The sequence below is a fragment of the Lytechinus variegatus genome, chromosome 12 (assembly GCF_018143015.1).
Source record: "Lytechinus variegatus isolate NC3 chromosome 12, Lvar_3.0, whole genome shotgun sequence".
Taxonomy (NCBI): Eukaryota; Metazoa; Echinodermata; class Echinoidea; order Temnopleuroida; family Toxopneustidae; genus Lytechinus; species Lytechinus variegatus.
Window position 1 is genome coordinate 26,580,325 of NC_054751.1, and position 66,217 is coordinate 26,646,541.

At 36.3% G+C, this 66,217-nt stretch overlaps 2 protein-coding genes across 2 annotated transcripts; both read right to left on the reverse strand.

Moving 5' to 3' along the window:
* Nucleotides 1-8,750: 8,750 nt before the first annotated feature.
* Nucleotides 8,751-28,342, reverse strand: LOC121424838 (nucleotide exchange factor SIL1-like). The gene is made up of 10 exons (XM_041620639.1): nucleotides 28,146-28,342; nucleotides 22,969-23,116; nucleotides 21,313-21,428; nucleotides 19,095-19,208; nucleotides 18,113-18,301; nucleotides 15,859-15,980; nucleotides 14,924-15,212; nucleotides 13,860-13,930; nucleotides 11,085-11,243; nucleotides 8,751-9,130 (listed from the first exon to the last, which is right to left on the reverse strand). The coding sequence occupies exons 1-10, from the start codon at nucleotides 28,230-28,232 to the stop codon at nucleotides 9,001-9,003; spliced, it is 1,425 nt and encodes a 474-aa protein (XP_041476573.1). The 5' UTR covers nucleotides 28,233-28,342; the 3' UTR covers nucleotides 8,751-9,000.
* A 4,986-nt stretch (nucleotides 28,343-33,328) lies between these two features.
* Nucleotides 33,329-60,499, reverse strand: LOC121424839 (F-box only protein 41-like). The gene is made up of 14 exons (XM_041620640.1): nucleotides 60,447-60,499; nucleotides 55,153-55,391; nucleotides 50,186-50,371; nucleotides 48,693-48,831; nucleotides 48,067-48,240; nucleotides 46,553-47,322; nucleotides 45,569-45,750; nucleotides 44,025-44,140; nucleotides 43,235-43,333; nucleotides 39,548-39,697; nucleotides 38,396-38,514; nucleotides 36,188-36,346; nucleotides 35,450-35,565; nucleotides 33,329-34,922 (listed from the first exon to the last, which is right to left on the reverse strand). Exons 2-14 carry the CDS (start codon nucleotides 55,340-55,342, stop codon nucleotides 34,863-34,865), a joined length of 2,460 nt encoding a protein of 819 aa, XP_041476574.1. The 5' UTR covers nucleotides 55,343-55,391; nucleotides 60,447-60,499; the 3' UTR covers nucleotides 33,329-34,862.
* Nucleotides 60,500-66,217: the final 5,718 nt, after the last annotated feature.

Here is a 66,217-nt window from a genome sequence, read left to right on the forward strand (position 1 = left end):
ACGTCCGAAATGGTGCAAAAAAAATTATTATAGAAGAGGCATAAACATGTTAACTAGATACATGTCCACACAATCCATTAAATCATATTTTTGTTCCTTTATTCATAATAATGTTATTCCGATGAAACCCCCGCCATTCAACCATTATAAGCTACAATATCCCAAACTTATTGTTCACCCAATATTAGAATCTGTAAATGTGCATGCGGTGATGTAATAATTGTGAGTATGATGTACTTTTCCGCATACATTTGTAATTCCGAAGCTTCGTTATTCCAAAGGTTCGTATTTCCGAAGGTTCGTAATTCCGAAGGCTCGTTAGTCCGAAAACGAGATGATTAACGAACTTTAATTTCGTTTTCGGACTAACGAACCTTCGGAATTACGAAGTGTAACCGTAATTTTCAGCATCATAGATAGATATAAGCCTAATTATAAGAATGATGGTATAACTCATGTGCATATTATGCATTTATTTGTTGCATAAGGCTTCCAACATTCACAACTTTGCTCTGACTATTAAGGTCAAGTCCACCCCAGAAAAATGTTGATTTGAATAAAAAAGAAAAATCAAACTAGCATAAAATAACTGAAAATTTCATGGCATTTTAAAATTTTGCTTATTTTTCACAAAACAGTGTTATGCATAATTCGGTGACATGCAAATTAGTCGGTCGATGATGTCCATCGCTCACTATTTTTTTTTATTGTTTGAATTCTACAATATTTCATTTTTTACAGATTTGACAATAAGGAACAACTTGACTTAATTCCACATGTTCAGAGAGGAACTAATCGTTGTTTCAATCATGAGGAGAAAATAAGAACATTTAATATAATTAAATAAAAAAATAAATAGTGAGTGGATAACGTCATCAGTCCCCTCATTTGCATACCGACCAGGATGTGCATAACTGTTTTGTGAATTTAAGCGAAACTTTAAAATGCGACAGCTTTCTTATTTTACATCCGGTTTTGATTAAATATTCAGTGTTATGCTTGTTTGAATTTTCTCTTTTTATTTAAATCAACTTTTTGTTGGGGTGGACTTGTCCCTTAAGCTCAACATGGTTTTTCCTACTCAAATGGTCTTGCTTGTTTTTGTCTCACCTTCATAGCAGAGTGAGACTATAGGCGCCGCTTTTCCGACGGCGGCGGCGGCGTCAACATCAAATCTTAACCTGAGGCTAAGTTTTTGAAATGTCATCATAACTTAGAAAGTATATGGACCTAGTTCATGAAACTTGGCCATAAGGTTAATCAAGTATTACTGAACATCCTAACAGAGTTTCATGTCACATGACCAAGGTCAAAGCTTTAGGGTCAATGAAATTAGACCATGTTGGAGGAATCAACATCGAAATCTTAACCTGAGGTTAAGTTTTTGAAATGTCATCATAACTTAGAAAATATATAGACCCAGTTCATGAAACTTGGACATAAGGTTAATCAATTATCACTAAATATCCTGCGTGAGTTTTATGTCACAGGACCAAGGTCAAAGGTCATTTAGGTTCAATGAACTTTGGCCGAATTGGGGGTATCTGTTGAATTCCCATCATAACTTTGGAGGTTTATGGATCTGATTCATGAAACATGGACATAATAGTAATCAAGCATCACTGAACATCCTGTGCGAGTTTTAAGTCACATGATCAAGGTCAAAGGTCATGTAAGGCCAATGAACTTTGGCCATGTTGGGTTTTTTTGTTGAATAACCATCATATCTCTGTAAGTTTATTGATCTAGTTCATAAAAAGTGGACATAAGAGTAACCATGTATCACTGAACATCTTGTGCGAGTTACAGTAGTTTTCAAAGTCAGCACTGCTGCTATATTGAACCGCGTGATGCAGGTGAGACGGCCAGAGGCATTCCACTTGTTATACTGTTGAAGCCAGATTCATTAAGAATGGAGGTGGATTCCATTCAAATACTGACATGCCGAGGATACTGACCCCAGATTCCATGAATGTTCCATTTAACCATTTTTTTCTTCACATGATGATCATGAGGATACAAAGCCCTTTGGCTGCACTAACGATGATCACGTTGATAGGCACCTACATTGTCTAGTTCTTGACTTATTTTTTTTTGCCGAACAGCCATACCGCGATTACCAACTTTAAGCGTTAAGGAACTTTGTCCGAGAAGCAGATCACGGCATCGGTGTCTTGGTGCGTAAAGTTGATGGTTCAAGCTACGGATTTCGGCAAAATAAAAAACAGTCTTGAAGTAGACTCAGGATTCAACTTTTCATCAGATCTTCATCTGTATCCAAAAAGGTCAATTTCCTGGCCAACACTGAACTTTGATAACGTGCCAAAGCAAGAAGGCCATGGATGGTTTTCAAGGAACATCCGGTCAGTGATTCTCCAATCGAAGTTTTGCACTTAGCCAATAGAATGAAAGGATTTCAGTAGCTTACAACAACTGTCAGTGAAAATCACTGGAAATGTTGCTCCATGGAATGCCCTCTCCAGAATAAGACGATGTAAAATGATGTCATCTTAAAAGCAAAATCAAATATTCACCGTTTAACAGAGAATAGCCTACACAAACAGAAAACTTTTAATACAGTTCCAGCTACTTGAGCTAGCTAGGTTAGCTTCTATGGTGCAAATTATTAAAAGCCCTTCAGTTTAGATACATCTAGATTGTAATGACAGAGGACCCCAAACCTATTGAATCAAATACCTTTATAAAGCAGAAGTATATGGAAATTAGTTTTCCTCTTTAACCACATTCCGGAATGGGTGTTAGCATGACAGACAAAACCTTCAAATCTAAAGACATCACCTGGCTTGAAGGCAAAGAGAACTGACAGGTGACAATAAATAAAAAAAACATTGAGCAATAACATTCTTGTCAACAGCTAAACACTGCCTAAACAGTCCACAGGCAATCAACTGCATATAAATGTCGTTAGAGTCACTTTTCCTAAAGGGAGACTAACACGGACTGAACCGAAATATCTCTAAAATCACGGTTCTCTTGAGCAGATCGAGGGTTACGATAAAGTTTAGCTATGACAGACACTTCCCTCATTTTGGCTTCATTTCACCCCCCCCCCCGAAAAAACATTGGTAAAATAACAAGGTAACACTTACAAGTCCTACTGAATAAATAGAGATCTTCTCATGCCTTGGAAATTTTGATATTTTCTTTTCCTCGAAAAATAATAGAGAAACTACTGCATTCCAAAAATTCTAAGGTATCCATGTTTTTATATATGCATTATTACAATATGTACTGCTCATATTCATGTAATAGTCAGATGTGTTGACTAGCGATATGTTCCTTGATTCCGACCTCGAGGACAAGTAGTCTGGGCCTCTGAGGTCTGACATCTTTAGCCTTGGCCTCAGGAGATTGACCCCTGGACCAGACTGAAGAAGGCCATTGTCCGTATAAGCATTCTGTTGGCCTATGTGGTCTTCTTCTTGGTCAAGAAGATGCAATATCCTCCGCCTTGGCCTTGAATGCAGCTTGTCTTTGCTGTCCTGTGCAAAACACTGACTACTGCTATATCTGTCTAATTGGAAAAACATGCAGGCGACCTTATACATAAATAATACTCCCATTGAAATTAAAGCTACAATTAAGTTATCCAAAGGGGGAAAAAACGTAAAAGGCTTTTGGCAAAGTATTTCGAAATAACTTCATAGAATGCATTATAATCCTCTGACGATGAATTCTCCTTTCAAACAATGTATGCATGTTACCATAGGCGGATCCGGGGGGCCGAGAGGTGGAGCTAAAAATAGGGAAAAGAAAGAAAAAAGGAAAATAAGGAAAAGAGAAGAGGAAACAAGAAGATGAAAAAAAGAGGATGTTGATGAGTGGATAAAATAAAGGTGAGGGGAAGATTGCGGAAACTAAAAAAAGAGAGAATGTTTCATGTCACTACATAAAATGCATTCAGAAATTTGACATTTGGGTAATTCAATTTTAGAGTGTTGGTGCCATAGAGATGTATTCTAATTATTATTAAGTATATATCTCTATGGTTGGTGCTAACGTTGGTAGCACATTTTAGATTTCCTTCCTTTACTCCAAAGCTAAATCTGGGTTGACAAAATGAAACACTAGTTTACTTCATTACTTCATCTCAGGACCAGACCAATTAATATACCGAGTTCTAATAACCCATTTAATATGATTCAATTTCATTTTGCATTTTCCATATACCCATGGGCGGAAATCCCAGGGGGGGACGTGTCCCCCCTACTCCAAATAGTAGGGGGGACACAATATCAAATGTCCCCCTACAATTTGTGGTCGTTTAAGATGGTAAGAAAAAATCATTCAAAATCGAAATAAAACATGTATTTTAGGACGAGATGACCTCACTTTTTGGATGATAACCTTTTTTTTTTTTGCTTGTCGAATTTATTTTCGTCGAAATCACCTTAAATTTTCGGTGATAACTTTTTTTTTTGCTTGTCAAATTTTCCAGCCTCTTGTCCCCCCTACCTTTTGGGAGAGATTTCCGCCCCTGCATATACCTACCCCAGGTAACTCATACAGGTTTCAAGCGATTCGTTGCCAATGAAAGGCAAATGTGTCAAACTATCAATTATTTGCCCGTGTTGAAAATAATCATTCATCTTTAAATCTAGTTAACAATTAGAAAATATTTTATCTAATCTTGAAATACAGAACGACGATAATTATTGCCAGTTGAGGGGTCAAAGATGATAAATCCATCATAACTACCATAACTCGGCCATGAATATGTAGGTGGATTAAAGGATAAAGGGTGGTTTATTTCGGTCACCTGCCCCCTCCCCCGAACCACCTGGTTCAGATGCACAATTAAGTTGGGAGTGCTTTAAAACAAATTGCGCCCACTTGGAAATCAAACGCCTTTTGATGACAGGTCAATTAGAACATGTACCGAGCAAGATTGTATCAGCTCGGGTATATTAGGACCAGCGGCGCATCGCACGATCTATCAGCGCTGGCTTAGATATGCCCATCATCTCTTATCATATCTATGCAATATTCGGGTCAATGTAGCCCCGGGGTTTGATTCTCTCCAAATTAAATGGTATGACATTTGGGTCTTGGCAGGTTGCTGTTGTCAAACATTAACTATGCACTTTAAGATTCTCCCCACTGGTGTAAAATGAGTGAAATATCAATAAAAAATGAGTCAATGAAAAAAGGGGAAAGTAATCAAAATGGCCTAATTTCTTTGTATTGGATATTCGTATACAAATATAGGCCTACCACAACAGTTTGGCACACTTATGTGGTGTAAATGGATTCAAGAAAGATCTATTTATTTACTCATTTATTCATTTATTTATTTCAAATCTTTATCCAGCGTAGCCTATTCAGCGTTATACAAACAAATATGTAAAATTACACAATACATACAATTAAAACGTCCATTGAACATGTTAAAACAAATCGCTGGTCTTCCACAGGGCTCTGCATTATTACCTAAAAACATATAATTCATAACATAAAGAAAACATAGGTAAAGAAGACATATGCACATCAAAATAAGATTCAGAATGAGTAAGTAAAAGGACATGTTAAGAGAGGGTAAGAGAGGGAAAGAGAGAGAATGGGGAACAGAGGCAGACAGAGGGGAGAGAGGGGGGCAGAGATGAGAGAGAGGGGGGAAATGTGAGAGGGAGAGGAGGGTAGAGAGAGAGTTCAGGAGCAAAGAAAATTAAGATTATGAAAACATCATTAAGAAACAAACATGCTTAAATTTATCAATTCTTATAGAAATGCTACTAATAATGCTGTCGAATTATCACTACATGTATAAAACTGATAAAAACAAAGCTTAAAAAAAACCTTACAAATATTGTTTTTATTGATTCCAGCTTAAAACATAAAACACGTGCCTTTACCTAATATGTTAATGGTGTCATTACTCTCACTAACAATGTTATATATTATGCTTGGATCAAAAGCAGTTGAAACGATTTATGACAAAAAAATAATGGTATAATCTAAGAAATAAAATGCTCTTCACCGTTTTATGGAATATGAGAAAAAATTATATTTAAAGTACACAAATATATAAAATGCATTGATTGATCAACTCTAAAGTGAAGCACATCGGAGGTGTCATACTACAATATCAAGTAATATTGCTATTCTTTGTCTAGGTTTCTATCCAAAAAATAATAATTAAAAAGGGGTGCAGAATAACAATAAATATACTGACCCTCTGCCCATAAAAGCCATTTGAAAGACTTATATCTGTGAAACAGCCTTGGCATTTTATTTCTTGCAGATAGCTGGGGTATATGAACAGGGTATGAAAATAAACTATAGCCATGCGCAATGCATAATGTATCTGGGATGCTTAAGTCTTTTCTCATGTTTTTTTTTAACATTGAATAGAGAGATTGTTAGAACACAACATGTACTTACATGACCTCTTTTCATTGGCATTATTTTACAAAAAAAGCCGCAATTGGCCACAGGCTAAATCCAATTGCTTGTTTATTGTACAAAAGCAACTCTTCAAAAGTGAAAACGCAAACATTTAGAGGAAGGTCAGTGAAGAAACCTTAGACTGCTATGTGGGGCAATTATCATTTAGGAGGTGGAAAGAATGAATATTTGACTCACTTTTCATACTGCCATTTCATTCGGCTATCACTTAGAATTATTCATCAAAACCAAGAGCATCTCCCAAGAAATAAAAGAAAGGTAAATGCGAGGAAGTAATTTTTAAACGAAGTGGATTCTCGAAAGCATACTTCCGATAACAGAAGGGAAGATTTGGAGGGGCGCACCACAGCACACGAGCAGAGGCGTATAACAAAACAAATTACTCTTTATACAGTTATTGTTCTAAAATGATACATGGATGTGTATAATAGAAATGGGACAGCAGGCTCGAACCCATTGATTTTTTTATAACCATTGGCAGTATCGTTCCTATTTGTTCTAAATACATTATTCCGAATATTTTGCCTTGCAATTTCCAATAACACTATTTTCTCCCTATCCATGCTATCCCTACTGTCGAACTGACTCTTTTTTTTCTGCTCGCACGTCTCTCTTTCTCCAGCTCTTTCCAAACCTGAACATGTATTACCCCACCCCTCTCTCTTTTCTTTCTTCTCTTTGCATCCTCCGCTGTCCTTTTCTCATCTACCGTTGTGGCCCAGTGGATAAGTCTTCTGACTTTGAAACAGAGGGTCGTGGGTTCGAATCCCAGCCACGGCGTAATTTCCTTCAGCAAGAAATTTATCCACACTGTGCTGCACTCGACCCAGGTGAGGTGAATGGGTACCCGGCAGGAATAATTCCTTGAATGCATGAGCGCTGAGGCAGCTCAAGCTAAAGCCGGGGTAATAATAATGATAACAATGCGCCTCGAAATAGAATATTTCTAGATAGATGGAGCTATATAAATGCCTATTATTATTATTACCTCTACCTCTTTCTCTCCACACCATCTTTTATACTTTCTTTTTCTTTCTCTCTCTCTCTCTCCTCATTTTTTTTGTTCACCCCTCCAAACGATCTATTTATTATACACGTTCACACACGCACAACACCCCCCTAAAAAAAATAATAAAATAATAAAACCTAACATTAAACAAGTCCTTCTCTTTGTGCATTTCTGAAAACTATGTTAAAAAATACAAGTCACACTGAATGAACAAATTGAAAAAAAAGCATTATGTTTATTAAGTAATAAAAATAAAGTGTTGTAAAAAAATATATGAAAAAGGAAAATCCCACGATGTGAATGATATCTAACCATAAGTACTTATACCTCTTTAAGAAATAAGGAATGAATTATTCAAATATTACAAGGAAATATTCTCATTAACAATTCAATACATTGTGTTTTCCATCATAACATTGCTAGTGTTTTATCTCCGTTCTTTGTATACTTAACCTAAATTTTACAGGAAACCCTATGGTCATTTGCCAATAATACAAATCATTCTCAATTTACCTTTTTTTAATGTAGCAGTATTATGACTGACTGACGGAACTACTGTGCCAAATAAATAAACACTTAATTTGCAAACAAGCACACAGCACATATATTTGAACACATACATCTGTGTATAATGACTAACATGTATCTTAACTCTTTATGTTTTACATCCCATAGATGTTACACAGGGACCATCTGGTTCTAATCGATTAATGGGTAGAAGTGTGCAAATGGTGGGGGAAAAAATAACAACAAAGGGAGCTACAAAATGAGTTCAGTAAGCAGTATGCATACAATGTATTATAAATCCGATAACCAGTGTGATGGCTCAGTTGGTAGAGCGTCCGTCTCACAACCGGGAGGTCGGGGGTTCAAACCTCGACCGCGTCAGACCAAAAGACATTAAAAGATGGGAGTTGCTGCTATCATGTTTGGCGTTCAACGATTAAAGCGATCTGGCGCTGCAAAGCGGCTGCTGGGCCCACGATCAATTGGGCAAAGCAAATTTTCAGAGTATTTCATTTCATGTCTATTTCGAACAATAAATTATGGATTTTCATCTTTATATAATTAAACCAGGCTGATTGCTAACGCATAGATCCAGGAATAAATGTGCATCACAAGAGAAGGCAAAAAGCTGCTTTCGCATGGGGGCAGACAATCAGTTCATATGCCTAATAAAAAAATCTAAGTAAGAGAAAGGACATTTACCTGTGCTTTCTTTTCATTTATTCATGTTTCTACTCCAAAAAATAACAGGATCTAGAAGAGTTGTATGAACACAAATGATGTATGCCTTAACTTATCCCATATAGTCTATCCACACTTTTAGAGGCTGTGTTCAGTCCATTGTACTCATCCTACCAGATACATACGATGATTTGAACACAGCCTCCACTCTAGTTTTGGACAGAACAAATAATAAACCCATGTGCATGCATCATTTGTAGAAGTATTACTTTTCTCAGCCAGTATTTATGCATCTTCCTATTCTTTTAATTTTCTTGTTTTATAAATTATAGTGGTATTGACTAGAACATTTGGATCTCTAATCTAACCAGGCATTATCATCCTGATCCAATTACTTCTAAGAGTCCATCGACCGATGAATGCAAGGAGTGGAAATAGTCATCACCGTCACCTGTCCGAGTTTCTTCTCCAGCTAGAGCACTATATTCCTTCCGTAAGGTCTCCAGTCTGAAATAAAGAAATGATAGATGGTGATTTTTTACCCGATTACTAAGAATGCATGAATGCTTGTAAACAAGCAACTAGAGGACCGATAGCTTAAGGTCCTCTCCGAGGAACCTGGTAATGAGGATTGATGCCATACCAAAGGGCACTAGCACACCAAGTGGGAATCAAACCGAAGTCAATGGAATCTGAAACCCTGCTCTACCGACTGAGCTATCCATGATAGCTCATGAAGGTGTTCTTCACATAAAAAAACATAAGAAAATTCATTTACCTAACATGTATCTTGAAGGGCCCCTTTAACCCTAAATAGACTGGGTTATTTTGATGCCTAACAAGACTGGGGGGAGCTGATTCAACCCCCCCTTATGATCTCGGCCGTCGATTGCGCGATTGCGACGAAAATTGGCACACGCGTTACCAATGGCATTATCTACAAAACTATAACATCAAATTCTGCAAAAAAATCTCATGTCTCATTAATTATGCTAATTTATGCATAAAATCATAAGTTTGCTCTAATTAATAAAATGATGCCCTGAAATGCTAATTTTTGTTTCACATACTCTAGATAGGCATCTGATCAAATTCATTTTTTAAAAATTTCAACATCACATTTATTTTCTTATGTATTCTATTGTTTTCTAAATTTCTTATGTATTTCTTTGTTTTTCGACTTTTTGTTTTTTATTGTTTTTTCAATGGAAATTGTCAGGGACTTTATTTTGACCATAAAAAAGATAAAATTAATCAATTTTAAGCAGTAAAAGGAAAAATAATGATATATTTATGAATTTTGGCTAAAAACACTATTTGCATTGGATTTGTACACAAATTCACGTTTTTGAGTAATTTTGGGTCTGCATGCACTTACGAAATGTTGCGTAATTTACCTGGGGGTCACACTTTTGGTCTCAAAAATTGCGCGAGACTTGAAAGTAAAAAGTCAGCGAGCGACGCGGTCAAAAAATTTCGAACGGCAGATTTATCGCGAAAAATGTCGAGGGGGGGCTGAATCAGCCCCCCCCCCCAGTCTTTTTAGGGTTAAGGAAGAATTTACTCTTATGCTACAGTTACCATCAGAGGCCAATCAAATGCATAGCTCCCTTGATGGAAAAGCTCCCGTGATAAAACAATACGCATTTGTGACACAATGGGTGATTTCAAGTTCAGTGTTGACCTTTTGGTGTTGGTGTTAGGTCAATTTTTACATGAGTATAACACCAAACATAAAATGAAGATGGTCCTGAAAAGTCACTCACTAGTTGTTGAGATATCAATAATGTGATCTGGATCAGTTTTACAAACTCTGAATAAGTTTTAGAGCTAGGGGAAGCAATCAAAATTCCAACACTAACACCAACACCAACGCCAACATCGGACTTGAAATCACCCACTGGCTCAAAGTCATTTTACGTGAAGCAAACACAGCAAGGGGAGTCTGTTCCTCCTGGACACCCCACACATTTTACATCTCACTTTACCCTGTATTTTGCCACAATCTGTTGCATTTATTCTGAAATTAAGAAATGTTGGGTGATGCGAGGTGATCGCAATCATGATGGACCAATGATGGGGCAAATTTTCGCTGCGATCACATAATCAGCAGCCAAGATCTGAAAGGGGAGTCAAATTGACCAGTATAATTATGCTGGTCTGAAATAGCCTAGTCAAATAAGGGTTAAGCACCCACTCAGTAGTGTGCATGTCCTGAGTATAATCTAACCAATATTCAATTTAATTCAAGATTATCTAACACATGTTTTCTCATGTTTAAGTAAATTTCATTTTTTTCAGAAAAATAAAAACTACCAAGACAAAAAAAAATGTCCTAAGCAATACAATGATGCATGATAAAATAAACTTGGCGTGACTTTTTTTTTATAAATAAACCCCAAAAGATTTTTAAAAAAACAACTTTTTTTTATATGAGAATTCCTTTTTCAAAGTAACATACCTGTGGTGTAGGTCAAGGTTTGTGGAATAATCACAGAATGACTGGAAAGTGTTCAGCGATAGAAGAATTTTCTCTCTTGAATCATGATCAGGTTCATCGAGCAACATAGGCACTGCATTACACCAACCACCATCTATCAAATTGGCAACAAGGTTGACTCTAAAGTAGGAAAAACAAATAATGAGCAAACCTTTTGAACATTTACATGTACAAGTAGTTTCTTCCATTTTCACAAAAAACATGTATCATGATTTTTCAACATGAAATACAGAATGTCCCACAAATAAATGCTAACAGCACTCTAGATGAAAATATGCTCATATCTCTGGTTATTGGGCCATATTGCACAAAATCTAAGTAACTTCATAAAATTGAATATGATTTGGTGATTTTCAAATTATACTCATTTAGAGTGGCAGTAGCATGTTTTGTGGGACACACTTTACAAAATAATTTTTCATAAAAGACTAAATATAAACGTATAACAGGTGCGTCTCCGAAAAAGAAATGATTCCCAAAAATCTATCATGTAGCAGAATATGCCTGAATGAAATACTTTGCATATGACCTCGTGAAAGGTTAACAAGTATTTTCTATGGGATTAAGGCATTCATGCACGAGTTACCTTTTGTTACTTGTCAAATTTTCCTGTAAAAAATGCCTCCCTCCCCCCAGGAAAATCCTGGATCAGCCAATGATTAAAACATTCTACTTTTAAATTTTGCGTCAAGACTCCACTCACCAACTCAGACTTCTCTCAAACTACTTAAGTCTCTCAACAACTTTTCTGGTTTTCATTTCTTTAAAGGACTAAATTCATTTTCAAACAAGTGGAATGCCTCTGGCCGTCTCACCTGCATCACGCGGTTCAATATAGCAGCAGTGCTGACTATGAATACTACTCTAACTCGCACAAGATGTTCAGTGATACATGGTTACTCTTATGTCCAAGTTTAATGAACTAGACCACTTTTTATGAACTAGACCAATAAACTTACAGAGATATGATGGTGGTTATTCAACGAAAAACCCCAACATGGTCAAAGTTCATTGACCTTACATGACCTTTGACCTTGATCATGTGACCTGAAACTCGCACAGGATGTTCAGTGATACTTGATTACTCTTATGTACAAGTTTCATGAATCAGATCCATAAACATTCAAAGTTATGATGGTAATTCAACAGATACACCCAATTTGGCCAAAGTTCATTGACCTTTGACCTTGGTCATGTGACCTGAAATGAGCACAGGATGTTCAGTGATACTTGATTACTCTAATGTCCAAGTTCAATGAACTAGACCAATAAACTTTCAAAGTTATGATGGTAATTCAACAGATACCCCCGATTCGGCCAAAGTTCATTGACCCTAAATGACCTTTGACCTTAATCATGAGACCTGAAACTTGCACAAAATGTTCAGTGATGCTTGATTACTATTATGTCCAAGTTTCATTAATCAGATCCATAAACTTTCAAAGTTATGATGGGAATTCAACAGATATCCCCAATTCGGCCAAAGTTCATTGACCCTAAATGACCTTTGACCTTGGTCATGTGACGTGAAACTCATGCAGGATGTTCAGTGATACTTGATTAACCTTATGTCCAAGTTTCATGAACTAGGTCCATATATTTTCTAAGTTATGATGACATTTCAAAAACTTAACCTCAGGTTAAGATTTCGATGTTGATTCCTCCAACATGGTCTAAGTTCATTGACCCTAAATGACCTTTGACCTTGGTCATGTGACATGAAACTCTAATAGGATGTTCAGTAATACTTGATTAACCTTATGGCCAAGTTTTATGAACTAGGTCCATATACTTTCTAAGTTATGACATCATTTCAAAAACTTAACCTCAGGTTAAGATTTGATGTTGACGCCGCCGCCGCCGCCGTCGGAAAAGCGGCGCCTATAGTCTCACTTTGCTTCGCAGGTGAGACAAAAACGATACTCTGTTTCCAAATTTCCAACTACGTCGCCTCTCCATTATGTACCGGTAGTTTGGAATAGTTAGGCCCCCTATTTGTATTTTGTGTTTTCTTTCTTTTTCAAAAAGTGCTTTGTATCTTATGAAAAGGTGCTTTGCAAATTTTTTTTCACTATATTTCTGTTGACCAGTTCTACCAAGACTTCATTTTCACTGAATTGCTTCCACAAAATGCCATCATATAAAGGGGGAGTGAACTGTGTGTGGTCTCTCATTGACTGTATGTAATAAATACACAATCTTAAAATGTACCTTTAAAGATATCTACTAATACTACAGAGAATAAATTGACCTACAATAGTATTTGTACAGAGAAACAAAAATGTTTTGAGAGGAAAAGCAATTCTTTGCTACTTGGTAACATCATTATTACAGTATAAATGTATTGAAATGTTAATTAGCATGTTATCATTCAAGTGGGTCTATATTACTACACTACACTAGCATTATGGGTCAGGAAACTGGCCAGGTATGAGTAGTTGAGGACTCAAGATGGCGCTATTAGTTCATACCTGCTTTAATGGTCATGGGAAATCATCTGGGTTAATTAACTTTTCCCTCAAAGTAAGAAGTATAAAAACACATTCACTTGTGGCCTATTTTAATTAGCATTTCAGACCACACCACAGGCTAGAATAAAATGCTTGTTGACTGTATGAAAATTACTTTCCAAGGCGGGAACATAAACAATGTTAAAACGACTTCAGTGGGAAACCTTAGATAGCTATGTGTGGCAATTATTTTCTTGGAGGTGATTTAAATGAATATTTGACTCACTTTTCGTACTGTGATTTCCTTTCCTTAGCAACTTCGTCTGCATCACTTGTTTCCAAATAAAAGGCATTTCTCTGGAATGACAAACATATAGGTTGAAATCAAAATCAAGCTAACATGAATTCTCATAGGAATTGCTTAAGTTAACCCTACATGAAGTTAAACTTAGACCATGTTTTTTTTAATAGAATATTAGTTGTCATCTCATCTCAAAATACAAATTATCTAGAAAAGTTTTTCCCAAAACTATTAAATTTTGTAATGAATTAAGAATAATAAAATAGGTTGCAATAAAGTTTAATTATTTAGTACATCATTGTCATGGATACTGAACAAGGTGGTACGCAAACCGCAAGTATCGCCTGATTTTGCAATCAATATGCAATATGACCCCTAGATGATGTTCTATTTCCCAAGGATCGTTTGTTACAAGTTTTAATACAATTGACGCAGAAATAAAATAAAATGCGAGCAGGTTGAACAATAAAGATGGACATGAGGTTCATGTAATGAGGGAAATTTTCGAAGGAAACTTAAGCAGATTTGAATGTAACAAAGACTATGCTGTCATGCATGTCTGCTAATAATACACAAGGGAGTTGTTCCAGAAAGGATAAAGTGTGACTGTTAATTTCAAATTTAGTTTTCTATTTTTGCATGCAGTATGACACCTAATTGCATTGGTCTCGGTCACCATCAAAGGAGTGTTCAATTTTGGCAATCACACAACAATTGAATTCAGATGCATAATGTGGGCTATATGCAAACGAGTGAGCCATCATAATAATAATAACAATAATACATAAGATTTATATAGCGCACTTTCCATCTTGATTAGATGCTCAAGGCGCTTCAGAGCAGAACAACAAAAAATATTTACGTAAAATACATGTCAGAACAATAAGTCAATGTCTATCATAAAACACTTTTATACAGGTATGTTTTCAGGTTGCCCTTGAAGGTGGTCACTGAAGTCTGGGTTTTCAAACTGTGTGGGAGAGAATTCCACAGGCTAGGTCCTGCATGAGCAAGACTTAGTGTTCTAAACATGTGAATTTATTTCTAACCTGTTCAACTAGTAAATCGTGGACGAGAGTCACGCTTTTGACTTGGATGAGGTGCACGCTATTGTCTAGGAGCGGGAGATAATCACTTGTTTCTCTCATTAAACCAGAGAGCACGCTTAGACCTCCAAGTTCAATAAACTTCCTCTGAGCAAACGGGAACAAACGGATGAGAGACGACAGTCCGTAGAGCGCCCTCTTCTTGACGGTAATAGAAGGAGATCGGGAGAGAACATGAAGAAGGGCGTGCAGTGCCCCGCTATCAAAGGCACTCACCTGAGCCTTGGGATTGCTGTGGAGAAAATGAAAAACATACCTCAAGTCATTACCAGAAGTCCGACGTATCGCCAGAAAGAAAGTGACTCATATTTTCAGAGGTTTACACTTGTGCATTCTTACATATTTTCACAAGCAGCTTTTATTGCTATGGATCTCCTCTGCTTTATTCACTGCACTATAGATATATTTGACCTCATGATGACCTAATGTGACCTCCCACTGGCCTTTGAACCACTGACCCAATACAAGTGCAGCTTCTTTTCTCCATAGTTTCAAAGCATTCATATTTCTCAGGGTTAATTTGGATTAAAATTTAGCTTCAGCACTTTTGACACATGTATTTTCATAAGTAACTTTGAACTGCTCTGATCTTCAGTCCACTACAGATCTGAACTCCTATGGACCTAATGTGATCTCATACTGACCTTTGAACTGCTGACCCCAGCCCACTGGCCTTTGAACCACTGACCCAATACAAGTGCAGCTTCTTTTCTCCATAGTTTCAAAGCATTCATATTTCTCAGGGTTAATTTGGATTAAAATTTAGCTTCAGCACTTTTGACACATGTATTTTCATAAGTAACTTTGAACTGCTCTGATCTTCAGTCCACTACAGATACATCTGAACTCCTACTGACCTAATGTGACCTCATACTGACCTTTGAACTGCTGACCCCAGTACATGTGCAGCTTCACTGTTAAGAACCACCTCGGTGGAGTTCAATGCACCCATGATAACATCCCATCCTCCTAAACTTGCAAAGTCAACTCCATTATCAACCTGTTAAATCAACAATGAAAAAAAACTAAACTATGATAATAAATGATAAATACAATGGCCCGTATTTTTAACTCGGGTTTAAATAGAACCCTGGTTTAAAGTTGTGGTTTAACTATGGAGAGCCAATTGGGAAACAAATCTCTAACAGTCAACATCCAATTTATTAACTCATATGACACCCAAATTGTTGATAATTGCCTGGAAATGATAAATGAAGTATTTTGAATTTTTTTCTTCATTATGAGGGGCCAAGTATTAAGTATAATAAATATACAATAGATATTTTTGGCTCCCCATTATTTTAGCACAGAGTTAGACCATGGTCTAAATTAAACCTGATTTCAGAATAAGGGCCAATAAATATAACACGCTGCAATACTCATACTCACGAACGTGGAAGATAGCAGGTGGAGATCGTGGCTTCAGTAGACCTTTGCAATAGGCCTGTTTACTAAAGTCAAGTTTATACATGTAAATGATTTCCAAGGCAACTTGAAATGAGGCATAACCTTTTAGTAATTAATGAGTAACAAAATCTCTTTGTTTTAGCAAGTTTTCACATTGTCAAGAGTGATCTTGTTCATTAGGAAAACCAAAGAACCATGCATAAAATTTCAATACAATAGCCAACGAGTCTACTGACCGTACAACGAGCACATCAAATCATTTATATCCTCTTTTTACTGTTAATGACAGGGAATTAATTTTGAGAAGTTGCTGTATATTTCATCATAAATGTGATAGAATAAATATCAAATTTATACCATTTTTATTTCAGAGAGGAAAACAATAAATTTGTTATCATTCATTTTTTTATACATTTAAGAATATTGTCAAGTTGTCAAATAACCAAGTGATGCCAATGATTGTTTACAGGTGTTTTTTTGAATGGGTTGTTTATTTTGCAAGTATGATGGACTGTATGCACTTTCACTGATTTTCTTCCAACATGTAGTGCACTTCCAACAGTTTTGATTTCTTACATCCATAATGATAGATTCAAGCTTATCTGTTACTTATTGGCTATTTGAAAACTTTGCAGCTCTGTCTATCAGTGGCTTAATGAGCCAAAAGTTTTGTGGGGACGTATCGTGCAAAAACTATAAAAAGTTGTTCATGAGCAAAAATTTCCACAATTTTATTACAAAAAAAAAACAAATTTTGTAATATATTTTGACATAATACATGTATTCAGAAAATCATACATCAAATTTCACCTTTCTCTCTTTCCTTTTCTCTCTTTTTTTTTGAGGGGGGCCAAGTGCTCCCAAGGCCCCCCCCCCTCTTCATGACACTGCTGTCTATTAATAAATCTATAAAAGTATAATAAACTTTTTTTCAATTGAACTATATCTAACACAGAACAAGTTCAAAGGCTTGACAGACTGGGAAAGGAATGATGTAAATTACTGAAATCAACCCGTCTGTAATGAACATCATGCATCCTACAACATTCCAAATACCATGCTTACACTCGCCCCAGCTCGCAGATTATCCTGCGTCGCGTTTACATGCTGCCCAAGCTCATGGATCACACTTGGCTCGCGGGGCAAAACACAGATCAGTGGATGAAATTTCGCCAACACCCACAATGTTCTGCGAGCAAGATTACACACACCCTACGTACTACGTGTGTAATGTTCTATTTGGTTCCATGCATTGCTCATTGCGACATAACAAACACGCAGCTAACTTGTTTTTGTTTATTCAGCTCCATCACTTTTATGTATCCTATCCTAAGAAATATCGACCAAAGCTGTCCCTCACCTACCCATCGGGGGGGGGGGAACCCTGTATATAGCCTTGGGACCTAAGGCAGCCATGCTAAAGCAGGGATAACAACTTGCAGAGCTAAGAAACATTCCCCCATTATATCAATGAGAAAAAAAATGTTGTGATCATCTTTATAAACGTCTCCCCCCCCCCAACATCAAAATCCTGGCAGCGCACTTGGGTAAATTGGTCTACTGCCATCTTGTATACACATCACATGATCATAATTTTAGTCTAATATCATTTTGTTGTTCAACATTTCCATTTTTAACCACCATTTTGTCCACCGAGTAGTAAGTCCCGTGATCATGGCAGTGGACCAAATGGCAAATCAAGAGAAAACACACTTTCCTTTATACCTTATGAACAAAGAATTCCAGATCTTGTAGGATGAGTTTCCGAGCTTCGGGTGATAAATCTATACGTTTTCTGTATTCATCAAGGAGTTCTGCCATGATCTCGTAGTCTGTTTTGATATCGACCTCCAGCTTAGAAAACTCCTTCTTGATTTCTTCAATAGAGCGGTATCGTTGTTTCACCTCCTCTATCTAAAAAGACGATAATCATTTTTAAAAATGATGTTCTTTGACATGTATAACATTGTACCAGTAGACACACTGTTTTGCAAATGAAAGTTAGAATTTCTTGTCTTCCCAGTACTGAATGATGCACCAAATGTACCATGTTTTTGTGTTAGTCTTTATAATGAATGAAATAAATGCTATCAATATCAATATCAATATGAAAATATCAATGAAGAAAAATCATTTCAATTAAGATTTGCAAATTACTGTTTAATATTAATGAAACTTCAAACCTTCTTCATTCTTTCAATGAAAATTAAACTATCCCTGTACTATTTTTTTTACTTTTTGTTCATTCAATCCTACGTATTAAGCTTTTATTAATCATTTATTTGTTTCACTGTATTATTATCATAATTATATGTTTGGTGTCGCCTGTGCCAGGGAGGCAAAAAGCAAACTGAATCACTACGTAATGTACATATACTGCAGCTTTCCACACATTACCAAACTATATAATACTGATAATAATCAGTGTCTAAGCGCTTACAATATATAATTACCTTGGTCATCAGTTTCAATCAATCATCCAGCACACAATGTGTTCACATCCTCCACTCCCTAGGGAGTATTCCAGTCAGTCGCCGGTGAGGCGCACACGTTACTGGACAAGCTATAATGACTTTCACATCCTACTTATTACTAAATTCAATGAATTCATCACCAGATTTTAGTTAAAATTCAGCATAATGCTGAATTTTACTTTTATTTATTTTGATATTAAAATTTTCAGCCTTGAATACCGCTTCAAACTCACCAATGCTTCATTATCATTGCAGTCATCACACTTGTCATCATCTGTCATCTTAGCAAGCCTTTCCTGAAGCTCCTCTCTATGGTGTTTCTCCATTTCCTCAACATTGTTCTCCACCTATCAACAAATTTAAAGATAAATCCCAGTTCTGGTAACGATCTCAAAATGACTTTTTACAGAATCTAATATAATGACCACCCAAGTGTCTGTTTGTATGAATAAAAAATATGTGCCAAAGGATTCTGGAAAAAATTGCGTAATTGCTGAGAAATAAGCAAAATAAGCACGGATTCAGTCACTTCCGTCGGGTCTTTATTCCAGCAATCATAATACACTGTCCCACGTGTGCCTATCTGTGTTGGCGATCTTCAGTGTGATCGTATTTCAGCTTAGATTTTATGATTTTACATCATACCGGCAGGTTAACCTGTACCGCAATGGGAGCAATTGGGATTTGTAATGTTCAGCCCCCTCTCAACCCGAGTTTTTATCTAAACAGCTCATCTTATTGCCCACTGCCCCTGTATATACTAATTATAACTTTAAAACATATCTGATGAATTTCCATCTTGCCTGGGAGAATTAATCATCAGGTTTGCTTTCCTTCAGCAAGAAATTTATCCACATTGTGCTGTACTCAACCCAGGCAAGGTGAATGGTTACCTGGTAGGATTATTCCTTGAATGCACCAAGCACCTTCAGCTGCTAGAGCCAGAGCCGGGCTAATATATAGTGTGCCATTGAATAGGCAACTAGATAATCGGCACCTCATAAATGCTATTATAATATTATTATTAAGAAAATACCCCGAAATAGGTATTTCTGTACAAACAGGAGAATGCTGGTGATGGCAATAAACCAATTTATTACAAGGGCCTGAATTCAATTTTATTTGTATGGGGGGGGGGGGAGGGCTGAAAACTTTCTTTACTAATTGGAGTACACTTCAGGTTCAAGAAATTAATCAATAAATTATGTTCCTTGAATCTCACCTGAGTCAATCGAGTAATCAATCAAGATCTCAGTGAGTGATCCAGGCAACTTTGATAAGTGGATATAAACCTTGCAAAAGCCTTGTACAAGACCATCAATGGTCAAGTCTGGCGCAAATATTCACTACTGAATGATACGCGCCTTATAAGCTGAAACAAAACCCCAGAAATTTGTTGCTTTAAATTAGTAGAGAAAAACCAAACAAGCATAAGGCTGAAAATTTCAGCAAAATCGGATGTAAAATAAGAAAGTTATGACATTTTCAAATTTTTGCCTATTTTTCAAAAAACAGTTAATGTATATGCACAACTCAGTGATACGCAAATGAGAGAGTCGATGATGTCCCTCACTCACTATTTCTTGTTTTAATTATATATTTGCATTCCGACCAGGAAACCGTTTGGTGAAATTAAGCAAAATTTTAAAATATCATAACTTTCTTATTTTACATCCGATTTTGATGAAATTTTCAGTGTCATGCTAGTTGGATTTTTCTCCTTTTATGCAAATCAACTTTTGTTGGGGTGGACTTGTCCTTTAAAGGTCAAGTCCACCTCAGAAAAATGTTGACTTGAATCGATAGAAAAAAATCAGACAAGCACAATGCTGAAAATTTCATCAAAATCGGATGTAAAAAAAGAAAGTTGTGACATTTCAAAGTTTTGCTTATTTTTAACAAAATAGTAATATGAAAGAGCCAGTTACATCCAAATGAGAGAGTCGATGATGTCACTCACTCACTATTTCTTTTGTTTTTTATTGTTTGAATTATATAATATTTCAATTCTTACGAATTTGATGATTAGGACCTCCTTGCCTGAAGCAGAAAATGTTAAAATAATGGTGTTCCACGTGTTCAGAGAGGAATGAAACTTCATTTCACATGACAATGACGAGAAAATTAAAATATTTCATATTTTTTAGAATAAAATACAAAAGAAATAGTGAGTGAGCGATGTCATCAGTTCCCTCATTTGCATACTGACCAGGATGTGCATATAACTGTTTTGTGAAATGAAGCGAAACTTTAAAATGTCATAACTTTCTTATTTTACATCCGATTTTGATGAAATTTTCAGTGTTATGCTTGTTGAATTTTTCTCTTTTTATTCAAATTTTTTCTTGAATTTTTTTTTTTCTTTTTTTTTTTGAATTTTTCTCTTTTTACTCAAATCAAGTTTTTGTTGGGGTGGACTTGTCCTTTAACAACCAGTGGAGAGATATATACCTTTTCCTGAGACTTATCACCTGTCAGAGATGTCTCTTGATCATCCAGATATTTGGCCTCTTTTTCTCCTGTTGCTAGATTGATCCTAACGTGAAGTCCTGCTGGGATAGCTTGACCTGTCAATCATCAATATGGATTCAATAAAATAATCCAAATCATTCATTTGACAAAAAGGTTGATTTCTAATGTATTTAAACGCCCTTTCAGTTCAACGATATTCTACATATAGAGGGCATGATGACTATCAATAATGAGTCGAACTTTGAGAGGGAATGAATTTCTAATATTACTTGTTTTTTTCTTTTAGGAGAAAATAAGAACCTTTCCAAGGGATAGCAAATAATATTCAACTTATACAACTCTGTATACTGGAATTATGTTTTATCATTTGCTTTTTAATTAGGCCTACATGTATATTGTAAATAACAAATTTGTAATTGTAAATTACCCCCTCAGCCTCTGCCACTGGTCAATGTTTATGCTAGTTTATACCAATGGATAGACAAATAGATGAATAAATATATTTTTTGAAATGCACACTATGTAATGAAGCGATTCTGAAAAGAGGGTTGGTAATTTTCTCCTCATATTATCATTCTACCAAAAAGAGGACATCAGCAAAATATCAGGGGATTAAAATAGTTAAAATCAGCCAGACACTTGAATAAGTTTTTCCTTTGAAAAACATTTCACAGTCATATTTTAGTACCTTCTATTGTCTACAATTCAACCGTTGGCTTAAATACTTCAATTATACTTCAGTATTTGCAAGGCTCTACACTGACTTTTTTTTTCTTGGTGGCCCGATAGGTGCACCAAAATCGTATTCTTGGTGGCCCTAAAACAATAGAAAACATTACAATTAATCAAAACTTTGGTAGCCTGACTGGGCCACCAAGTGTGGGCTTTTACAGAATTTTGGTGGCCTGACTCTTATTTTTCGTTGCCCCTGCCACTGCTAGTGTCGAGCCCCGGTGTTTGGAAAAGTCTTTTACCTTCTGTAGTCATCTATCATTCAATTGTAGGGTTAAATGATTAAATTAGACTTCAACACTATGAAATTATATTATATTAATAAGCAAGAACTCGCAATATTTATTCATAGTACAAGAAGAGGTTGTTACTCACTCCTTTTTCAGAGCTTTTTCAAAACAATAATCAAGTTCAAAATCATTAATACCCATTCTTCCAATAAATTTCATTTATGGTATATCAAGTCTAGTCATGAAGCTATAATTATTGAGCTATGTAGGTCCAAAACAATGAGATTCCCCAAGTAATAACTAATTCACAATTTATATCAATCTTTAGAAAACAGTACAAAGTTTTTTAGTAAATGATTATTAATTTTCACAGTTGATATCAATGCATTCCTTGTACTGTATCTCCCCCCCCCCTCCTTCAATTAGTGTCTTTTTGTATTCTTTGTGTTTTTTCTCCTTTTCTTACATTGTATTTACTATAATGATATGACATTCTGTTTTTTTTTATTAATATTGTTGTGTTTTTACAATGTTTTGGCAATCCAGCCTTACAAATTTCTCATAACCTTCATGGAAAGCCACTCAATTTATTTCATTATCTAATCACATTATTTGATGTTTCTTTTGCATTTTTATCCTATTTGTGAAATAAAGAATGAATTGAGTATTTTACCTTCTTTAATGGGCTGCCATTCATCTGATGGTTTGAAGACTTCAAGTATTTCTTGGTCATCCACCAAATCAACGACCCCATCCTCGTCCTCTTCACTATCACGAAAAGCTTCAGTCTCATGAAGGGTGACCGCAGTTGAATCAGTTCCCTAAGGGAAAAAAAATAATAATATAATAATATAAAACTAGAATTTAATTTGTCATGTGGACGAATTAGGTGGTCTGTCTTTATTCTCGGCATCATGATTACTATTACCATGTTCATGCATATCAATATGATCTTCATGATGACAACAGAATGCTCATTATGGATGGAATACTTGTGAAAGACGGGAGATGGTAAAGCACTGTGAAAAGGGTCTCTTTGATGTATGACAATACATGTGATATGAAAAAAAGCAGGGCCGTCGCCAGGGGGGGTGCGGAGGGTGCGAACGCACCCCCCTTCAGAACCAAAAAAAAATAAATTTTTTAAAAAAATAAAAAATAAAAAATAAAAAAAAAAAACGGAGGGGGGGGTAGGGATACTTGAGGGCTATATCCATTTTGGCCGGCGGGCTATATAACTGCATGAAATTGAGTTAATACGTTGTTTTTTGTGTTTTTGTGTTTTTTTTTCATAAAAAGCACCCCCCTAGAAAAAAGCTGGTGACGGCCCCGAAAAAAGTAATAAAAATCTTTTTTACCTTGCTAAATTTTAACTTTTATACCATTAAATTATCATGAAGGATCATGTACGAGGTGGTAAAAAGAAAAAAAATGGAAAAAAAATCTTGTTTACCCAAGGACTCAAACCTGCGCCCTTTAGAAAGCAAGTCAAATGCGTTATCCATTGAGCCACGATATTCCCCATAGAGAATACACGTAAGCAATTTTGAGAATTACAAATCCAATTTTGCAAGTGAAAAACGGGCATGATCCCGGCACCTGATCAAAAAATAAAGGGTACATTCCCCAAAGCTCAGAATCTCAGCTACAACATACTAAAAGCTCAGGGAAAACTGACAAATAACAATAGAGATATGGCTCACGAAATATAGGAATGTCGAATCTAGTTTTGACAAAAAGTCATTTCCCATAGACATTACACACAAAATAAGGAAAAATGACATGCCTCTTTTCATCGCTGTTTTACGCAATGATGCATTTCTCAAAACGAAAATTCATGTTAACTAAAGAGAAAGAGTACATTCTATTCTACTACATATCAAAATCTAGGCAAAGAAACGATCTATATTCGAGAAGTTACAACCAAATTTGCATAAATTTGATGACGTCATTTTTGAAAAAATGAAATTTTTAGTTTAGGCGCCATTTTGATGACGTCATGATATAATTTAGGGACATTAATGACATGAAATTAAATCTACAACTCATACTCTATCGATATATGAAAAAAAAATTGGGGGTCAATGGACTATTTAAAGAGCTACAGTGAATTTTCAATAGGCATGTTTTTGCCCATATATGGCCTATAGTGAGAGCTCGCGAGCTCGCACGCATACGTGCAGTAAACTTTAACGGGTGTTAATTTCGTCATTAATGGTCGTAGAAGGTTGATCAAGGTATCAAATTGTTCAGAATTTTATTATCAATGCAAAGATGTAAAAAAAACGGTGTTTCTGCGTTGCATTAAGGCGTTACGCGCGCGCAAAATTTTGAAATGCTTAAAATGATCTGAAACGTACTCTACTTTGGTAAAAAAGTGATTTTGAGCATTTTGAAATTTTGACACGTGCATACGTCGTGACCTTTGATGTAATGACCTGATGAACCTTGATCTGAAGTTAATCTGATGTTAATTTGATTGATTTTTGATAGTTGATAATGGAGATATGATTGATAATGTGATTTTACAAAATGGCGCCTAGATGACGTCATCATGACCTGATGACCTTGAAAAGCTTATTTTGACGTGTCCATGACAGATCCTATAGATGACATGAAATTCAATGAAATTGACCAAGTCCATTTTGAGATAACTTGGCGCAAGAAAATCCGTAAAAATAAATAAATAAATAAATAATAATAAATATAAGAAAATTCTGACGAAATTAAGAGGTGATCTGTCAAAGACAGACCACCTAATGAGAGCACTAAGTAGAATATCGACATAGAGAACATGAACCAAAATGGTTTCCCGTCACAAGTTGACCGAACATTTGGAAGAAGAAAATATGAAGAACATGACAACAGAGCTTGTGTATTAAAGCAATGCCTGGAAAATCACCTATTATTAGCAAAATGCTATGCTGTTCTGTTTTTTAAGAACAGCATGGAATAACTCTCTGGTTATGGTATGCCTCAAAATTCAAACCACTTGCTTACAACACACACACACTTAAATTTACAAAAAAAGCAGAGATGCCAAGTTCAAAGACCAGCTATGCGTGAGATTTTCTGTGAATCTGAGTGAGATCACAGACATTGTGTACAATGTATATGGAGATAGGCTGTGATAATTGCGTGAGACAGAGATTTGAGGGGATGAACAAGAGTCCAAAATGCTGGAGTCTCACGCATAATGCATGAGACTTGGTAGCTCTGAAAAAAGGGATCTTTTTAAAACTTATTCAAGGGTGGAAATCTCTCCAAAAAGGTAGGGAGGGACCAGGGGCTTGAAAATTTGGCAATCTCCAAGAAAGAAAAGAAAAAAGAAAAAGGTTATCACCCCAAATGTAAGGTCATTTCTACCCAAATAATTTTGACAAGCAAAAAAAAGGAAAAACAGGTAAGGTAATCTCGTCCAATTTCGATTTTTTATTCATGTATTTCTTTCCATCAAAAAAGACCAAAAATAGTAGGGGGAGATTTGATATTTCGTCCCCCTACTATTTTGGGTAGGGGAGCTGCATCCCCCCCATCCCCCCTTTCCTTGGGAAATCCATCTTTGTTTACAATACATGTGTCTCTTATATGTATATGGGAGGGAATTCAAGGCTCCATGATCAAATGACAATATCAAAATCATTAAATATACAGGAACCAAAATACTGGTTAATTAATATCATTTTGAATTTTACTTAATACACCATTTATAGAAACTTTATTGAAATGAGTATGAAAAAAAGGTTATTACCTTGCTAATGTAAATAGATTATGGATGAATTTGAAAATGAAACTAAGATGGTATTTAAGTTAAAAATATGTTACCAAAAATAATACAAAAGAAATCGACAAATTGCTGGAACTCATTTATTAATTTGATTAATGTATATACTTTGTGATTTGTAAATTGTATTATAGAGATGTAAATTAAGTCCCTCAAAAAAGGTTTAAAGAGAAAAAAAATCATTAAAATATATGATCACAGAGTCCTCAACTTGCTCAGGTCAAGGCTATTTCTTCCCATGAATGTATTGAAGTCAAAACTAGGACAGCTTGTGTAACAATGATAGTAACATGTATTGCAAGTGCAATTATAGACCAAAAGCTTCGGTCTCTGTTATGTTGGTTGTTCAGCTGAACTCCGTTGGCTTCACTCACCAAATACAGAGACCGAAGTTCTAGCCCGATCTGTACAGGGGACTCAATGGCCATATGTTTATTTACTTAAGATTGGATAAAACAGGGAAGTGAATTTGCGCAACAGCCGAGGTAAGTCACTGTTTTTGTTCCTTTTATTTAACTTGATTTTTCTCCAATTTTGGCAATTAATGCCAAGAGGGAATATTAATTTGCATTTTGGTCACGTTAATTTTCAAAATTTTCATTCATTAAATACAAAAAATGAAAAGCCCCGACGGGGAGATTTTGCATTGCAAGTCCCCGATGGAGGCTGCACGATACCGAGCCGTCTGTGTACGAGGAGAAATTAAAATAAAAATGTTAAAAAACTCCCTGAAACAGACAGCTGCCACTGTGCTAACCCAGTAGCGGGCGGGAGCCCAGGACCTTACGTGTTGACCATACTCACCTGACTAGCGTGAGTATGGTCAAAATAATTCTCCTGAAAAGTTCTCTCCTTCTACCCCAGTCTCGATCAGCCATTTTGTTACGATTCATAACAAAAATGGCCGATCGAGACGGGGGTAGAAGGCGAGAACTTTTCGTTTTTTTGAGGTTCCAGTTTGTGCCCAGATGTCAGGAAACTGCCACTCGTTAGACCTTCATCCATATAATCGTGGTAAGTGCTTGATTTCTGTTTTGAATATTTATTCAGAGCATTATTTTGACCACACTTCACGCTAATCAGGTGAGTATGGTCAATTACACGTAAGGTCCTGGTGGGTGTTTCATAAAGCTGTTCGTAAGATAAGAACGACTTTAAGAACGACTGGTCAGTAGAGGCGCACGGCCAATATTGGAGACTGACTCTAATGTGGGAGATTATCTCCAATATCAGAGACTTTTGTAAAAAATTTGGGTATCCAATTTCAGAGACAGTCTCCAGTTTTGGAGACCAATTTCCTTTGTTTACATTTGCGGCAAAAGGATTACCTTGGCGGCAAATAAAAATGTGATAAGCAGATTCCTCGTGAAAAATTACCCCTTTTCACCGTCTACTTTAAAAATTCACCGTCTACTTTTGTTTTAATAAGGATTTTTGTTGTCAATCACACACAAAACAAATGGGCTTCTGACCTCAGTGAGACAAAATTCTGAGTGGAAAAAATCATGCTTTTGTTGGTGTTGTTTCTTTTGACCTTTTGCAAAGCAAGTCTCCAATGTGGGAGATTGTCTCCCCTATTGGAGAGTCTCCCATATTGGCCGTGCGCCTCTACTGCTGGTGATCCTTTCTTTTGGTAAATGGTATATGCAATAGGCGATGGTTTAGCGCGTAAGAAAGGATCACAAGTCGTTCTTAAAGTCGCTCTTAACTTATGAACAGCTTTATGAAACGGCCTCCTGGGCGGGCGGGAGTTCCCTGGGTTACCACTGTGACTGTGCCAGCTGTCTATTGCAATTATTGAATTAACTACCGGTATTGAACTAACGCCGCGCCTGTCACGCCCGTAACTGAACAACCCTTCATGTGCGCTCTCTTATTCTAAAAATTAAAGGCAGTGGATTTAAAATATGGTTCAATTCACATCTTTTTGCTGAAATTTTTAAAGTTCTAAGTTCAACCCCCGGCCGGGATACTGTGACCACTACAGCGAGTCAAACTGATCGGGCGCGGGCTACGTTCGGCGGACTAAAACTCAAGACACCGTTGCAAGCGCTATGCATTCTTACCATTGAAATTACACCACAAAGTAGCGAAATATGAAGAATCACAGAAAGAAGAAGAATACCCATCAAAGTTGATCTGAAAGCCGCCATAACGATGGTAGCCAATAACCACAATTTGTCTGTCAAATCTTGATTTGCGTGCAAACTCTAGTTCAAGTGCCGGGTTCAAGTAAGTAGTGCTATGCTGGACAACGACGAGATGAGCTAGATGGTTTTGTTTTGGTTTTTGTGCATAGCGCATATATGTGAAGAGTCATCTGCCCGTTTTGTCCACGTGTAATAACACGTAGACTCTCGATCCAGATGATTCAATCTTGAGGATCATGGCAATCGGGGAAGGGGGGGGGGGGTATTATCTTATACACGTATCTCTGTGAGGGTGGGTTTGTGTGTGTTTTATTGTAATGTCCAGAAATTATTTTGATTAATTGGTATTGTAAAAGAAAAACAAATCATGTTCAACTTGAAATGTGTCTATGGATTACAAAGTGCGCTTTAGGGATTTTTAGAATGTATTTTTTCGAAAGGCCTTGTAAATTGTTGAAGAAATATGAACAGATTGATTATAAGTTTACTTTTGGAATAACCAATTTAAATTGCTTATGGATGAATTTTGATTAATATTGTTAATGTTTTGATGTTATTAATTTCATACAGCCATGCTATGACGGTAATAATAACAAGGAAGAAATAGTATATGATTTTCACACAAGAAAATAGCAGCGAACTTGCGGAGGGCGATGAAATTATTGACGAGTTTCAATTTTGATATGATAAACAAGAAATAAGCAAGAAAACATTTTTAAGATAATATTCCTCTCGTCATAGATCTGTTGTAGATCATGATAGCTAGCCTAGAGGCCTTTATAACGTGATATGTTCTCGCTTCCCGTCGGAGAAATTCAGCGCGACATCAGCCTTTTACGTTTCTATTGAATACCAGAAAAAAATATTGCTGAAGATTTCATAGAAATCCATTTAAGAAAAATATTAATTAGGATTGTGTTTATTTGTGACGTCCCATGCGAGCAACCACCCCCCCCCCCCGTTTAGATTTTTAATGGAACAAGATTATATATAGAAGGCCTAGCTATATAAATGTTTTTTTTTAACTTCACATTACATAAATGGAGGAGCTGCTTATTTGTAACGTCCCAGAGTTAAAAATTGAAATATTTATAGCTCCATTCTTGATTTTCATCAAACCTTCACCAACAGTTTTCTCTAATTTATCTGCTTGAAATAAAACCATCTTGTCATCAGGGTGAACTTCCCCTTTATTTGGGGGAGGGGGGTTAAAAACAACATGAGATCCAAATGATTTATAAGGACATTCCATAGAGCTATTCACAAATGAAATACATGGAGAGATTTTTCTCTCTATAATCTCTTGGATCACCTGATTTTATGGGCAATATAACAATGGATTGTAGCTATATTTTTGTCACCATCATCATCGCATTGTCAAATAATTTTTCACTTTTTTCTCTCCATCAGTGCCTTGATCTCTTCTTCCTAGCTCCCCCATTTATTTGATCTCTCTCCAAATTTTTTCTTCTCTTCCTGTCACCCCAATACCATTTACCATGCTCTCTCTCCCTCTCCCCTAGCTTGCTTCTCTTCTCTCCTCTCCCAATCAGTGGCGTAGCTACGGGGGGGCCTGGGGGGGCACGTGCCCCCCCCCTGAGATTTGGTGTGCCCCCCAGGTGCCCCCCCAGAAAAAATTGGCAGAGCAAAAAAAAGAAAAGAAAAGAGAAAGAAGAAAAAAGGAAAGAAGAAAGACAGAAGAAAAAAGAAGAGGAAAATAAGAGGAGGAAGACGAGTGAATGAAATAATGTGAGGGGAAGACTTGCAATTAAAGAAAAATCTTTTCATGTTTTACTATACACAATTTTTGCTGGCGCTTCGCGCCATAATTGCCTGTTCGATGGGATTTATATCTTGCTCAATAGGCTGATGTGGTTCAAGTTTTGAAGTCAATATACAAAACATATTTTAGCTCGGACATCGAGCTTTCATTATTTTTTTTTCATTTACAAATTTAAGTGCTCTGTAAAATGTCCGTTTTATGGGCTATATATCAGCATTTTAAGCTCACGCTGCGTGTTCACATTGTTTGATTTGCCAAGTTCATATTGTCTACGTGTATTCCATAATGTTCCATAAAACAAATGTATTCAGAATGCCCAGATTTTAGGTCTAAATATAAAACATGCGCAATAGCCTGCATATTCTTTATTCAAAATGTACTTAAATTATCCAGTTTCACATCAGAATATCAATAATTGTCTGCTCACGCTTCATGATCGCATTATTAATGATACCCAATTGACTATATCCTATTTATGACTTATAAAATATGAATAGAGTGTCCCGCTTTTAGGTCTAAAATCTCAATTTTCTTCCTCTCGCGCTTCGCGCTCGCATCAATTGTTTAGTTACATACCTATCCCATTAATTAATACAAAAAGTGCTTAGAATGACAATTTTTTTAGGTCGGAATGTCAAAAAATTTGCTCGCGCTTCGCGCTTGCATTATTGAAATATATACCGTCTTCGTGGGTAACTGTAAGCAGTCCTTAACAGGTCCCTTTTTGATAATGCTAGAACAGTTGATAAAAAATTCTGTTCGCGCTTGGGGGTACATACGAATCTTGTTCAGGATCACACATAACATTGCCCAGAAAATTAAATTTTCAGGAAAAAATACATTAAAGTAAAAAAAAAATCGCTCGCGCTTCGCGCTCGCACTTTTTATAAGGCTTATGAGATTATTTTATGTTTATGTTGTTTTATAAGAATAAAACTAAGAAGTGACTGATATAGGTGAAGATAATTTTGGGCCCCGTCCCCTATTGGCGAAAGTCGGATCCGCCCTTGTGGACACATACACACACACCGGAAAAATTCCCGGTGCCCCCCCTGAAAAAGCAAGGACCCCCCAGTGCCCCCCCGGGAAAAAAATCCTAGCTACGCCACTGCTCCCAATGCATCCTCTTACCTACTTTTGTTGACCCCCCTCTCCGACATTTTCTCATCTCTCACATCAAAAAACTCTGAGATCCCTGCGAATTCACCACACTTCACCTCTTTTCTCTCAAATATAATTATATCAAGATGACAAGACAAATTCTTCTCTGTGAAACAGATAAATTTTTGCCTTTGCATCAAATACTAGAGATCATAATAATGCACCAACAGAAAACAGTAAATAATTCCAATACTTATATTTATTATTATTGCTTTTTGACACAAAAATATACAATACAATCCAGCCCCGTAGCCAGGGGCCCGTTTCTCAACACCGTCATAAGTCTAACTTCTTGACAAAATTGGAGATAGTGAGCTACTTGTCTGCTAACCGTTTCACGAAGCCCTCTTTGCCAAGATCGGGTACAACAACCTCACTAAATATTTATGACACCTCTGAACCTGTCTAACTTCTTTCTTAATGACGTAGTAGCATCACGTGGGTAGACTATAAAATGCAAAAGTGCCTAGAAATTTGAAAAATATAATCTTACGTAATCAATCATAGAGGTTGAAATTACATCACAAAACAAATGGAATAATGCATTCAATGATAATTGTAATACAAAGACACTATAAATACTGTTGGTAAAACACAACAAAACTATTCATTTTGAATTAGTAAAAATAATTTAATCGATAAAGATTTTACCACGTCAGGCCATCCATAACTGGACTGGTATTTGTTGTTTTCAGACCACAAGGTTGGTGGATAAAGATAAGACTAACTTGTCCAGGTGTTGAGCAATGGGCCCCAGGTCTTCCAAATAAGGGGTACAATTCCTTCTATTCCTCGGCTGAAAATTTTTGATGAGCCAAAAAAAGGAGCTCATCAATCAAAATTGTTACGTATTTAAAAGCCAAGAACATTGTGTTTCTTTTTTGTTTTTTTCTTCCCCCTGGCTACGTGCTTGCTATCCAAAATTACAATCCAATACTTATCTTTACACATCTGTACAAGTACAATATGCAAAATGATCTACAAAAATATACATACTAAATTTTGCTTGTTTACTCTTTAAATAGAGTTGTTGCTCATTAATATACAAATTTAGATTTGAATACATATTCACCAATAAATTCATTTTCATTCATAATATATCTGAAATGTACATCACTTTGTGAATGTGTGTTAAGAGAATGGTTTCAGGACAATATTGCAATACAGACATGAAAGACTACAAATGACAAAACAACTAAATATGACTAGACTAGAGCAGTAATACCCCGGGGGGGGGGGGGGGCACTCAGTATATAATGCATAGTGGGTATGTGCCGCGGAGGGGACCCCCATTTTCACAGTCAAATTTCCGTTCCAAGCCATAGCATTTTTGCCTTGTTGAGAAAAAGAACAAAGAAAGCCGCTCCAAGGCATAGCATTTTCTTATCGAGAAAAAAGAAGAGAGAAATCCGCTCCAAAGCTTCGCATATTTTTCGTTACGCCGCTCCGATCGCGTTGAATGAGCTGCAATTTTGGTGAAAAGCGGCCGCAGAGCTTTCCGGCGGAGGCCGCGCTAGCTGCATCATGCACGCATGACCGTTCCGTAGGGATGCATAAGCGCTCACACGCTGGCGATCCGTTCCAAGGACCCCCATTTTCACAAACATTTGTCGTTCCGAAGCCCGTTCCGAGGACCCTCCTTTTTACAATAAGCCCGCTCCAAGGCCCCCGTTTTTTGTCTCGCCCGCGGCACACCCCCACCACTATTTTGGTCGAGTGCCCCCCCCCCCCCGGGAGTAATCTCCACCCAAGCACCTCAGTCACATTTCCTTTACGGCAGCCGTGTGGCAAGTCAAAAACAGCCATATTTAACCAGCTACATACAGGTACTAGTAGTTTGAATAAAAATTAATATAAGGGCTGCTTTCAACTCAGCGTACGGCCACCGTAGGGGAAATATGACTGCAGAATAAGGAATGTGAATGGCTGAATTAACAAAAATATCAGTGGATAACTTTCTGGAAAAAGGTGGTGGAGAAGGGAGGGGGGGGGGTTGTTGATACCTTTTCTTCACAAATTCAAACGTAAGTACACAGAATGACAATTACAGAGCTGCCAACCTGAACAAGAGCATTTCAGTATTTTCAAGGCTGAAAATCAGTATTTTGGTGAGGAAATTAGTATTTTCACAGGAATACCATAGGACAACACATAAACTGAAAATTAAGAAATCAGTATTTTGCATGAACCATCAGTATTCTCTATTTTCAGTACTAAATACGGAAAATCAGTACTACTTGGCAGCTCTGCAGTTAATTGAATCATTTACTAAATGAAGTACAATCCTTCAAAGATTTCTAGATAAATGAACAAAGAAACTATAAAAGCACGTTAGCACCACTGATTTAAATGGAATGAAGGTGGAGGGGATCATAAGCACCAATTTGTGTGACCAGCAACCACGAAATCAACGATGTCTCCCAAAATGAATTTTGAGATTTTTATTGATCTTTAAAAAGCACATCCTAGGCTTTAAAAAAAGGTATATAACTTGCCAAAATTCATAAACAATAACCCACTCGAGTACCTGACTGAATGTTGAAGAAGTTCAAAATGAGCAAAAAGAATAAAGGAAAAACAAGGAATGAAGTTCAGGTTCGCTCAAACATGAGATGAACACACTGCAATCCCAGTGAAACTTCAAAGCTGCCAGGAATAAGTGCTGTCAGAGAAACTATTGTATCTCAGCTTTGATTAAACTTTACAGTGTAAATTTTGACAGTATGAAGAAGTACGCTTTCAGGTCCGTTAATTTTTAATTTTCATGTTTTGAAGACCAAAGTACTATTTGAGCTATTACTGCTAACTTTCTAAGGTGACTTATTGCTGGTTTGGGGGTCACTGGTCACATCTATATTCAGCACCTACACATTATAGCACTTCTGATCATTGTTAGAAAAGTAGAGGCAACCATTCGATTCTTGAACAAAAGTTTCCCATTTGTTTTGCTTGCCTAGAAAGCAGGTAAACAAACTGCCATGATCTGAAAATCAAATTCACGAATATCTGTAAATGACAACCAGTGGATTGTTTCATAAAGTATTCTGTTCCTGAGATTTTTAATGTACAGTTATGCTCAAACCTTAGTAGAACCCACCACAAAATGCACTCCTTTATGCCGAGTGTGGAGCATAGACAGCAACACTACAATATTCAGCGTGAACAGGGAAACTAACTTTATTGATTATTATAATTTTATATAACCTGATTTCACAATTAAATATCTAAAACATGGCAGAACTTGAACACTTTAAATGTGTTCATTTTCTGGTGGGGTCCACTAAATTTTGAGCACCACTGTATGTTATGAGACGTTTGGATCCCTCACTCTCGCCTTTCCCTCTGGTTGACGAGACAAAAACTCCTGTTACCATGGCAACAATGTTTCAGCCCACACCAAAATCAATAGGCGGCTTAGCTTTACCATAATGGACCTTCATGCCAAATTTGAAGATGATTTGAGAAGAAATGCAGCTGATAAAGCGTTCACAAGGAAATCTCTGTGGCGGCGGACGAGGCGCGACGAGGCCCAATCCATAGTATCCTCCTAACTCTGTTCGGGGGATACATTTAAAGGTTGCTATGGTAATGACAATTGATAGCAAAGTTAACATCAATGTTGGCATTAATGTTTTATGAAACTGGAACCAGGGATGGGAATGACATTGAAGGAGGAATACTTGGAAGTTTTACTTGTAGTCTGCTCTAACCTGAAGGGTGTTTTCTAAAGACCTTTTCTTGCTTAAAACCTAAAGCATAATATAAAACAAAAGAAAATGAGAGAAAAAAAATCAATCTCCATAGATACTGAATTACAAGAATGATTTGACAACATAATTCATAACAATTATCAAAATTATTAAGAAGTTAGAAATTGGATGATGGTGGTGTTGATGATGGTGGTCATGATGATGATGATGATAGTGATGATGGTGGTGCAGATGATGATGATGATGATGCTGATGAAAGTGATCATGGTGGTGGTGCAGATGACCATATTAATGATCATGATCATTTTGAATACAATCACATCAAGGATGTTGATGATGATAATGATGGTGTTGGTGGTGGTGGCAGTGGTGATGATGATATTGACCACAGCAGTGTTGATGATGATGTTGATGATGACAATGATGATGACTATGATGATGATGGAAATCAAACAATGACAATAAGCAGGTGTAAACCTCTCAGTACCAAGACATGAAAAGCACACTGAGTTAATCCACACTGATAAGCCAATGGTACTAAGAGGGTTAAAGAGAATGCTACGTACCAAGAGCGTCTCAATCGCCTTACTGAATTCTTTTCTCTGTCCAGGACTAGCAGGCAAAGGGAAGAAATCGGACAGGCTTAGATGGACCGAGATCCTGGTCAGCTGTGGACACGCACCTAAATAACAAAGATGCATAGATAAGAATTATGCCTCATTGGTTATAACTTTCAATACCATCATTCCAAATATTTTCATTGATCAATACATTTTCATTTTTCATTCCAGTAATCAATCTGGGAGACTAACATTTGCAGGTTTACAGATAAAAGTATGAAGCGTCCAATTGATCTTATGGTTACATTTCTTATCAAATCCAATAGTCATTTGCTACAGCGCCTTTTCGTTATGGTCACGAATTCCTGCACACACACTATTCCATTTTGGGCCACTAAAACAACAATTCAACACCTCAGAATGATCAACTTGGTCAAAGCTCAACCTATGAGATACTGACGCTAAAATGGTTTTAAAGAAAGTTGTTCATAAACCAAGAGGAATAAGAAATGGAAAGATTACATGATATTTACAGGTTATTCTAAATTTTGCTTGTAATAGATATACTGTCCATGAATAAGAAAATGGATAGAGAGAGGAGAGACAGAGAAAGAAAGATAGATAGATAGATAAACTAATAGATACAATAGAATTAATGAATAAAAATACATAATTAATAAATAAAAGAATGAATGAAATAAAAAAAAAACATGTCACTGCTGAAGATTGGTAAATGGAACTCACCATTGAAATGTAATATAGCTGAAGGAGTGATGGGTGTATGTCTAAGAATAAGAGTATGGAGACCTCGTAATCCATCTTGGCACAGCTCCACTGCCTTTTCCTCCGTTATCTTGACCATGTGATCTAATTCAAGCACCTGTAGTTTGGCACATGATCTTACTATAGAAAGAAAAAAGGTAAAAGAATTTGTGCATTTTTATAATACATGGTAACCAGTTGCACCCCTCTTGTGCACCCCTCTCGTTCGCATTAATCATTGAGATCACCCCTCGTAGCCACTCTTGAATCCACTTCACTGGCTTCCTTTGAAACAGAGAATTATGTTCAAATTACTATTGATCATCTACAAAACACTGAATAAATAGGCTCCAGAGTATTTAAGCAGCTGTTCGACTCTGTATACACCAACTAGAGCACTAAGGTCAGTCGTCTCACATGTTCATTGATTTGTATATTAGCCAGTGAAAAAACTTTTTTTACTGTTTCAGCTCCAAATTACTGGAATGATTTGCCTCTTATAATGAGCCTTATGGTGGTAAAATGCAATATAAGTATTAAGAAATAAAAATCATAAGATATTGGTCAACCAGTGTACTGAAGAGTCAACATCATGCACTATCATCATAGCACTTCTCTTTCAAAATGATTACAAACCTCATTACATTGTTCCCGGGATCATACTTTTAAATTTAGTTCTCCGGACTAATCATTGTAGTTACTATTTCTCTGATTTTTCAATTTTGAATTCTACCTCATTCTATCTTGAATGTATTAGGAAAAAGTTGCTAAGCAACAAGCTCATCATGGTAATGAACTTTGATCTATTTATGTAACACAAATTAATGATATGAGAAAAATCTTATAACATAACATTGCCTATATCTCATCTCTCCAATGTGATTGCGGTCATAAACCTGATTCAACCGATTTCATTTCACTCACAGAGGGACAGAATTGATGCAATGAATTGCATTTAATAAAAATAATTAAGTAATTTTAATGAGCTGTTGAGATGCAGAGATTTAGTCTCCAGACTTTGAAACAGAGGGTTGTGGGTTCAAATCCAAGAACTGTTGTAATTGTCTTCGGCAAGAAAGTGAAACTTTAAACACAATTTTATCATCTCTAACATTACATGAGAAAAAGTCCTAATGCATCCTTTCAGTGAGGGGATGGACAAAGGGTAGGGTTCCCATTAACGTGATGCTACCCACCCCCTTTGGTACAAGCCTCCTTCAATCTGGAAACAATGGGGTAACTTTTAAAGGGAACCAACACTTGTGAAACTTTACACTTTAAACACAGTTTTATCACCTCTTATATTTGAAGAGAAAAAGTCCCAAATGCCCCGTTCTTCAAAACTCGGAGGCACGGACACTACCTATCCTTTTGGTGTAAGCCCCCTTCAAAAGGAAAACTATGGGGTATTTTTACAAGGAGAACAAAACTTGTGGGCCAGTATTCTGTTAGCAAGTTTAACCTAAACTAAGGTTTAAAGTTGTGGTTAAGTATGGGAAGCCAAAAGTATCAGAATTTTTTATTAAGTTGTATGTCTCTTATGTCTACTGTGCTCTTTCCTGATTCATCGATGGCAAAGACAATCATCTATTTATACTTCCTAAACAATCATGAATAATTTGAGAGCCAAATGAGCTGAAGGGTGATATCTCTACTGTTAGTGATTTTTGTAATAGGCTTCCCATACATAACCACAACTTTAACCTGAGTTTAAAGAGAAATGCCAGTAGTTGCAGTAAACACTGATTTCATGAGAATGTCTGTAAAACCAGGCTTAATTGTCAGTATATCATCGAGGATCTAGATCTGGTACAGTTACATAAACTGAACTTTGTGAAATCTTGAAATCTACGCTGAAAAATGTTCACACTGAACATAACCAACACAAATAGGCACACGTGGGACAGTGTATTATTATTGCTGGAATAAAGACCCGACGGAAGTGACTGAATCCGCGCTTATTTTGCTGATTTCTCAGCAATTACACAATTTCTTCCAGAATCCTTTGGCACATATTTTTTATTCATACAAACAAACAGACACTTGGGTGGTCATTACAATAGATTCTGAAAAAAGTCATTTTGAGATCGTTACCAAAACTGGAATTTATCTTTAAGTTAAGCCTGCTATCAGAATACGGGCCCTGGTCTTTAGACAGGTGGTCAGAGAGTCATGCTTGACTGTACTCACCAACAACTGAAAGTGATTCTACTTTGACATTGGGTCCCCCGACACTCAGGGCTTTGAGTTGAGTCCAACAGCGTCCAATCATAGCAACGCAGGCACTGTTAAACCTCTTAGGTTTCTCACTGCAATGTAAACAATACAAGGAAAAGGCCATTTGTAACCATATCAGAAAATGAAAGTAAACTTGAAAATAAAATGTTTTGTCTGTGTTTAATTACTTTCTTTTATTTTGTGTTAAAGTGACCTCTTCACAGACTTCTGAGATCCTCATATTCACTCTAAGCTTTGAGACTTAAATGACCAATAATAGCAGATACAGACCTGCCAACCTCTGGGAATGAAAAACTGCTTTCTGTGATTAAAAAAAAATGTATTTTTCCCCAAAAAGTGTATTTTATAACATAATGCTTGGCACACTCGCTCATCGCGACGCTCAAGCTGCATGCAAGCTTAAATGCGCACTGCTCGTGCAGATGAATAAAAAAAGGAATTGAAACATGTGTATATTTCAGCCTAGTTTTAACAAACTAAGAAAAACTTGAAAAAAAAGTTACCGGAAATTACAATGATCTAATAACCATATTTGTGTACATTTAATGAAATAGAGACAGAGATGATTTTTCTCAATAAATTGCGATTGTGTAAAAAAAACACAAAAAAAACGTACTGTCATATTTTGGTTGCAAAAACGTACTAAATACGCCTAAAACGTACTGGTTGGCAAGTCTGCAGATAAGGCACTGTTAAATCTATTTTTTTAGCTGGAGTTTTAGATGCATTTATTAGTTAAATCATTTATAAAAACCTACGAAATAATTGATCAAATTACAAATGTGACATTTTGATAACAACAATAGATCATAGACATATAATTTATTATACACAAAACAAAACAAAACAAAACAAAATCAGAATGCAGAGGCCAGCAATCATTGGGAAAGGGGCTGCATGAAAATCATAATAAATACACAATAAATATAATTATTTCAAGAAAGCTACTGTTGTTACTGTCTACCAAACTGAAAATGTACCTTTAGAAAAAGCTTTTCCTTTTCATTGATTCTAAGATTTATGCTGGCAAGTTTTTTTTTCTTTCAGAATCCCATAGTGTAAAGACAAACAGAAATTTACAAAAACCCCACTTTAATGACCTACCAGGGATGCTTCGGTGGTATCTTTAGAGATTGAATCTGACGACACCCTGCTCCTAGCGCCCAGATGACCTCTGACCCCACGGGATCTGTCTTGCTGATGTATGTCACGCTCATAAGGCTTCGACAATGACAGCTGGCAAGCCAAAGGACCCTATCATATCAAACATCAAAAGCATCCATTATGATTGGTTAACAGTGAGAGATTGGTATTTCCCACTTCTTGTAATTTCACTCAAATTTCAGCATAAATTGGCCCCTCTTCTCTTAATACATAAACACTTTCTCAATGAGTATCATATGATTAGTAATTTGTTTTAATTCTAGAATGGGGCTTCATCCCCATTTCCCCCTTACTATATGGACAAATATCATATAAGGAAAGAGCATTTCAACATGTAGTCCCTTGACTAAAGGTCTATCTTTTTTTAATCTTTCAATATTTATTGAATATAAATCAACCACAGCAGTTAGAAAATTATCAAAGAAACGAACTCCCTGATTACAGTGTATATCAAAGAATGGTTTTGTCTTTTTCAAACATAAACACTTTCTCAATCTAGAAATCAATTGGACCAATGGAATTATGTGTTAAATACAAGAAGGCATTGAAAAACTAGTATACATGTAAGCCACCCCAAACCAACAACAAGTTGCCTGGCAGGGTTCTCTGTATGTTCTAAAAAAAGTAACAATAAGAAAATTTGCATTTCTAAAAGGGTAGCTCTTCTTCTTCCTACTGTCAAAAATTTGAAGTTGTAACGTTGAATAGAAGACAAGCCACAGGTGTTTTCTTTACACCAATTTTTCCCCCAGACTGCTTGGGGTTCTATACAAATTGCATGCATAACTATGAACTTCAAGCTCAAACCTTGTTTCTAAGCTCACTCTCGCTGAATTCCTTCTTCATTCAAACACGTACTTATGTGGGTTATTGCTGATCAATTTTTGACAAAGTTGTATATCATTTCAAACTTAGAATGTGTTTTATCAAGCTCAATAATAATCTCAAAATTCATTTTGGATGACTTGTTATTGGTTTTGGAGTGGCAGGTCAAATATCGTCGCACGCACCACGAACCGTCCTCTCTGCGCACTTCGATGCAAAAGTTAAGCGCACTGTATCTATTCCACGAACCATCCTCTCTGTTACGTTGCCCACTGTGGCGTAAATAATTAACTTCAAGAAAATATAAAGGTACGGGATGAAACTTTGGAACCTGAACTTTTTAACGAAGACACTGGTAAATAATTTGCTCTCCTTGTAGGAGCATTTATTGCTGGCTTTAAAAAAAACTTTTCTTTAAATGCGTTTTCTGCAAAAGTAACTTTCGCATCGAAGTGCGCAGGGAGGACGGTTCATGGTGCGTGTGACGATATGTACAGCTAAAATGCAGAAAGCTACAAAGGTATGAAAAATATGATTGGTATTTAAGGAAATAATTCAAATGTAAATTTTCACTATTAAAGCAAGAAACAGCAAGATAATACCGGGGTAGTTCAAAATGATTTAAGGCCCACTGCACACCTTGTTATTGGTCTGCAACCTGATTTTGAAATAATAGAATTTGATGATACTTCTGTGTCATGTTGTAAATTCTTCTTACAAATACCGAGAGGTATCTATGCTCAAATCTGTGACTATATACTATCATCCTTCTTAGAATAAAAGCGACTTTAACATCTAGTCATAATGACGTCATAGCAATCGTACAATTGGCTACGATTTGAAACTAATCTGGCCTTTACTCCAAAATAAAGGCTTGCGATCATCCGAAATTGTTATATTAGCACTCTTACACTTAATTTGAACCTCACATATATTGATAATTTTCTTTCAGTTTCAGAAAATGAGCACAATGCAATTTGCTCCAAAATAGGATTGTGGACCAATCGGGTGTGGGGTGGCCTTCATGGATTATGAGTTATGCAATATGATTTAATAAAGGTAATACACTCTTCTCAAAGTCATGAGAACAATTAACACCCATGTCCCATCTTCTGAAATCTGGTTTTCAGGTTTAACTTAAAATTCATGGGAAGCTGATAAAGAAAAAAAAAACTGGTTTGTTTTGTTTCCACGGACAGAAATCTCTCCCTCAAAGAAGGTAGGGGCGGACCAGGGGCTGGAAAATTTGACATTTGATATTGTGTCCCCCTACTATTTTGAGTGGGGGAGGGACCCATGGTTGTTTCCTCATGCTTCCATGGTGAAGATAAGGAACATTTGTTATCATTCCTAGACAGTCATTGATGGTTTGGATGCAAAGTGTGCTGCTAAATTCCATATCTACTCCTTGGGGGTATTATGATAATTAGACTTAGGTTTACCCTACTACCCTAGAATTTGAAAACCTCACTTCTGTGGAATGCTGGGCTTCATAATATTCCTTCTATATTTGGGGCCAGTGAAATGTATCAATTCTTTAAAAATAATTATATTTTTAAATTTTTCTCTTTTTATTCATTTCAAGAATCAGTTAATTTTTGACAACTTTTTGAAGGAGGATATGAATGATTTTTAATTGGGGAATGAGTTAACAAGTGGCATCTCATATATAATTTTGGTTACACTTCGTAATTCCGAAGGTTCTTTATTCCAAAAGTTCGTAATTCCGAAACACGTAAATTGCCTTTACCTCGATCTTCTTTAATCTGAAAACGTAAAAGGGTTCGTTAATCCGAACATTTGTGGCGTTATTCCGAAGGTTCGATAATCCGAATACAAAATAAGGATCGATGTTCCGAAGATTTGTTAATCCAAAAACGAAATAAGGTTCGTTGTTCCAAAGGTTCATTAGTCCAAAAACGAAATAAGGTTCGTTAATCATTTCATTTCGGACAAACGAACCTTCGGAATTACGAACCTCATTTCGTTTTCGGATTTACGAACCGTCAAAATTACAAACCTTCAGAAATACAAACCTTCGGAATAACGAACCTTCGGAATATATGAACCTTCCGAATAAGAAGCTTCTGAATTACAAATGTATGCGATAATTTCATATACTTGTAAAGTAAGTGTGATCTAAGTTGACCCTGATTTAACTAAAGCATGGCTATCAGAATACCAGCCTCTAAGTTTTGTTTCTCCTTGAACTGAATATACCAATACCAATAAACCACAACTTCACACTAGACCTCCAATTAAACCAGAGTTCAGGAAACAGGCCAAGCAATTTAAATTCTTGATAGTCAAACCATGCAAAACTGACAGAATAATGCACCAAGGAGATAATTCACAATTTGAGATAACCAATGCTACTTTAATGTGACATGAAATGCTCATGAAAACTACATGTTATAGATTTTAGATGGTCATATTGATGAAAGTTGACAAAATGTTATCACAAGCAAATGAAGGACCAAATAAATAAGTAACAAACAAAAGTAACCATAAATCCCCAGGCACAATATATTCTGACTTGGGGATGCAAGCCAAACGACATCATTTTGTTCTTAATTGAAAAACAATGGTGTTGCGGTCCTCTCTCTTAATATTTTTCTTTTTGGTATTTTTTGTACTACTTGAAATCAAAGGACATGCAGTTAACCCCCCCCCCATGGTTTGCTGTATTTCTTTCCCTGTCCATCCCCCATCACAACCCCCCCCCCAAAAAAAAAAATAAATAAATAAAAGGGGGGTTAAATATTTAAACAAAAGAAGAAAAGATGGAAAGAAACAAGTTACCTTTCAGTAATAATGTACGGACAATCAACAATCTTGAATGTAAGAAGATCACTGCCAGCTGATTGTAAAAGTGCTTCAAGTCCTGGTTCTAAGGAACCTCTGAAATCACAGCAAAAACAATTCATGATACTACATGTCGGTAATAAATAGATGACAATCCTGAGGTCACATGAATACATTACCTTTAGAACCTGATCATTCCTAATGTTTGCTTCTTGTTTGCTTATATTAATGCGTTCAAATAATACAATATACTTTTATACATGTATGTGTTTACTTCTAAAATATACAAAAATAATACATAATACAATAAACATTTTCACAGAATAAAAGGATTCAAAATTCATATATTGAATAAAATTTTCACAAATATATTTTAGCGGCAATTTCAAAAACTTAGTAACGTCAAAGAATATGAAAATTACAGTATATTCTAATATTGTGTGAAACAGTATACTACGCATGACTGTGGTTTAATCTGATTTTACCCGGGTATATAACTTTCCCTGAATCAAGAATATCAAACTGCAATTCTATGACAAATTTACATTAACAAAATTACAATAAACTGGAAATATCTTTATGTAACAGCGAGCCAAATCGTCTGCTGCAGTACAAATTATTTCAAATCTAATCACACTGTACATTCACAATTACCATTTCAAAGTTGGTAGAGTTTTTTTCTTTGTATCTGAAAACTTTTCTGAAAAAAAAGATCAGTAAAGAAAACAAAGTTAGGGTCTCGTGCTCATTTCCCAAGCATAGACACGCTGGAAAACTTGGACCCTACCTGATTTTCTTGAGGTAGACATCTTGACTTTCATCATCTCTTCGGTTTCTGGATGAAAGCTTTTCAAGGGTTAGCCACTTCAGTTGTGTACACCAAGCAGATATATTCTTCAGAAACTGTTAGAATGATAAATTGGTGTACAGTGTGTATCAAAAAAAAGTTTACACTTTGAAAAAGCCCTGGGAATTGAAAAATATACAACATTTGGGTAATTTTTTTCACATATAATTATGGGTTTGGGTCTCATCTATCCAATGAAGGTAAAAGTTTTGACAGAATGTTACACTTGAGTGAGCACTGTCCATTTTTGTAAAGCTCGCAGAAATCTGTTTGCGCAGAAATGCTTGTTTTCACGCTGTGTCAAGGGGAAAGGGCGAAATCAAACTTACCCTGTGAAGCATTTCTCATAAATTTCCCTAGCACTTTTAGCCAATTGAAATAAAACGGATACATTCAAGCATTTTGTAACAATTTTGCCGCCCAAATTTGAAATTTCAACACTTAGTAAGCACAACCTTTACCCTTTTTGTGCCAGCTGGATCTGAGGACATAACTGAATCTAAACAAAAGTTTATATCAGACATCTCCAGCATTTTTCACTAAGTTTTTATCATTTAAAGTTGGTTTACATTTCATTTTCATTTAATACTTGTTTCTCCACACTTTTCCCAAGCTTGGCAATGATTAACAAAATGAAAATCAATCCTTAGCCATTTCATGTAAATCACAGCTCAGTGTAAAGCAAATATCGTCACGATGGACTCGGTGTGTGGGGGAGTGGGATGGGGCGCAATGCACTCTTCGAAGTGTTTGGGCAAGGAAACAAGTTTAAAAAGGTAAAAGATATCTTCATATCAATTTTACTTGCTAATTTCCACGTGTTCTTCATGATTAAGGTCTACTTTTATTCGCATAATTATTTCAAAGTTCTGCGCAAATCATTTTTCACCAACTTTTCAAAACTAAGTGGTGCTCACTCAAGCGGAAATATTTTTCGACAGTTATATCGTCATTTGCTTAAATGGATCTGTACCAATGCTAAAATGTGGAAAAATCGTCAGGATATTACAAATATATAATTTTACAGGATTTTTTCTAAGTGTAAACTTTTTTTTGATACGCACTGTATATTCATTTAACAATAATAATGATAATAAGAATATTTGGTATTTATATCGTCCACCTTGTTAGGTGCTGAAGGGGCTCCCATAATAACCCGGATAAGATAAGCTCCTGATTCTGGTGCTCACGGCTTTTTGAGGAATTAATTCTTGCTTGTACCCATTTACCTCACCTGGGCTGAGTGCAGAACATTACAGAACAATTTCTTGCTGAAGAAAATCATACCTTGGCTGGGATTTGAATCAATGACCGTCAGTTTTAAAGGAATGAGTCAGAACCATCAGACCATACTTTTCAGCAAGTCCATCGCATAAATTATAGCCTCTCTTGTTGAGGCAGGCGACACAAAAATGAGGTAAAAGTGAATATGATAAAACAAATGTTTTCTGATAGGATATCAAAAGGAATAAAGTGATTCCCACCTTGGAGGATATCTGCCTGCTACGAAGGTGGACATACTGCCACAATTCCGGTTGATGACATACATCCCGCCATTCTCTGCACACACTAGCACACTTCAATTTGGTGGAGGTTCGTAGGTATGAAAAGACTAGGAAGAGGATTACTCGTCGCTTTCTTGGCTCAAAATGATGTAAGAATTTACCTGAAATTAATAACAATAATAATCATAACATTTGTAGGACGCTTAATACAGGTGTTTCAAAACGCTCAGTTTTCAACTATAAATTACAGGGGAAAATAAAAATGTTGTCTTAAATTAAAAACAAAATTTAAAGAAATAAACAAATGAAACGAAACCCTAAGAAAGATGTGCACCTCTATATAGACCAACCCACAACTGATATCAAGACATTAAAAAAGTGGGAGTTGTAAGGTGGCTCTTTAGAAAATAAGGATACAGGTTTGTGGTCTTATATTGAGTTTTTTTTGACAGATAGGCCTCTACAGAATTATGCAGGGTTAAGAATTTACAAACTTTTGCAGAAATAATCAATTATAACAATGTGGTCAGTTTTGACATCCCCTGACCATGGGGTTTCATTATCCATTTTTTTGTAAACACAATGCTCTCTATTAAGGGAACATATAATTTAATTCAAATTCAAGAGCTGTCAAAAAAGGAAGCACAATTGCATACCTCTTGAAAAGAAAGAAGTCGAAATGGCAACTATTCAATAAGAATGAGAATTTGAGTATTTTCCATAATATCTTGTGATTTCTTCAAAATATCAATAAACAACCAAAATGATGAATTTGACACAGGTTTCCAAGTTTCTAGAGTCACAACATATCAAAGGACATACAATGTATACTAATTGTAGCTATAATTAAGAATTTTGAATTCAATTATATTGCAATCATTAATCATATTCTATCAATTATATTTTCTTATCATTCATTGATTCATTTCCATTTATTTATTAGAAGTCAAATAATTTGCTTACCTCTATGAAAGTGATAAGTTGCACGTCCTTCCTCCGACCACTGAGACACCGATGTCACTGAAACATCAGATCCACTCTCTTGATCCACGACTCCGGGGTCATCATACCTATAATCTGGACTCCGACGGGAATAATCAACACCATGCGAAGGAAGAGGGGAGAAGCCTCTGCTAACAGCTGTAGGTGAGGAACGTGGGTTGTCATGGTGACTTTGTCTTTGTTGTTCATCACGTTTCCTCATCACATCCTCCATGACTTCCTCCAGGAAGTCCATGTCATTCCAGTTGTTCTCATCCTTGAAGATGGGATCCCTGTCATTGATAGAAGATGCTGCTGGGATGTAGGATGATGTCTTGGGCCACTGGGAAGCCGATAGGTCTCCACCATCTGAAGGTATCCCCAAGGACACACTGGCTGAAGGGGTTTCATATGAAGCATTCTGCACTGTCCTTTGCGCAGCTGACTGCAGGTGAGGCACATGACTGACTTCCGGAGCGTGGCTGGCCTGAATGGGATCTTCAACCAGGTGACTGTATCCAGAGGAAGATTTGGCGGTATCTACCGGTCCTGCCATAAGACCATGTTCAGGGCCTTGGGACAGGTACAGTCCGTCTCTGCCTAAAGGCTTTCTTGGAAGTCCGCATTGATCTTCAGGAGGATACTGGTGTGGCATGGTCTTTCTGGACATACTGAGTGTGGTATTTGGGTCAGGTACATAGTGATTGTGTGAGGGAACAAGTCTGTCCATTGCTTTGTAACCATCACTGGATCTTTATAAAAGAGAAAAAGAACTTGAATTTACATGAGGAAAAAATATTATTACATTGTATAGACATACATGTATCTCATAAAATACAAATTATGGATGAATATCAACATGCATTCTGTAGTCCAAATAACAGTATATGTTTAGATCAAATGTTCTGAGTAGTTCAACCAACTAATGTGGCAAAATATATAAACCCAAATCGCAATAACAAATATTTAAATCATATTCGGCTAATCTGTTCCCATAGTGTAACCAAGTACCCCACGGCATAAGTTATTGATTTATCATCCATCCCAATCATTTTTCATCCAAGCATTTTATAAACATATTATTGGTAATCATCACATGTGTAAAAAGAAGGAGACAGCTTAAAATGGCATGAGATCCATATTGCCAACCCCATAAAAAGAAAATAATGCAATATTAGTACTTTGAGGGATGAACCAAAAAAAGGATTTTTAGTAAATAAAAGTGTATTTTCAACTTTCTCCAACAGACATGTATGCATATGCACTAAAATTTTAAGAAAATGTGATTTTATTTAAGATTTTTTAATGATAAAAAAGAGATAAAATACTGCAAATAGAAAGGTTGGCGTCTCTAATATTGGCACTGCCATCATAAACAAGTACAGTGTACAGGCAAGCCAGATATGGTGAGTTAGAGGCTGAAATCAAAACATAATACAACATTGTGGCTTCATGCGAATGACAAAGTATTAGCATCATCAAAAAGATTTTCATACCTCGAAATAGAAGCAGTTCTGGATAATGTCAGTGATGTTTTCAAGTCCTCCACCTGATTTTCTGCCTTCTCGGCCCTATCAGCCAGGTCGTCTATATAATGGCGTAGCCGCTGCCGCGCTCTAGACTGCTTGGCGGCTGTCTCATCCCATACGGCTTTCATTGTGGCTAAATTCCTGCAAAAATAAACATAATATTCATTTTCAAGCTGTAGATATAGGCATGGAGACATGAATGCATCTTTAGATCATGCTATCAATGCCATGCAATTATCCAACATTTTGGGCTTGGTGACTCTCATTGTGTACGATTTCTATTTAAATTCAGTGATTGATTTTTCTGTTTTAATGGCAATGAATTAAGTTTGGATGAATGAATGAATGAATAAATGAATGAATGAATGAATGAATAAAATAAAATACACAAAATAAATAAATGAATGAATAAACAAAAAATATATACACAAATATGAATGGATGGATGGCTGGCTGGCTGGATGGATGAATGGATGAATGAATGAATGAATAAGACAAATAAAATAGATGAATGAATATAAATGACTTATTCATTAATCAATTAATTATAAAAAAATACACTGAAAAAAATCAAATAAATCCAGATTTCTTACCTCTCTTTACTTTGAGCTGCTCTGAGTGTATGGTTGACTTGTGTTTGCAGCATGGCTACTTCTTTTGTTTTCTCTTGAAGCTTACCTTCCAATCTTCTCATCTCATTCTGCACTCTCCATTTCTCAAGCAATTCATCACCTAAACAAAATAAATTATTGACAAAGATATATCTATAAACAATGCCCATACTCGTTAGGCTGAAATTAATGATCATGATGACGATGATGATGACGATGATGGTGTTGATGATGACGTTGGAATGATATGTGTGAACGGTGATGGTGATGAGTTGTGGTTGCTTGGATGTTTATATTTAATAATAATTTAAGCAATATCAATAACGGTGATAATGGTGATGATGATGTGGTGGTGGGGATGTTTATAATATTTGATAACAATTTAAGCAATATCAATAACAGTGATGTTGATGGTGAAGGCGATATTTGTGATGATGGTGATGATAATGATGATGGTGATGATGATGATCATGATGACAGCGATGATGATAATGATGGTGGTGATGATGGTGATGACGATATATGATGATGATGATGATAATGGTGACAATGTTAAAGAGAAATGCCAGTAGTTGCAATAAACACTGATTTCATGAGAAAGTCTGTAAAACCAAGCTTAATTGTCAGTATATCATTGAGGATCTAGATCTGGTAAAGTTACACAAACTGAACTTTGTGAAATCTTGAAATCTATGCTGAAAAATGTTCACACTGAAGATCACCAACACAGATAGGCACACATGGGACAGTGTATTATTATTGCTGGAATAAAGACCCGACGGAAGTGACCAAATCCGCGCTTATTTTGCTTATTTCTCAGCGATTACACAATTTCTTCCAGAATCCTTTGGCACATATTTTTTATTCATACAAACAGACACTTGGGTGGTCATTATGTTAGATTCTGTAAAAAGTCATTTTGAGATCGTTACCAATACTGGAATTTATCTTTAATGATGGTGATGCTGAGTGTGAATGATAGTGATGATGTGGTGGTGGGAATGTTTATAATATTTCATAATAATCTAAGCAATATCAACAACAGTGATAAAGATAGTGATTAGGGCAATATTGATGACGATGATGATGATGTGCAGGTGGTGGGGATTTTGATAATATTTGACAATAATTTAAGCAATATCAATGTGATAATGATAATGGTGAAGACAATATTGGAGATGAACATGATGATCATGATGGTGACGATAATGATCATGATGATGATAATGATGATGATGATTATGTGGGGTGATGTTTATAATATCTGATAATAACTCAAGCAATATCAACCGTGACAATGATAGTGATGAAGACGATATTGGCGACTGTGGCGATGATGGTGAGAACAATGATGATGTTGATGATAACGACGGATGATTGAGCCAGGGCAATTATTGCACCATTACAGACTTATGATAAACAGAGTGACAAGCTAGTATAACCTATTATTTCAAAATCAATACAAAATTACCCACCAGTCTTTCTTGCTAATCCAAGAGGATTATTCTGTTGATTTTGTTTCTCACTACGTGAAGTGTACATCCCGGAGTAGGGACTACGGCTACTATCTCCTCCTGGCTTGTGCAAAGAAATATCATCATCTAGATCTTCATCATCAGCCACACTCAAGAAGGTAGTACTCTTTCCACTCTTGCCATCATCTTTTACATCAAATACACAGAACAAAACATTAAGTCTAAAAGGGCAACGACTATCAAAACTATAATTATCAATTTGAAATAGAATACTTAAAGCTACATACATGTAATATAAAGAATTGTTGAACTTTAATCAGGTTTTTTTTCTTTCAGCTAGTGCTGGAAGGATTGCAAACCTGTACGTCGGACAGCAGGAATCATCAGAGATTTTTAAGCCAATCGATCATTTTATTACTGTGATAATAAGGACGAGTCATGAAGGGACAATACTCAATATGGACACTTGAGTTAACAAAGTAGGCCATGGAAAGCAAAGAATGCTTATGAAATGAAATTGTAAGGATTTCCTCTCGAAACATTGCATGCATTGAGAGCATGTAGGGCTCAGATTTTGCAAACCTCAACAGTTACCCATCCCCTTAATACCAAAAGTCAAATCCACTATCTTTCAGTTTCAGTTTTCAGTTTATTTATTCAACCAATCATAAAAACAAAGAAAAATACAATGTAAAACAATTAAATGAAAGGTTTGGACCCCTATAAGAAGCAGTGCTTGTGAATTGGGGCTCAACATATATACAACACATTAAAATTGATACAATACAATACATAATATACAAAAGGGGCGGGGGAAGAAAAAAAAAAAACAAATTGGCTGGCCATCATTTAACACTCTCACACACACACACCGAACACACCATACAAACACATATCCTAATCATCTGAAAGCAGATCATGCAGAAAGAAAAGTGAGAAAGTGAGGTAGAGAAAGCTAGAAAGAGAAATGGAAAAGGAAGAGAGAGGGAGAGAGAGAGAGAGAGAAGATATGAAGAGAAAAAGTAGATGGTTAAAAAGAATGCAGCAATACATCAACAATGGGTTAAGTCTCTGAAAAAATCTCTTTTACATAATTCCCTAAACCTTGACAAAGTGGTACTAGACCTGATATTATCATCTAAACCATTCCATTTGCTTAGTCCTACATACAAAAATGAATTCAATGTTTTGGTAGTGCGTACACATGGTTTGTGTAATAAAAATCTTTGCCTTGTATTATATGAATGGATGAGAGAATTATTTACTAACATATTTATAAAGATTTGAGGAACATTACCAATATGAAAATTAAACATAAATATGAGTGTGTTTAGTGTTACAAGCTCCTGAACTGGAAGAATCTTCAATTGTACAAATAAAGGATTACTATGAGCGTTGTAATCAGAATGAGCAATTATTCGAATTGCTTTCTTTTGAAGAATTTTTAATTTGATGTGATGAGATGAAAATGAATTACCCAAAATGATACTGCAATATGATAAATGTGGTAATATGATTGAATTGAACAATAACATTAATATCTTAGATGGAACAAAACACCTTAGTTTATATAATATGCCAATACTTCTTGATATTTTTAAAGAGATATTATTAATATGAGTCTTCCAGTTCAGGAACTCATCCACAGTTATACCAAGGAAGGATATCGATGGAACACATTGAAGTGTAGTATTTTCAACAAATATTGCTTCAAGATTTTCAGGGACTTTCCTGTTCTTTGAACGAAATATGATATACTTAATTTTTCATAGTTGAGAAGTAATTTATTGCTCTGAAACCAGGATGTCAGTTTAGGTAATTCAAAGGTGGCTGATGATATAAGTGTGTGAATATTTTTGTGAGATAATATGACAACTGTGTCGTCAGCAAAGAGAGAAAAACAAAATAGATTTGAGCATTTTGTAATATCATTGATATATAACAAGAACAGGAGAGGCCCCAAAACAGATCCTTGTGGAACCCCACACGTTATTTCTTTTAAGTTTGAAATGACACCATCGACCACCACATACTGTTTTCTGTCCATTAAGTATGATTTAAACCAGTCCAAACATACTCCTTTTATTCCATAATATGATAATTTTCTTAGGAGGATATGATGGTTGAGGGTGTCAAATGCCTTAGAAAGGTCCATGAAAAGCCCTATACAAAAATTACCATTATCCATGTCATTTAAAATATGATTTGACAAATTTAATACACCATGAGCAGTTGAGTGACCCTTTCGAAATCCAAATTATTCATTAATTAATACATCATACTTTGAAAGAAAATCATATAATCTGCTATACATCACTTTTTCCAGTAATTTGGAAAATATTGACAAGATGGCAACAGGTCTATAGTTATCAATATTTTGAGCACATTTCTTTTTATATAATGCAGGGCTCGACACTAGCGGCGGTCCGACGGTCCCAGACCGGTAAAAATCGCTGTCGGGCCGGTAGATTTTCAGTAAAAAATGTCATTGTCGGGCCAGTAATTTTTCCAAAAATAGCAAGATTTTAAGGGTCCGACATGACCAGTAATAAAAACCATTGTTGGGCCAATAACTTTTCCAGAAATGGTCAAATTCACTGCAAACCATTCCCCCCGATAAATTCTGTCATTCACACACAGAATACACACAGAATGAATCGCACGTAATTGCTACTAGAGCAGATACAGTGTACATATGTAGCTAGCCAGCCACACAACTCGCGTGGTAAATTCTTTACTGGCTGCACGAACGAAGCTTGGCTAAACTCTGGCAGAAATCTCTCACAGAACTGTCAAAATTCGCGGTTCATACTCATGAAAGGCTCTTATAATGTCCATATTTCCTAAAAATTGGAGTAACTCTGTCATTTGTAAGCAGTAAAAGGATAAATTTTCACTTCTGTTTGGTTCAAACAGATCGGGTTTCAGGTGATATCGTCTGAATACAAGTTAGCCCCACATATGCATTTACGTGTGTTGATATACACTTGGTTTCTGACTTTCTTTCGTAGCTATTTTAATTGAGCCAAAAAGAAATTGATAAATCATTTACGATGATAGTTTTAGCTTTCTTCCTGTTTTCTTCCTATCTTTCTTTCCTTCTTTCTTTTCAATCTGTCTTTGTTTCTTCCCTATTTTTTTGTTACTGTCTTTCTTTTTTATTTTCCCTTTTTTTTAATTTGTTCTTTCATTCTTTCTATCCTTTTAAAAAATATTTTTCTATATTTCTTTTTTTTTTCTTTCTCTTTCTTTCTTTCTTTCTTTCTTTCTTCCTCCTCCCTTCCCTTCCTTTCTTCCTTCCTTCTTCCTTTCTTTCTTTCTTTCTTCCTTCCTTCCTTTCTTTCTTTTTGATATTTTTCTTTAATTCTTGAGCCATCCATCCTATATTCATCTCTTCTCTTCTTCCTTTCTTTCCTTCTTTTTACCCTTTTCTTTTCTTCATTCTTCATTACTTTCTTTGTTTCTTTCTTCCTACCACCCATCATTTATTTACCCTTTTTTTTATTTCTTTTCTTTGTCTCTCAGTCTTTCTTTTTTTCTACCTTTCATCTATTCTTTTACCTTTTCTTTTTTTATATTGCTTGCGTCTTTCCTTCCCTTCCTTCCTTATTTATTTCTTTCCTTCTATCTATCATTTTACCTTTCCTTTAATTCTTCCTTCTTTCAATCCTTCCTTCCTCTCTTTCTTTCTTTTGTCCTTTCCATCTCTCCTTTAACCCTTTCTTTTTTTTTATTGCTTTCTTTCCTTTACTACTTTCTGGATTTGTTCTTTCTTTCTGTATTGCTTGCTTCATTTCTTTTTCTTTTCTTTCTTTCTTTCTTTCTTATTTTCGTTCCTTCTTTATTCCTTCATTCCTTTCCTGCTTTAGTTCTTTCTTTTTTCATTTGTTCACATCTATCCTTTCTTTACCTTTTCTTTTTTTTACTTCATTCCTCCCTTTTTTATTCTTTCTTTTCCTCCCTTTCCTTCCTTCCTTTCTCTTATTCTTTCTTTTCCTTCCTTCCTTCCTTCCTTTCTGTCTTTCTTTCCTTCTTTGTTTCTGTCTTGCTTTCTTTTTGTCCTTCATTCCTTCATTTCATGGGGGGGGTAACGAAAGGCTAGACAAATAAACTTGCGCCTTTTTTTAATGTTTTCTTTAATTCATTTTTTGGGACCAGTAGATTTTAGGTTCGGACCAGTAAAAATTTGAAAAACTGGGTATCTACTGGTCCGACATGAATAGGTTGGACCAGTAGAAAAAATGGGTTAGTGTGGAGCCCTGTATAATGGAATTATTCTTGTCATCGTTTACTTTATAATACTATGGATTTCACAGTTCTAAGCTTCCCAAGCTTAACACTCTCAATTAATCATGATTTTGTTTATGTTTTTTCTGATTTCCATCATTTCAATACAAAGCACATTGAAAACAAATACTAGTATCTTGTTTTTCATATGCAATGTTTGTTAGAGTCAAACCTGTGTTCGATAATACCTCTCTAATGCAACCATCAGCCTAATATCTATATATAACGAACGAAGGGCCCCGTTTCACAAGTGTCAGAACTCAACGCAACTCAACACCATCTCTACAGAAGGCCAAAGTGACTATAGTACACTGATTGGAAAAGATGTTGAAGCATGGAATTCGCATGTGGAAAGTACACATCTGATTAACATAGAAATATTGTTGACCTTGGCTTGTCTAGATCTGGCGTTGAGCTGGTTTTATGATGCTTTCATGAAACAGGACGCTGTTTCCCTACATGCAATTGGTCCCTAAAATAGTCAGGTCTCAATATTATATGAATCTAACAAATGACTGCTGTCGGGTCAGATGGTGGCATACTCTACTCACCAGTAAATTGCCAAGGGTCTACCTTCTGTTTGGTCTCAGATCCCATATGGTCTAACTTTAATTGCCATTAGCTAATTCACCATTTTGTCTAATGTCTGAGAAGTATACCAGCTATATTTATATACTCACCCTTCTTCATTGGCAAGATATGCGCCGCCGGCCTCATGGAAGAGCGTTTCTTGAAAAATGCATCTGCTCTGGATTCGGCCTGCTTCTGTTTCATCAAGAGCTGTCTAGCCAGGGTGATCTGCCGTCCGAGCTCCACAGCATTAGGAGACAGTCCCCTCTCAGGGGGAAACTGTCCATAATGGGCTGACATGGTATCCTGAAAGAGATGCAGTTAATGGTTGATCTCGATCTGTTGCTAGCTGAAACAAGAGCAAATATACAATAATTAGAATAAGAATTCAATTGTCAACAGGATTTAAAAAAGAAAGAATGCAGAATACATTCAGACCCTTCATCATCACCACTTCCACGACCACGACATACATTTTCCCTCATGACACCTGCGGCAGCTCATCCGTTTGTTTGCTGCATGTTTGCATGATTTTAGACTCTAACTTCGGTCGATATAAAAATTACGGCGAATCCAAGCAAAGTGATGTCTGACTGAGAATTTGAATGATGGTGCCAAGATTGAAGACAAAATACAGCTCTTCTTGATCACAATATTCGGAAAAGTGGTGGTCATATTGACCTTGACCTGTGACTGAGATACTTGCTATGACCAGCATAGTCGCACAGCTAATATGGATGACTGTCTCCAAAATGGGAGATTATCTCCAATATCAGAGACTTTTGCAAAGAATTTGGGTATCCACTTTCAGAGACACTCTCCAGTTTGGGAGTCCAATTTCCTTCGTTCCTTGGCAGCAAGTCAAAATGGGATCAGCAGATTCCTCATGATTCCTCCTTTCACCACCTACTTTAAAAATTGACCATCTACTTTTTGTTTTTTGTTGTCATCAACACACATATCAAACAGGCTTCTGACCTCAGTGAGACAAAATTTTGGGTGGAAAAATTGTGTTTCTTGTTGGTGCTGTTTCTTTAGTCCTTTTGCAAAGCAAGTCTCCAAAGGCAATATATGGAAGATTGTCTCCCAATATTGGAGAGAGACTCCCATATTGGTTGTGAACCTCAGTCCTCTACTGATGACATATGCGAAGTTACTGGTGGGGAAATTTGCTCGAATTCGGACGGTGCGAAATTGCATCAGCGCCACAGATGTCATTGCCAATGTGAGCTTTGAGTTGACTTTGCCGAAATGTAATGAATATTCATGAACCGAAAATTAATACTCATAAGAATAGACTTCCAGATCTATATTAAGAAACATTTGTACAATTTTGGGGACAATTTTTTTTATTTTCAATTTTTTTGTGAAATAACAAAAAGGAAAGAAATTCATGTTAATCATAACTGTGTCTGGGGGATCTGTGCGCAGACATGGCCATAGCCTACTTTACAATCCAATGTAATAATCGATTATGAGAGCACGATAGTACTGTAACTGTAGTGTTCCGGGCGCTAATGCAGTTTCGCACCAGTCAATTACCAGCATAGGGCCACTCATTCAATGAACAAGGTTATGATATAACCTTGTTCTCAGTTACATCCCCATGTGTGGCAAAATAATGGTGGCAATGTTTGGCTTAATTTCTCTTTTTGTATGGGACAAATGCTTGATTTTCTTACACTGTCAGTTTTCAATACAGCTATTCATCATATAACTTGGCACTTATGTAAATTTAATTCTTTAAATTATTTTTTTCTTAATTAAAAATAGAGATTGAAAAATGAAAATTTTCTTGCCATATTACTTTCCACCAATAGAGGGCGTACACAAAAATATGCCCAAAATTCAAGTTTTTGAGCGCTCTGGTGAATACAAAAATCATTCCCAAGTTACTTATGAAAAATAAATTGCAACTGTATGGAAATTAGTAATTTTGGTCACAAAAGTGATATTTTAATGATTTTTCAAAGTGTGTGTTATGTACAGCATTGGCATACCATAGTCCTACCTGTAGATTCCCCACAGGCAGGATGGTTGCAGTGAACAAGTGCATAGGGCCTACCTCACCACCAGTAACTGTTGTCCTAGCAAATCTCTCAGTCACATTTCGAGGTCAATATACGCACCGCTTTTCTAAATATCGCGATCAGGAACGGCTACATGTAGATTTTGGCTTCGCTCTTGACATCGTCATGCGAACCCTCAGTCATGCATCGCTTCGCATCGATTCGCCGTGCACCATAATGTTGATATGGACTGAAGTTATCAACCAAATCATGTGAACATCATGAACATGTTGCAAATAAACTGCCGGCATGCTGCAGCCACTGATCTCTCCCCTACCTGGATGGGAACAATAACGCTTATTGGCCTATTCCGTGTTGAAGCACCGGAAGTTGGTACCTCCGCACGCCGAGTTCCCCCAAAAAAGCAAAAATCGGAGTAGAGTCTGGTACACGGCAATAGTGTCAATTCTTAATTATACTTACCAAATCAACTCTTATAACACCACTTTTCAATGTGAATTTATACCTGATACAAAGTTTAAGATGTCGTCCTGTGCCACGTATAATTGCATTTATTGTGGCGACCGTGGAAACAGAGAAAATGGGATTACTTTTCACAGATAAGACTGACAAGCTGGTGAACTGCATAGTTGTAGACTTTATGTAGTCCCATGTACTCAAATACACGTGTGGTCATTCTAAATTACCAGAGCAAGTTTCCAAAACTTTAAAACTCCGGGGGGGGGGTTATCGATTGTTGTGATTTCTCTGGAAGCGTGAAGTTCAAACCATGATTTATTAATGTTCACAAATGTCACCAAGTTTTATGAGTTTATCAATCATGTTTGGACAGAAGAACATCACGACTGAGACACGAAAATACTGACCGTGTAGCATGTATTGTGAAACTAAGTTAAGACTGAACATCTGCCGTTTCGGAGGAGTTAAAATAATTTTTTTTTGCAAAGCATAGATCCTGACCGAAAAAGACTGATTTTTGGGACAAGGACTGAATCTACAAGGTATTCTGAAATACCTTGTATCTTTTATTTGTGAAAGGACAATAAAATTTACAAGCTATAGGTACATGTACGGTATAGGACTAGGACTTCAGGGGCCGGGCTTATGTAACTTGTGGCATGTGAATTTGTGATATTTCTCTGTACAATAGATCGAATTATTTTTTCCAAGAACTCTTTTTTTAAGTACGTAAAAAAGACAGAGACGGATTTACAGACTTCTGAAATTTCACAGAACTTATTTTGAGATGCCGAATGTCTTAATTCAAAGAAAAAATGTCTCGGTGGAGCAAAAAAAGGGGGGGGTTATCAACCAGAAATTTAGGGGGTGACGCAATAAAAATTATCTGACAAGCAAAAAAAGGTTATCAACCCAAAATTTAGGAAGGGATGCAAAACAAAAGAAATAATCTGACAAGCAACAAAAAAGGGTTATCAACCAGAATTTCAGGGCGGACCACAACGATTTTAGGGGGGTCCACCTGAATTTAGGGGGGATGCAGGAAAAAAATTGACAAGCAAAAAGAACAAAAAAAAAGTTGTCAACATAAATTTTGGGGGGTCTGTCCCCCACCTAAAATTTAGGGGTACAGGACCCCCCCCCCCCCCCCGCTTCCTACAGTGTATATGAACAAACTGGGTAGAGGATAATTGAAGAGGGTCGATCGATGTGACAGAAGGAAGGAGAGAGAGAGAAGGTCAAGTCCACCTCAGAAAATGTTGATTTGAATCAATAGAGAAAAATCAGACAAGCACAATAAAATCGGATGTAAAATAAAAAGTTATGACATTTCAAAGTTTCGCTTATTTAAAAAAAAATAGTGATATGAACGAGCCAGTTACATCCAAATGAGAGTCAATGATTTTACTCACTATTTCTTTTGTGTTTTATAGTTTGAATTAAACAATATTTCAATTTTTACGAATTTGACGTTTAGGACCTCCTTGCCGAAAGCACAAAATGTTAAAATAATGGAATACCAACCGAGATGTGCATACAACTGTTTTGTGAAATGAAGCGAAACTTTAAAATGCCATAACTTTCATATTACATCCGATTTTGATGAAATTTTCAGGGTTATGCTTGTTGAATTTTTTTCTTTTTATTCAAATAAAGTTTTTGTTGGGTGGACTTGTTCTTTAAAGGGCGAGTCCACCTCATGAAAATGATTATTTGAATAGAGAGAAAAACACACCATAATGCTCAAAATTTAATCAAAATCAAAAATAAAATATGAAAGTTATATTTTTAAAGTTTCACTTAAGCGAGTTTCGGTGTTACACTTGTTTGATTTTTTTTTTTGGGGGGGGGGTTGGGGTAGACTTAAATTAAAGGGGGGTTTCAAGCCCAGTGTTATAAGCCTTCATAACCTAGAAAGTCCTCGCCATATCGATCCTAAGATGGTTATTTGTAAAACCTCCAAAATACCCCTGACAAGTCACGGCTTTCATCCATTGTTCCGTAGGTGAAAAAAACACCAACCCCTTCAAAATTATGTTTCCGAATTGTATACTGGGAAAGTACCATGGTTTCAAGAAAATTGCGAATTCTGGCACCTTAAATATATGAAGTTTTGTATAAAAAGCAATGAGTGCTTCAGTGTGCAGACAGCTAGCGTATCGCTCACAATGCACATGCTAATGGAGCGATCGCGTTCCTTTTGGGGGAACTGGTATGGCGGACAATAGAACTCGCGGGCTTCAAACAAAGGACCCTCCCCGCATATCCAGTTAGGGGAGAGATCAGTGGCTGCAGCCAGGGAGTCTTTTTGAAGTTTTGGTCGCTAACTTCTGACAGTACCATCATAACGGCGAAGCCAAGATCAGAGAAGCGATGTTGGTGTTACCAATCGTGATATTCAGAAAAGCAGTTGCCTGGTATTGACCTTGGAGTTGGAATGTGACTGAGATTGAGTGAGAGACTTGCTAAATATGGCCTGGGGCTGGGAATGACATTTTTAATTTACCACTCATTCACTTCCAAGATCCAATTGAATCCATTGCATGAATGATTTGGGAACAATTTTTTAGATTCTAGTGATTTCTACTGCCTGGAAATCATCCGCTACGAAACTGCATTAACGCCGTGTTCAGCATCACACACACGATAATCTATCACATTGGATTCTAAGCCAGAGCGCCCCCCCCCCCCCCCCATAATTACTAACGTTAGTCCAACCTGGACTCCAGGCCATGCATGAAAAGCAATGAATGGGACTGAAGATTGAGATATGATGGGGCCTAGGTGAGGTGAAACGGAAGTTACTATAGACTTTATCTCGTTAATTTTTAAATGTAAGGTTGCGAACGTGTCGGCAATTCACATTCAATGTAAGCAGAATCTTTAAATAATTAACTCGTGTAATATAAACTTACAACACTTCTAATTGTGCGTGGACAACGCAACGACAGGCAGCACATCTGTGCCGTATATAAAAATACATGTATGCTGGGCTGCGCGCGCCGCACGCATCATATCGACCAAATATCGACCGTAATCGAGGGCGGGGCCGGCCTTTTTTTTGGGGGGGGGCGGGGTGGAACGGAGAACTAACTCAGAATTTACAGGAAAATAACTGAACTTGACAGTGCAGTAATTTCAGCTATGGTCTTTGCCTCACTAAAACTCGATCAGCTATAATTATGGATGATGATACTGATAGGCCTGCTATATTAACTAGCGGACTATCAACCAATCGAAATAAAGAGATAATCGAGGGCCGGGCCGCGCGTTTCCGTTTTACACCCTGGCGAAGGCATTTTCCGGAAAAGTAGCCAAAAAGCGACTAGTGAAGAGTCTACACACGTCGCTGGTTGCATGCAGCGTGCGACACAGGCGAGTCCACCACCGCATGCAATATGCACAGTTACTGATCATATCAGAGCACAGAGTTCCTCGGCACTTCATATATAGAGAGAGCGGCAGTCAGGAGTGAAATCGAACATGCTTTTGCCGGCAGTCGCGTTGTTTATGATAGTTTTTTTCTTCTAAAAATAAATTATTAACTGAATGAATAGAATGACAGACAAAATCAAAATAAACAGATACTTATAATGGAAAGACAAATTGAAGTTTGATGGATTGATACACTTAGAAGCTGCCGAAAGATAGATATAGAAGACTGATAAATAGATAGAGACAAGATAGATAGATAGATAGATAGAAATAGAGAGAGAGGTGAATAGATAGATAGAAAGAGAGAGAAAGAGGGAGAGATGGATGGATAGATAGATAAATAGAGAGGGGGGGAGAGACATGAGAGGTCGACATATAGAGGGAGAGGGGGAGAGAGAGAAAGAGAGAGAGAAGGATAGATAGATAGAGAGGGAGAGATGTTATAGATAGAAATATGGACGGACAAAGAGAAAGAGAGAAAAAAAGACAGACAGATGCTAGAGAAGGAGAGAGATAGAGAATTTGAGAGACAGATAGATAGATGTTAGATAGATAGAAAGATAAAGAAAGAGAGACAGAGAAGATAGACAAATTAACAGATAGATATATAGATAGAGAGAAATAGAGAAAGACAGACAGATGGATAGATAGAGATAGATAGATGAGAGATAGATAGATGTTAGACAGATAAAGAGGGAGAGAGACAAAGAATATTAACAAATTAACAGATAGATAAGTTAAAAAAATAGATAGATAAATAGATAGAGAGAATAAGAGAAAGACAGACAGATGGATAGATAGATAGATAGAGATTAAATAGATAATTAAAGAATGAGAGAGACAGAGAAGATTATTAACAAATTAACAGATAGATAGATACTCTAGTTAAAAAATAGATAAATAGAGAGAAATAGAGAAAGACAGACAGATGGATAGATAGATGGATCTGAGAGAGATAGATAGAGAATTTGAGAGATAGATAGATGTCAGATAGATCATGAATGAGAGAGAAGAGCGACAAATTAAGAGATAGATACTGTAGTTACATAGGTAGGTAGAGAGAGAGAAATACAGAAAGAAAGACAGACAGATGGATGGATAGATAGAGAGAGATAGAGAATTTGAGATAGATAGATGTTAGATAAAGATCGAATGAGAGAGACAGAGAAGATTATTAGATAGATAGATACTGCAGTTACATAGATAGATAGATAGAGATGGAATTTGAGAGATAGATATATAGACAGATAGAGAGAAAGACAGACATCAGCAAATCGGCAAGGCAAATGATCAAGGCCGAACATCCGTATTGAACCTGGAAAGTATAAGCTCAGCTGCATTATGTTCTGCGGATAACTTCGGTGCGGACTTTGGATCGCGCGCCCAGCAGATAATGTAAACAAACGTAGACGTAGACTCTTCACTAGTCGCTTTTTGGCTACTTTTCCGGAAAATGCCTTCGCCAGGGTGTAAAACGGAAACGTGCGGCCGGGCCTGAGGGAAGAGCAAGCGAAAAGTAAAACGTCAGTAACCTAGTTATATAAGTGGATGGAGATGATTGACATGATGTTGAAATGATTAAAAGTTGAACAAAAAAAATTAGATGTAAGATAACGGATAAGATAAGATTTATTGACTCTATCGACCCCATCTCGGGGTATGAGAATACAAACATAGAAACATATTTACAAAAGATATACAAACATAATAAATGTGAACATAATAGTATATAAGAATATTCAGCCTATATTGAATACAGAGTAATACAATATGTAATGTATATGAATGGTATAACACAGAGCATAAGAATCGGACGAATGATCAGCACATGATGGGGCAGGGCTTCTCAAACTAAGGCCCGCGAGACTGCTGGGGTTTTTTAAGTCGGCACAATATGAAACATAGCTCCAATATGACAGGGCCGTCGCCAGGGGGGGTGCGGAGGGTGCGAACGCACCCCCCTTCAGAACCAAAAAAAAAATAATAATAATAATAATAATAAAAAAACCGGAGGGGGGTAGGGATACTTGAGGGCTCTTTTGAAATAGATCTGGCCGGCGGGCTATATAACTGCATGAAATTGAGTTAATACGTTGTTTTTTGTGTTTTTTTTCATAAAAAGCACCCCCCCTAGAAAAAAGCTGGTGACGGCCCTGTATGATTACATTGTGTATCCATGTAGACCTAAACCGTAATAAAAGTAATGGCAGTCAAATAAATTTGATTTTTTTTCAAACAAAGTTTAGTGGAGTCTTTTCTGTCTGTTCGATCTACTTTCTTAATAGATGACCAGCGCTGTTCTCACCATGTTTGGATCTACAGGTGCGAAAGTGCATTTTCCACTATGAAAATCTTAAAGAACTAACTCATACCGAAGTACCTTGACAGGGCCCTCGGAACGGTTTTCAAAGTGGAGGCTGAGGCTGGCCATGCAAAAAAATCACAATCATAATATGATCATTTTTACGTTTTTGTACATGGTTTTGGATAAAAGTGGGGGGCTGCATGAAGCCCCCCTCCCCCGCTTCCGCGGCCCCTGCTTGACCAGTGAACATTTGGCAATTATAGGGCCTACACCTTTTGTGCCAAGGTTCATTGACAAGCAACTTATTGCAGACAGACTGTCACCTTTCCCATATTAGAAAATGACTAGGAGACTGGCATCCTTACAACAGACATGCTCTATTATTCATTCTACTTTGACTACAAAAAAATATTGATACTTCAAGACATTATGTCTCCCAATACCAGATATGGTACAATCTAGATTCCTTTTAGCAAAATACTACAATTTTGTTATCATTAATATTGACTCTCGCTGTATTTCTAATTCTTTTCTAATTTTACCTGCGTTCCATATGAAACTGTTATAAATTTGTTGGATTAAATGCTCCCAAAATAAGGGCCAGATTGCACAAGAGAACATCTAGGACCCCGACCGCAAGGGTCTCTGCGCTTCGCGCACATTTTTTTCCTAAGTATCCACTTCACCCTAGCCCTTTCAGGTTTACTTGAAGTCTCATCTGGCCCTTCAAGGAAAAAGTTTGAGAACGGTATAGGGTAATAGGAATGTCTAGAGAATGGAATGACAACATAAGCAACAACAAAAATGTAAACACAACTGGCTGCAAAAGAAGATAAAGAAGAAGAAGAAGGAGAGGAGAAGTAAGAGAAATCCAATGTAAAATAACTTTCCTACATTTTGAATTATTGATAACTGTATGTTTGTGTTTTCGCCAAATTCATTAGGCCTATATTGTAAATGTTTATACAGACTATTACCATTAATAAAATAAAGGAATAATCCATGCAGGTGGATCCTTGTATTAAGTAAATAGAGTAAAATTCACTGAGCATTTTACTTGATTTCATCAAAATGATAACAAATAACGAAGTTTGGCAATATTTTGTCAAAACAGTTTCGCGGGGTCCTATGTCATAAATTAGCAATATCTGAGTTGGTATGTCATGTCCCCGCTCTCCATTTACTAAATCTTATTACATGAAATCATAATTATGTCATATGGTTCTCATCCCCCTGCAGCATGCAATCCATTACTCATTTTGAATCAGGCATCACGTTTTTTTATTATTATTCTTAGTGGGCGAAATTTGAATGAATCAGGGGCCGCGGAACGTACGGCCCTTTGAAAGTGGGGGAGGGGGTTGGCTTGCAGACCATGCAAAATAATAATTTACAATCAAGTGATCATTTCTAACGGTTTTGTACACGGTTTTAAAAAAAGGTTGAGGTGAACACCCACATATCGGACAAATATAATTATACATTAATCTACTACATTGGAAAGCTTAAGGACAAGTCCACCCAACAAAAAGATGATTTGAATAGAAAGAGAAAATTCAAACAAGCCTAACCCTGGAAATTTCATCAAAATCGGATCTAAAATAAGAAATTTATGACATTTTAAGGTTTCGTTATTTCCAAAAACAGTTATATGCACATCCTAGTCAGTATGCAAATGAGGGGACCGATGACACCACCCACTCACTATTTGTTTGGTATTTTATCATATGAAATATGAACTATTTGAATTTTCTCCTCATGTGGAACAAAGTTCCATTCCTCCCTGAACATGTGGAATGCGATTGTTTTAACATTTTGTGGTTCAAACAAGGGGGCCTTAATTGTAAAATCCATAAAAATTGAAACATTGTTTTATTCAAACATTTAGAAAAAAGAAATAGTGAGTGAGTGACATCATCGGCTCTTTCATTTGCTAACACTGAGTTGAGCATATAGAACTGTTTTGTGAAAAATTAGCGAAACTTTAAAATGTCATAACTTTTTTATTTTCCATCCGATTTTTATTTCATTTCAAATAAACATTCATTTTCCTCCATTTTACAAAATTTCTTCATTTTTGTTAATAAGAAATCACATGAAATCAATTTCCATAAAGAAAATAAATATATACAACTTATGTGTACAGAGGAAGGTGTAGGTCCCTAGAAGCACATGCTTCGGGATACGCCTGTGGACATATTATGAAATTTTCAGCATTATTTTTGTCTGATTGATTCAAATCAACTTTCTTCTGGGGTGGACTTGCCCTTAACCATGTTAACTATTACAGTGAATGGAGATTTTGGGGGTCTCTTTTGAGCATTTCAATTTTGTACCTGTTACAGACTTTGTAAATTGTTAAGCAGTGGCGTACGTACAGATGGGGGGGCTATCTTTGAAGGTGCCCACCCCCCATTCTTTACGACCAAGAAAGAGAAAAGGAAAAGAAAGAGAGAAGGGGTGGAATATGAGATAATGTCAAAATCTATTAATAAATTTGATATTTGTAATAAAAATGTCAAAATTTTTGCTCACCCGTTTCGCTCGAATTTTTAAATACGTTTTGCCCCATATCTAGCCCCCTCCAAATTTTTGACTCATTACGTCACTGTTGTTAATTAATTCGTATCGCCATCTCCGGAGAATCATTCATTTGCATAAGCAACGATTCGTTTCCATTTTCTTTGCAGGTTTTACTGAAAATAAATCAACATGATAACATACATTTGTGCTCAAGTATTAAGTGAACTCCTTCACAAATAATGTACTCTCATACATGCTGATTGATGAATGCAGTCAGTGTTCGGTGAGCTCCGAGAGAATCAAAGCTGTTTATTAATGTGTTATCACCTGGCTTCACAATTAAATATCTAAAACATGGCATAACAGTAACTTGATCACTTTCATAATGTTCATTATCTGGTGGGGCACTAATCACCATTGGCG

What these genes read in the sequence shown, in the direction of transcription:
- LOC121424839 (XM_041620640.1), bottom strand. Translation starts at nt 55,342, where the DNA reads ATGTCAGCCCATTATGGACAGTTTCCCCCTGAGAGGGGACTGTCTCCT. An exon ending in TGGATTAGCAAGAAAGACTG is followed by an intron (nt 48,832 to 50,185) that starts GTGGGTAATTTT and finishes TATTTTGTTTAG; the next exon opens with GTGATGAATTGCTTGAGAAA. An exon ending in AGCTATATTACATTTCAATG is followed by an intron (nt 35,566 to 36,187) that starts GTGAGTTCCATT and finishes TTTGTTATTTAG; the next exon opens with GTGCGTGTCCACAGCTGACC.
- LOC121424838 (XM_041620639.1), bottom strand. Translation starts at nt 28,232, where the DNA reads ATGGCGGCTTTCAGATCAACTTTGATGGGTATTCTTCTTCTTTCTGTG. An exon ending in TGGAATTCTTTGTTCATAAG is followed by an intron (nt 15,981 to 18,112) that starts GTATAAAGGAAA and finishes TTGATTTAACAG; the next exon opens with GTTGATAATGGAGTTGACTT. An exon ending in CTGGGGTCAGCAGTTCAAAG is followed by an intron (nt 15,213 to 15,858) that starts GTCAGTATGAGG and finishes TTTTCTCCACAG; the next exon opens with CAATCCCAAGGCTCAGGTGA.